General features: G+C 37.0%; 5 protein-coding genes across 7 annotated transcripts; 1 reads left to right on the top strand and 4 right to left on the bottom strand.

Moving 5' to 3' along the window:
- Window positions 1-6560: 6560 nt before the first annotated feature.
- Window positions 6561-8691, bottom strand: ch25hl3 (cholesterol 25-hydroxylase like 3). The gene is made up of 2 exons (XM_056744829.1): window positions 8264-8691; window positions 6561-6927 (listed from the first exon to the last, which is right to left on the bottom strand). The coding sequence occupies exons 1-2, from the start codon at window positions 8689-8691 to the stop codon at window positions 6561-6563; spliced, it is 795 nt and encodes a 264-aa protein (XP_056600807.1).
- An 11236-nt stretch (window positions 8692-19927) lies between these two features.
- erlin2 (ER lipid raft associated 2) lies at window positions 19928-33284 on the bottom strand. 2 transcript variants are annotated; one of them, XM_056745823.1, is made up of 12 exons: window positions 33104-33284; window positions 32398-32502; window positions 32233-32314; window positions 32105-32151; window positions 31801-31862; window positions 31474-31599; window positions 29588-29661; window positions 28860-28918; window positions 28598-28689; window positions 28388-28477; window positions 22775-22854; window positions 19928-22673 (listed from the first exon to the last, which is right to left on the bottom strand). In XM_056745823.1, exons 2-12 carry the CDS (start codon window positions 32499-32501, stop codon window positions 22494-22496), a joined length of 996 nt encoding a protein of 331 aa, XP_056601801.1. In that variant the 5' UTR covers window position 32502; window positions 33104-33284; the 3' UTR covers window positions 19928-22493. The 2 variants fall into 2 exon arrangements, with proteins under 2 accessions (XP_056601801.1, XP_056601803.1); XM_056745825.1 differs by lacking the exon at window positions 33104-33284 and adding an exon at window positions 32934-33051.
- Window positions 33285-33911: 627 nt separating this feature from the next.
- Window positions 33912-36563, bottom strand: fbp1b (fructose-1,6-bisphosphatase 1b). Its single transcript, XM_056745876.1, has 7 exons — window positions 36326-36563; window positions 35648-35810; window positions 35373-35465; window positions 35136-35276; window positions 34919-35056; window positions 34551-34670; window positions 33912-34385 (listed from the first exon to the last, which is right to left on the bottom strand). Exons 1-7 carry the CDS (start codon window positions 36493-36495, stop codon window positions 34197-34199), a joined length of 1014 nt encoding a protein of 337 aa, XP_056601854.1. The 5' UTR covers window positions 36496-36563; the 3' UTR covers window positions 33912-34196.
- Window positions 36564-42755: 6192 nt separating this feature from the next.
- Window positions 42756-64757, top strand: ttc33 (tetratricopeptide repeat domain 33). Of its 2 annotated transcripts, XM_056747165.1 has the most exons (5): window positions 42759-42880; window positions 43470-43685; window positions 52996-53077; window positions 60217-60348; window positions 63646-64757. In XM_056747165.1, exons 2-5 carry the CDS (start codon window positions 43471-43473, stop codon window positions 64012-64014), a joined length of 798 nt encoding a protein of 265 aa, XP_056603143.1. In that variant the 5' UTR covers window positions 42759-42880; window position 43470; the 3' UTR covers window positions 64015-64757. The 2 variants fall into 2 exon arrangements, with proteins under 2 accessions (XP_056603144.1, XP_056603143.1); XM_056747166.1 differs by lacking the exon at window positions 60217-60348 and having other exon boundaries at window positions 42756-42880.
- A 1327-nt stretch (window positions 64758-66084) lies between these two features.
- On the bottom strand, window positions 66085-70343 carry ptger4b (prostaglandin E receptor 4 (subtype EP4) b). Its single transcript, XM_056746997.1, has 2 exons — window positions 69307-70343; window positions 66085-68150 (listed from the first exon to the last, which is right to left on the bottom strand). The coding sequence occupies exons 1-2, from the start codon at window positions 70093-70095 to the stop codon at window positions 67554-67556; spliced, it is 1386 nt and encodes a 461-aa protein (XP_056602975.1). The 5' UTR covers window positions 70096-70343; the 3' UTR covers window positions 66085-67553.
- Window positions 70344-72089: the final 1746 nt, after the last annotated feature.

The following is a 72089-nucleotide window of genomic DNA, read 5'->3' as shown; positions in this document are numbered from 1 at the left end:
TTTTAAGAGATTATGTATGAAGGAATTGACTCGGATGACTTGCCATATATTCTCAAACCTCATCAGACAAGAAAAGACTCAGAGCAGTAGGTGAAGAAAGTTTTGAATACAAGGGTGCCAAAAAATGATGTTTTATTAACATAGTTCCGGAGGAGTAAGTGCAAATAATTATGCAGCTGACAGCCATTAGCCATTAGGTCTCCCGTCAAATCAAGGGCAAACTCTATAAATAGTTAAAACGCCCTACATCCTTCACTCTACAGTTTGGCAATATCCCTCCTACACCCCGACTCTGCACTACTAAACCCTCTCCTTAACCTGGGGGAGTGCTCTTGGCTCGGACAAACACAGAGATCGGAGCCTTCCCCACGGACAAGGGGGAGTGCTCCGGAGTGAGGGGAGAATGTTAACCCCGGAGCCCTCTCCCCAGACAGCACGTCAAATACGCATACTATATTCAATATAGCTGCCGCCTATTTAATTATTTGGCAAGGCAACCTTGTGAATTGTGACCATGATGTCCAGATAATTTTTTTTTTCAAAATGTGATATTCCCCCCACATTGTTTTACTTTAATGAAATGTTGGAATTTTGTAGATTTGTTTGTATAAACGATCAAAGGGAGTAAGAATGCAAATTTATTTCATAGCCTTCTTTGCTAATATTTACCAAAGGAGCCAATATTAGTGGAGGGCACTGAATATCAGCATTTTCCAAATGTTTACTTAACTACACCCACAAAGACTTCTCAAACTTCAACAGTGTACAGTATAGGTTAAAAACTCATGTCTTACTATTTACTAAGCTTACAATGAGAACATTTGGAAACTGTTGTAGCAATGTTTCAATGATATGTTATTGTCAGTATATTTCATTCTAACAAAACTATATTTACAGTACCTTTTACCAAAATCTTGCCGTTTAAACTTTAAATGAAAAAACAAAAGAAATGACTGGCAAACTATTCAAATCCCATATAAACATACATACATACATACTGTCCGTGTGGTCCAGAGTTTAAATTTACCTTGCAGAATTTGGAATCTGTTAAAGATTGAATCTATTGAAGAAAATGGGCCTGGCTATTTCAGATAACATAGTGTCACGGGGAGAACAACAACACGGACACAACAGGTACAATAAATGGCCCCGGAGGGTACTTTTATTGATGGTTCCTGACGAGACAGGGGAATACACCAAGGTGATGCCGGTCGAAGGTGCTGCTGATCTCCGGGGAGGGGAAAAGTGGTAGTCGTCTCGGAGCCTCGTGCACGAGTACGTCAAGGGAATATCCGGGTCAGCGCTATAGCCGGCAGATAAATTTATAAAAGTAAGCCAGTTTATAAGTTTACATACACCTGTTTCTTAATATAGTATGATGTTATCTTAACAATTAATGAAACCTTTTGTGGTAGCTGTAGAAGAGTTTCTTGTTTGATCTGAGCTAATCAATTGTCCAGTGGTCTGCTGAGAAATCCTCCAGATCCTTTGTTTTTCAGTGTCTTCCACATATTTGATGCATGTCCACTAATGATTGTATAATGTTAAAATTAATCTTTTCACACTGAGGAATATCGAGAGACATATACACAACTATTACAAAAGATACAAACATTCCTTGACGCTCAAGAAGTCAACAATATATTTAAAGTAAGTTGGGTGTAAATCTCTGAAAATTATAATTTTTCAAACTTTTTTGTAATAAATAGAAAACAAACTTTTCATAAATTTTTATCATTTTCTCTGCAAGGGGTGTGTAAACTTTTGACCACAGTATATAGGATTTTAAACTTCTCATTTTAATTTTGATGCCAGCAACATTTAAAAAAATATGGGACAAAGACAATAAAACTTTTGGGTACTTCAAAAAGAAAAACAGTTCTCAGAACAATCTTTTAACAATCAGAACATTCAATATACAGTACCAGTTGAAAGTTCGGAAACAAATAACTGAAATGATTTTAAAAATCTTAAATGTTTGAAATAACTTTTCCAGTTAAAATGATGATTGTGCCAACATGTCAATTTCTTTCATTAGAAAACAAAAATTGTATTTATATACATATACACATAGATTTTAAACAAAGGTTGGCCACACTGAAGATGTTAAAATATAAGGTAGTGTTGATCAATTTTTGATGCTTTTAGTCACAACATAATTCATAGTTACAAATGTGTAATTCCATGGTTTTAATGAGTTAACTATTACTATAAATGGTGAAAAAACATAAGCGTTTGCAAATTTGAACCGGTGCTGTATATTTAAAAGAATAATGAAACAAAGATTGACCAACAAGGCTAAAAACTGTTGGAGAGCTAAAATCTTAAACCGGAAAATGCAGCTAGAGGTCTGGGCATCCTTACTGTCCCTGTCAATAATATGACCCTCATGGATTTACTAGTTTGAAGAATGGATGTTAATACAGGTGTTGCCCTCCTCAGCTCCAAAACACTCAAAGTGTTTACATTATACATTATTGCTGCTTCATTGTTGATGTAAAATGTGTAATCTTTGCTGGCTTTAGTTGGTTCTGAGTCTTTTGAAATTTCAAGTAGTTGTTTTCCAAGTGCAATGCAAACCCTCCGTCTGACTCCAGAACTCAGTAAAGGTGATTACTGATCTCTAAAAAATAAATTGATAAAAAAATGAATCCTTACAGTATTTTATATGTTCTTGACAATCACCAAAATAAACAAATTGTTTAATATACAGTAGAGAAAGCACTAGTATGTCCCTATTAAATATTAGGTAAAGTTATTACACACTCAAATGCCAAAAATATAAAAAATAAGAGATCCAATTTGAAGTTATCCCTCTAGTTCTAAACCAAAGTGTGAAAGGATAACATTCTTAGATTGGACGCTAAACTTGCTAGATAAAATACTAATAATTCAAAGGTTCTGTGTGTAAGTTTCAGAGGCCACTATTTGCGATGTAGGAAATTGCAACCTACAGCTCCGCCACCCCCCTATCCCTCCCATTAGAGAAGCTATGGTTGCCATCACAGGACAAAAGAGTTCCGTAAATGATAGCGGCCATTTTCGGTGGTGTTGATAATTGCAATCTACGTCTCACAGGCGAACAACAGACCGAAGCTACGGACACAGGACAGAGATGTCGTCGAGAGTAACCTTTGCAAGTCAATTGAAGAGGTTTATTTACAAAGAAAAATATTTTTGTTTTATTTACAAAGAAAAATTAACTAATTGAATGTACTTAATTGATCATTTACTCTTATCATTATAGTGAATTTTATTGTTACTTGTTTAACATTGTGTCAGTGATTTATTCGCTTATTTTGCATAGCATTTTTTGACACGGTAATTTGGTTCGTAATTTACAGCCTATTGAAACGGCTTGCTAATGCTAAAGGCGTGTAATCTAACTGCGAAAGTCTTAGCAGACGTTTTTCTCATCATCACAGAGTCAATCAGAGGAATTAACAAAGGTATTAAGATATTAAGGTAAGGGCGGAGAGGTAGGGTTGTTGGAGATGCAGGCTGGGCGAGGAGAGGCAGAGGAGCTAATGTTACCCGGGAGGACCGCACAAGAGAGGATGTGGAAGCTAAGCAGTATTATAATATAACTTACACCCGATTTGTTCAAGTTATGATTGTAAACATTCTAACTTGATTTGCACACGGCCATGCAACAAGGACTTGATACAATTACAAAGTGCTAAAAATTTACAAGGAACAACGCTACTTCACTTGGTGATCAGCTCATCTATTAGCTAAAGCTATTAAACAAACAGTTCACTTATATTGCGGAAATTAGAAAAATTTACAGGTCCAGCAGAAAGCTGGCAACTTCGGCACAGCTTAGCAAATCCGTTTCCTGCTTCATGTCCTCCTTTTTTAAAAGAACCACGCCGATGATTCTTCGGGTTTTCTGCCGTTTTTTCTCTCGACTTCGCCTTGCTGCATCGTATTTTCTCTTTTTTGATGACACATGTATACGTCATTATTATTACTTACTAAGTCTAAATTTCGACTATTTCAAAAATAAGTCATTATTATGAGATACCAAGTCATTATTACGATTTACTAATTCTAAAAAAAATCCAACCCTGGCGGAAACGGGCTTCCATATATCGTCCGCTGGTGTGGACGCAAATAGATAGTTAAAGTTATGGTAGTTGTGAACGGACCTATCAGACAATCATTACAGAAAATGCGACCATTTCAAACTACGTTTTTATTAAATCTTTGAATAACCCACCCATTGTAAAAAAAATTTACTTTCTTATTCATTTAACATATACTTTTTTTTGTTTCGCTTTACTTATTCTTCAACTTGTTTTGATCAATAAAATTCTCAGACGAAACCACATATTATATATAAAAGACAGAGACAGACTATGCAGACTGACTTGTTTAAATAACAACTTTGTAAATGTACTAGTGGGTTTACAGCTGCCTGTATGAGGCATACATCGTTGACGATTCATCAAAGTGCTCTGTGGGGAACAATACTGAAAATGAAAAGGTTATAGATGTTCCCATGAATTTTAAATAAAAAAGTTAAGAGATTATGGAGATTTTTTTTTGGCACAGTGGAGCATAGTATAACACAGAGCACCCAGAGATGCAAACAGATGTGATATGGCCTTCAAACAGTAGCTGTAGCAATATACTGACAGCTTCTCAATTAAACAATATACATGATAGTTAATTGACCTCAGTTCTGAACAAACTGAACGACTCATGGCTGATCTCTCTTCAACTTCTTCATCATGGCCTGTAAAACATTAACTTGACAGTTAGTCAAACTGAAACTGAAAGTCAAACTAATCAGCTCATAAATTTGTCTTATGAAAATTTGTATATGACACTAATATATAACATCTGCCGACTGTATTCATTCAACTTTTATTTCCAGACCCAAGGTCCATTCGAAAAGAAACATAAGACAAATACAATACACAACATTTAAAAAAAAAAAATTATACCAGTGTTTTCTCATAGATGACTGGTATAGGATCACACTTTGCCTATGATTTGACGATAACATTATAGCATTCTGTGGATTATCCACCTGACAATACATTTATACATAAAATTTCTCATTAAAGCCATAAAAGTTCTTACTCTTGACATACAACAATTATTATTATTCTCATAGAACCATTGTAGGCAGTTTGAAGCTTACATAAGATCACTTTTTAATCTTGACCCATAATGGAAGTATAAAAAGCGGTACAAAATGTACTAAAAAGGTATTTCTTAACCTAATCTGAACACATACAATTTTACATATTAGCCTGGGCATATAGCATACGGTGCTGCCTGTACATATCCCAATCATCACCCATTTCATCATTAATAATAAGTACCAAATATTTTACTTTACGCCTTGCCAGATAAAAATCTGGAAAATTAAGATCCACATCTCCTTTCGTTCTACATATCATGACAGCAGTCTTTTTTCGTATTATATTGAACATCATTTTTGTTCCCATAATCAGAACATATATTTAGCAGCTGTTGAAAACCATTACTAGATGGAGAAAAGACAACCAAATCAAAAGCATACACAAGATGATTAATTAAGATATTACCAAGCATACATTCAGTCCTATAGTCACTTGATTGTTCTGACAATTCATATAAACATTAAAGAGGGCTGGTGAGAGTAGAGCTCCCTGTCGCTCTCCAAGAGCTGAGACACTATTACCCCATTTTACCACCATACTCTGGTTAGCATACCAATACCAAGATTAGTTTGCTATTAGGCACACCCCCTTGTCTTAGTTTACCAAACAGATTTTGATGATCAACTCTGTCAAACCCTTTGGAAGCATCAATAATGCCAATTATAATAGAGGAACTTTATTAATTATTATTAATGCACTGACTGTAAGAAACACATTCACGTGATGGGAAACTACATTAAGTGCTTCCAAAATAGTTTCATTTATAACTTTAAAGACAGCATTATTTATGGAAACGCAATGATTCGTTTTTAGATTAAGAATCAAAAGAAACAAACACAAATTTTAAACTATAACATTACTTCAGACAGATAATTTCTTTACATATCTCCATTTCCTGTTCATATAAATTTGTAAGACTCCATAGACAATGTAAGATATTCAGCTCAGAAAGCCACTAAATGTTTGATAACCAGCATGACTTGTGTTGCTTGTCTTGCCTGCAGTAGAATGATTGTCAAGCGTAAAAGAGTTGTTTAAAGAGTTGACATGCTATGTACTGCATTCATACTTAACACTGTTAAATGTACTGGCTTCTCATTGTTAACATTGTCAAATTGTTAAAACAACGAGTTGGACATATGACTTAGTATGCACTCCCCCAGCACTCCAACTTGTTTCTGGATCCCAGTTTCTTAACAATTTATTGGGCAATTCTTCCGGAAAAGCACATGTTTTACTTTGTACAGTAAAATAGATTGTGTATACTAAAAGTTCTCTATGTTTCTGGTCTTAATTAGAAAATATGCTGAAACTAATATAATATACTGTATGCCACGTCATACTGTACAAAGAACTATCAGCATAACAAGTCGCCTATTATACTACATTCGTCCTATAATTCCTTCATTTATGTCTTGGAGTCTGTAATGAGGTCCCAAAGATGCAGTCCCAGTGTCTAAAGTAAGGGGCAAAGTTGCCTTTAAACTGCTGATGGTGGGCCAAGTGATACGGAGCCCCACCAAAGCATGGCAGCAGCCGATGCAGCGCCCAGGGAAAGTCATAGGCGCAGTGGTCCTCCACAGCCATCCAGGTGTTAAACACATGGAAGAGGATTTCACTTAAAGGATGGCAGCCCACCAACATGGTACTAATAAAGGCAAGGACTTGAAGAGACAGCAGTTCAGATATACTTGAGTCTTGAGCTGCCAGTGCAAATGTGTCCCTGCTGAGGTGGTGAATACGATGGACTCTGTGGTATAGCCAAGGAATTCTGAAGGAAAAAAGAGATGCATGAATTTTTAGCTGACATTAACAATTAAATTTAACTTTAGACATACAAAGGGACTGTGTCTCTACCACCGTAGTGCATGTTTTTCCAATGGAAATGCCAAGTTTTTTGAAAATGGCAGTAACGGCTGCGTTATTCCCAAGCTCAGCGCCACTGTTCAATCGGGCACCTAGAGTTGAAAAATGCTAAACTTGGTGCAGAATGCTCAGCTCATATGCACATGCAGGGGGTGTTTTCAGCCGAGCTCCTGGCATTCTTTTATGCAGAGGCTGAGCGCCGGTGTTCCATTGGAAACAATGTAAATACACGCCATATACTGGCAGAAAATGACAGCCCCTAATGATTGTTCGTGTTTGGTCTGAACCCAGCTTAAATGTTGCAAAGACAACAAGGTCATGATGATATGCCTTTTTCAACATTAGAAAGGTTAGACCCGATCTCACTGAGCATGCGGCACAACTCCTTGTTCAGGCCCTGGGAATCTCAAGGTTGGACTACTGCAATGCTCTCCTTGCAGGTCTTCCTGAAAAGGGTATCAAACCATTCCAGCTGGTTCAGAAGGCTGTAGCATGCCTTGTCTTCCAACAGCACAAAAGGACTCATGTGAGACCCCATTTCATCTCTCTCCACTGGCTACCGGTTGAAGCCCGTATCAGATTCAACTCACTAATGCTTGCCTACAGGACTATCACTTTATCTGCACCAGCATACTTTCACACCCTCCTACATTCCTACACCCCATCAAGAACACTGCGTTCAGCAAACCAGCTCCGTCTTGTATTGCCTTCTCATAGGGGCAGTTAATCGCTTTCCCGCTCATTATCCTACACAACTACTTCATGGTGGAATCACCCCGTATGGGTTCACACCAAACACGAACAACCGCGTTCCACGATTTTTATTACTTACGCAAAATGTTCATTATTTTCGAGTGAGTGACGCGATCTGACAAATATTTCCAACCTCCGCGGAAGACGATATTGACGCGCGTTCGCGGCAATCGCGCCACCCGATTCACGTCATTCGCAGCGCCTGCCGCGAGTTTGCATCTATACGCATTTTTGCAATGATGTAATTTATTCGCGCAAAGAATATAATCCGTGATGTGAACCCGCTATTAAAATAACGAATTTGCGTACGCAAAATGTGAATCGCCTCTTAAGATGCACACACTGGTCAGAATTTTCTTTTATGTTTTATTTGTAAATCTTATCTAATAAAAAATAATTAATAATAATAATAATAATAAAACATGACATGCTTAAAATCGGTCCTCGGGTCGTTTTTAACAAAAATATCATTGACAGGTTTTACTTACTTGTGAATGATGTAATGAAACATGAAAAATAACGTATCAAACACGAGTAAACTGAAAACACATTCCTTCAAGGCAAGGAAAAATGACGGTGCCTTTTCTGGGAAATGAGTATTCCGCACAAACAGAAACAGTGAAGTCAGCGGCAAAACCCCAACCGCGTATTTCCATAAAATTCGCGCTGCACATTGAAACCACTGATGGACAGCAGCGACTTGACGGCTGATCCTGTACTCCTGAAGCCATCGCACGTGTGGGCTCAGGAGATCCAGGATCATGAAGGGTGCAGAGAAGATGATATGAGCGGAGAAAGCCGCGCAAACGCTCCAGTGGGGTGACATGAGGAAAACATGACGCTTGGCATACACCAAGTCCCAAATCCACTGCAGTAAGGCATCGATGCCGAGAATCAGTAATACGAGAATAATCATCCTATGATCTATCACATATAACAGTCATGCTATAAATGAAGCAGGTTGTCCAGACGTTGAGAAGTGTGTGAACTTTCCTTTCCTCTCCTGCCCTTTAGATGGAAAGCGTTTTCATGCACAGCTTTATACGGAACTGTGTCAGCAATGGATTAGTTAACAAACGTTCCTGTAGGCTACTCTCCTCCCCAATACCTCCCATATATTGGGCCAGAGATGGAAACAGGGGGATTCTAGGATTTTCATTTTAGGGGGGCTCAGCCCCCAATAAGGGTATGATTAAAAAATATTACTTGACTATAAGGGTAGGGTTGTATACTACTAGCCTTATTGCTATTCACTATTTCATTGTATTCCCTTTAGGAGTACTGACTAAGCCATATACAACACTGTTAACAAATTTTTGACATTTAGATGAGAAGACTTCCTAATTCATTATTCACTGTACAAACACAAGTACACAAGTTTCTTTTAAAGTAACAACATGAATGATCAATTTGCCACTTCTATAAGTCAATTACTTAAAATAAAACACAAATCCCTTTACTCTACTCTTACTCTAAGGTATCATGATCTATTTATTAAAACAAAACAAAATAACTCCACATGGTGTTTCTCTCTCTGTGCCAGTTGTTGCTTTCAGACAATGATGTGTGCATTTAACCATTTCTGTGCATGATGGCAACATAATGCAATGCCAAGATACACCTTAGTATGTTTTAAGTTTTAAAAAGTAATTTAAAATAAATCATGATCGTTTTCTAAAGTATGTTTGCATGGGTGTTAATCGCTTCATTTTTGTTGGAAGAAAAAACACTTTCACACTGTGATAAGGGATAAACGCAGTGAAGACGTACAGGTATTGGATGAGAAGCCGAACCGTGTATTGGTCCAGTAACATTATGTAAACTGCAATTACAAGAACTATACCGATGAAGATGTCATACCATAGCAATCTATCAATAAATGCACACACACATATTGTACTCTGTGATGTTAGCGCCGCTCGGCGACCCTGCGGATTGAATAACGCGCTGAATCCATGCAGATTTAGATCAGGGGAGGAGTCGAAATTTGACGCATCGCGCCGACGTTTCAAATTAGTTTTTAAAGGGGACTAAAGCGATCACAAATTAATTCATCTACTAATTTTCAGGGGGGCTGGACAGAAATTTAGGGGTGCTAAAGCTCCCCTAAAAGGGCCTTGTGACGCCCCTGGATGGAAATAAGATTAAAAAGTCTAATTGCAGCCTCTTCCATCTTTTATCTTGCATTTCAAACTATTAGCCCAAACGTTTTAAAACGAAAGATTTGAAAGTTTTTAAAGTTTTTAAAACTGTATTCTATGTTTCCCACATCCCAGTAACATGTTAGGAAATGTAGTACGGCAATGTTACGTTTGACTAATTAATCACGTGATGATATGTTTTAAATGTGAACGAATCGATTTCACATTTGAACACTTAAAAAAAATAGAGAGGTGTTTAAGGTGCGTTTTCATATGCAACATAATTCTTTTTGGTTCCCCAAAGAATCTTTAAAGGGTTCCTTAACAATTTCTTTATTTTCATAGTCTCAAAACCTTTTTCAGAGAACCTTTTGTGGTACAGTAGCGTGCTACTTTTGTGAAGCTGTTAAACTTGGCATAATTATGAAAAAGAATAAATAAAGGATTTTCCAAGCACGACTCTCTCTTAGAAACTTACTTAAGTTGAACTCTTGACTTTCATTAAGTTAATTCTCTTTCCTCTATAGGAGTAGGTTGCTTTCTGTGATGGGTGTCGAGTTGTAAAACATATGCCCCGGTATGTGCCCCAGTATATATCTCAAGTTACAATTTTTACAATTTTATTTATTTTTCATTGCATTCATTTACATTGATAATAGCGGCAAAAAACGAATATATGCAACGTATGTACCTAATTTACGTTTGTAAAGCGACGCATTTGCGCATTTTAACCGGTCCGATAACACAGGCGCGCAAGTGTGACGACACGCGACTGGTATAGGCTATGAAAACATGACAAAAATTTGCTTTTGTAATTGATGCTATCTCTACAGGTATTAAATCTTTATGTAAAGGTGCTGTTTATTGTAATGTTTTAATAACTCATCCAGCAGACACTTTTTTGTGGTAAAATTTGATTCTCGCAGCGGAAAACTTACAATACGTTCTCTTTTTCAAAAATAAATAATTAGTAAACCAAATGTTCCTTTTCTTATTGCAATCAGAAACACAAAAAGACGTTATGTCAGGATTTTTCTAAATTTATAAAAGACAAGCCGAAGCTGTTATACAGTTTTGTTTTATTTAATGAACCTATGATATTTGTATGGAAGCCCGTTTCCGCCATGGTTGGGATTTTTTTTTAGAATTAGTAACTCATAATAATAATGACTTAGTATCTCATAATAATGCTGCTACATTCATTACGAAAGTAATTCCCGCGGCTCATAATGATTTACATCTTATAAAACGATTTGATCGGTCAGTCCAAGAAACGTAATGTTATTTACAATGTTATAATCAGCAGTGCATTGCACAGCCACAGGCAATCGGTTTGCGAACGCGATAGGTCGCTTTCTACACCGCGATTCGTGCCCTTGAAAGTAGGCTAACTGTAGGAAGGGTACATCACGTGAGCGGTTGTCTAAGATAAGGGGAAAAGATGTGTTGTTTGCATTCATTATGTATAACAGCTATATTTAAGAAAAACAGCTGTTCATCTCTCCAAGAACTCGCACTATACAAAGCATATGGCCTGTAGGTGGGGCACATGAATGCGATTGGATTTCACCCGAAGATGTGATAATAGCGTTCAGTTTCTTGCACAGATCCATTGACTCGCTTTATAAAACTCTAATTTAACGTCACGAGCGGCAGGAATTACTTTTGAAAACCAAAATAGCTTCATAAATAGCTTCTTAAAAAACAATGCCATCCACATATTGGGCAAAGTAACGCATTGAGGAATATTAAACACAATTAAAACGCCAAATAACCCCTATTAATTTAAAATCATGAAAAGGCACAAATGAATGTAGTGGAAGCAATATTTGTATGCATGTTTTAATATATGGCCTATACGTAACAGCAACAAAACAGTATAAAAGGAACAAAACGCAATAAATAGGCTATTAGAAATGCAAAATGACAGAATGCATAAAAAAACGGCCTGCATCCAATTTATACTTTTGGAATCTGGCTCTCAAAGAGAAGTAGTTAAAGACCTCTGATGTAACACAATGCACACGGCACATACAATCACCCCCCCCCCCCCCCCCCCCGAAATGTCGACTCATTATTATGAGATACTAAGTCATTATTATGACTTGCAAAAAATTCCCAACCCTGTCGGAAACGGGCTTCCATATATATTTGGATTTTTTTTCCAAAAAAATGTGGAAAGTGAAGTATACATAATTCATCTTATTATCTGATTACACTGGTTATATATGATATTCATTGGTGTAAATTTAGTCAGCAAGAAAACCTTTTTCTTTGATACTTAATGACATTGAAAATTATTTGCATAATGCATACGATTATGCATACTAAAAATAAGAAATCTGTTAAAACTGTGAAATTATTGTATTTAAGATTTTTTTCCCACTGATAATTACAATTGTACTTTTTGTGATTATTAATGTATATTATTTGAATTAAGTTATGTTTGTTTTTTAAGCGATACAAAATTAAATTAAATTAAATAACTAAATTAAAGTAGGTTTCTAAATAATATCTATAGTTATATTTTGACTCAACCATCAATGGCCCCTGTAGAAGAACATCATAATTTGTTTGTGCAAAGCAGGGAAATGGAAGCAAAAAGGAGATGATGAGTTTGAGGGGGGTAAGACTTGATAAAAAAAACTACTGTCCCCTCCCCCCAGGTAGTCAGGTCTCAAACATTAACATTAGAGGAAAATGTCTCAGAAGAACCTTTGTAAAGTCTGTGAAATTGCAATGTTGCGTAGAAAAATATATGTGTACTGTACTTTCAGAAATGAAATTAATATTTAATTAGTAGAAAAATGTCTCTCTGCTTTCATTATTCCCATTGTGTATGTAACCATTTTAATAATAAACCATGTTAATATGTTAAGTCTGTACAGTTGAAAGAAAAAGTATGTGAACCCTTTGGGCTTACTTGGATTTCTTCATAAATTGGTCATAAAATGTGTTCTGATCTTTATCTAAGTCACAACAATAGAGAAACACAGTCTGCTTAAACTAAAACTGCACAAACATTATACGTTTTCATGATTTTATTGAACACAACATGTAAACATTCATAGTGCAGGGTGGAAAAAGTATGTGAAACCCTAGGCTAATGACTTCTCCAAGAGATAATTGGAGCCAGGAGTCAGCCAACCTGGGGTCCAATCAATGTGATGAGATTGGATGTGTTGATTAGAGCTTGTATGTTGAAGATACTTAAATATTTTTCATAAGTGTTAACCATCCCCAGTATTCTTGCACTGTAATAGTGGTTTATGCAAGGGAATTTTGTATGGTTCCTTGTGTTGTAAACTTCTTGCACACAACAGGTTGTTAGAAAAAGGGGATAGAAAAAGTCATGGAGGGCCCAGGGTTGCAAGGTGCATGAAATATTTCCAGCCCAATTACCCCTCAAAACCCACCCAAAAGGAATGAAAATTAGCCAAAAAATGTTCCAGTGTCAAATCAAAGTTAATCACTGCCAACAGACGTTTCTATTGCTATATTTACTTCTGAATGGTTTTTATATTGTACATATATTTTTTGTTCTGTTGACCACAAAATATGTTTTTGGGGGATTTAGGAAAGCAAACCATTCTGGGTGACCTTTGACTACCATTTTTTTCTGCTATGGTAGTCAATGACGCCAAATAATGTTCAGTAGCTAACATTGTAACAAATATCATTGTGTTCAACCTGACAAAGAAATTTATACAGGTTAGGAAAAATTTGAGAAATTCATTACAGAATTTTCATTTTTGGTTGGAAAGTCCCTTTAAATAAGATCCCATGTGTACTCAAGGCCACGTAAGACATGCGAAAACTTGCATAAGAAATGAGGATGGTTAAATTGACTTGCCACTGTCGCTGAGAGAAGCAGCCACTGGCTGTGGTTGAAAAAGAAGGATGCAATATGGGCTGCCAAGTGACCACGTAATAAAATGGTGTTGTATTGTATTGTTATGCCATACGGGACCGGGGGCACTGAAATGCATTAACAGAGCCACTTGGGCTATAACAGCCTTAGGCAACGGGTTGGCTTGTATGGTTGCGATGAAATCTTTGGTAATATTTGTAATGTTATGCCATACGGGAATGGGGGCACTGAGCTTGCATTAACGGAGCCAGTGGGGCTATATAAGCCATATCCAAAGGGTTGGCTTGTGTGGTTGCGTTGATTTTGGTAATGTGTTGTAATGTTATACCATCCCACCTGGGCTAGTGAGCGCGCATTAACGGTTTGGGTAGTCGTGGCCTAATGGTTAGAGACACGGACTTGTGCTGGTTCTATTCTCAGGGCCGGCAGTTAACAACTGTGGTGCCTTTGAGCTGCAGTGATAGTTGCCAACTGCTTCTGGTGTATATGTGTTCATGACTTGCAGTGCATGAGTTTACTACTCACTGGATGGGTTAAATGCAGAGGTCACCATAGCTGACAAATAGGTCACTCTCAGAGGACTGGTCCGGTGGAGGATAATCAAAAACTGGCCAGTGGTGCAGAAAGAAGAAGACAACGGCTGTGGTTTAGGCGGATGGACACAGCATGGGTTGCCAGAAGACCTTGCAACAATGCGACACACACCCAGGTCTGATCAACCTGCGGTGGGCCTTCCTTGGCTGAGGGTGTCTTGTGATAAAGGGCTGAAAACACCCTATTAGACTGAGGTGTACAACTGATGATATGTCACATTGATGGGAACCATACAAAGGGCATAATCAGCAGCATCTCACCAAAAGGGATCTTTCACTCAGGATAATGTAATGAAATTGGGACAACTCATGAGATGTCTCTCTGATAACGGCATGGAAAGGTAAGTATGCTGTGATTTTCTATAATAATTTATCCTCCAAACACAGAGGATGCCTACCCGACAAACCAGGGAAACCTCAAACCTACTTTCCTCTATTCACATTCTTGACTGCTTCCACCTCCATAAGGCGTGGGAAATGTCCTATTGGACAATTCAACTGTGCTGAAATAGTGGGATTATAACAAATAGTCCTATTTAGCGAAGACTATTGCATAATGTACACCTTAGTACAAAACATTGGTAAAAACATAATTTGGATGTATTGTCTCATAACACCGCTATATTTTCCTCTTTGTATGATCTGAGCTATGTCCCTCCCTGTTCTGTAGCCTAACTGTCAGACGCTCCTTCCCCACACTTTTGAGAACATGTCGCGTTCTTGAGTTGGCAGGAATTCATTCCGAGTATGAATACACATTAAGAAACTCTTTTATTTTTGGGTGAAGTGTCCTTTTAAAAAAGATCCCATGTATGCTTGAGGCCACGAACGGAAATGGATGAGAAACATGTTTTCTCTTCGTAAGACATGCAAAAACTTGCTTAAGAAATAAGCATGGTCAAATATTTTGCATAATGTATAATGTGTACAAGCACTTCAATGTTTTAGTAGTTCTAGACTGCGTATTAAACTGTTCAAACGTGATATTTGGCAGCGGGAAGAATCAACTGTTGTACACTCACGCGTGATTCTTTTCCTCTTGGTGACATCAACATGAACTAAGCCACACCGCGCCTTGCATATGCGCATCACACCAGTTAATACCAGGATTCTTGATGTTTGATTGATTCACCAATTTAAAGTTTTTTGTGTGCGTGTGTTTTCTGTCAATTCAAAGAACCATAATAAGCCATACCACTGCTTTAACACTGTACTATCATACAGTCCTCAGAAATCAATAACACATTGCACTCATGAGCAATTATTTAGGTAACTGAGACTACAGTCATTCTCACCTGATCCCAATGGATCTTAGTTTTCATTGCCTGAACAATTGTTTTTTAAAACACTGTTATAACAGACAATGAAAACCGAATGTTAAAGCACAAGAATCAAGAGCCCAACTGATAGCAATAATACTGATCAAACACTGATCAAAATAATGATGGTTTGTGGAAACTTCTAAATTATTTCCAAATTAATTATGGTTGCAAGTGATGTTTATTCAATTCAGTTAACACTGACAAGTCAACAAGCTGAGAATGGAAAAACTTTCGATTGGCAGCTCAGAACGTACATGTTACCCTACAATAAAAAAACTCAAAATCTGAAGTTGCACTTCGGCTTTTTATGACTTGGTAAAATTGCTATACCTAAAGTAAATAAAATGGCCTCATTTGATCGCTTTTTCATCATTACAAATAAAGCATTTGGTCTTGAAGAGGATTCTTTTTTCTGTCTCTGTCTTGACTCGAACCTCTTTAGACTCGGTCTCAACTAGTCTTGGTCTTGGAGTCGATAAAGGTGGACTTGAGTTCAGCCATTTTTTATTTCCCCGGACATTGCAAACCTGCTCTGTGGATGATGCACTGCTCCCTCAGAAAAAAATCGGACCTTTCCACATGCTTAAAACAAAACTGTAAAATAACATGGCAAAAACTGCATAAACATACAGTAGTAATTCGAAGCCGTTTATCCACAGTTTCTGTGCTTAAGTTATCATATTTGTAGCCAGGATGACTAAACTACAGATGCACTCAAAATTATGCCCTGCCTATGAGGCTCTGTTGCGCATGCATCTGGATGATTAATAAGACTCTACATGAATTTTAAATGTTTTTCTGCTTTGTTATAAATATAAATGATTATATTATAAAGTATATCATTTATGAAAGTGACCAATTTGTCAGATATGGTGACCCATACCCGAAATGTGAGCTCTGTATTTAACCCATCCACTGCGTAGTGAACACATGCACAGCAAGTCGTGAACACACGTACACCTGGAGCAGGGGGCAGCTATCACTGCAGCACCTGGGAAGCAAGTGGGGTTATGGTGCCTTGCTCCAGGGCACCTCAGTCCTTACCCGCCGTCCCTCAGAATCAATCCAGGAAGCCTTCTGGTCACTAGTCCGACTCTCTTACCATAAGGACACGACTGCCCTTGAATACACTCACTTTATTCTATCATCCAAAAAATGTATTATAGGTTTTTACTCAACAATTCCAAGTTCACACCTTCTAATACCTTGTTGTAACTTTTGCATAACATTTACTATACCACAAAATCGTTTTTTCAGGGCAGGTTTATGCAATGTAGCCTACTGTATGTTTATTTTCCCCGGTCAGAAAACTACTATAAAAATAGAAAGGGACAAGTCTAGTTCAGAAGGACTTTCCTTTTTGGAAACACATTTTCCTCAAGCCTCAATAATGATTTTCTGTGAGAGATGAGAATGGCTGAGCCTCCCATTCTTACAAATGATAAAATTGTATTAACTATAGATTTGCAGCGAAGTAAATTTATATCAGCGATATCATCTTTTAGCTAAGATCTTCTGCTGAGAGGATGGCATCCACAGAAAAAGTGTGTAGCAAACTGTATCTTATATACTCACTAAATAGATGGCTTTCTGATCAGAAAAACACTTTGTAATGACAGGATTGTATGTTTGTTTCCTAAATAAAGCCATTTCTATTGAAATAGCTATTCTCTTCCTTTTAAGTCTTCTCTAAGATATATTATATATATAATATATACAGTATATATTAAATGCTGCACTGTGCTCTATCACTGTAAGTGACCATACAGTATGTTCCATTCCAAGTATTTACATCACGCTCAATTAAATAATCTTAGAGAAGACTTAAAAGGAAGAGAATAGCTTTTTCAATAGAAATGGCTTTTTTTAGGAAACAAACATACAATCCTGTCATTACAAAGTGTTTTTCTGATCAGAAAGCCATCTATTTACATATTTTAAGAGTTAAGAAGTTTGTACTTCTTTTATATCAGTACATACATATTATTTCAGACATATATTTCAATCACCCACTGAGGATACTGAGAAATGTGAAACTCATAATCTTAAAGATGGGGTAACATGGTATTTCTTGTATTCTGACTTCTTTATTTACTATTTATGACGCAGTATTTCTGTGCTCGATAAACTCCCCCAGCACTCCATGTTCTTTCGGAATATTTTTTAAAAGTCTGGATCCCTGTTTCATAACAGGAATCCTGTTCCTTTTATTAGCCATTCTCCCGTAACAACACCCACGTGTCATCCACCGTGCGAAAGACCAGGCCCATACGCTGTAGTTTCATCCTCCCTGCCTGACTCAAGCAGCAAGTCGTTTTCCTGAAATAATCGTACAGATGTATCTCTCTTTTATTAATTTGATCAAACTAAACACTCTTCGAAGATAAGAAGAATGCAATACCACAGTATAGGTACTCAAGATCAATATGAGATTTGCAGAAACTGCGTGTTCTCCCATCTTTAATGGAATTTTAAGGAACCCAGTCTTTGTCTATATCAGAGGCTTAGAATATGTTTTTTTGGATGTTTAACAATGGACGTTCATGTTCCTAATAAAAAAAAAAGTTTTATATTTCACATATTTCAAGTCTATTGTTCACCGCTGTCCATCTTTTAACAAAATGACTGGATTTCTTCCGGTCTATATAAATTCCCTCTTTCCGAAACGCTCTGATTGGTAAAGCTGACCAGGTCTTTCGTGATTGGCTTCCGCTTCTCAGGGTGTTGTGATTGGTCTCGTATTCATAAACTTTGGCTTTTAGCAATAAACGGTAACAATGGTGTCAACTTCACTTTTTTTTAACTGATAAAGTGAAGTTGACGCCATTGTTACTGTTTATTGCTAAAAGCCAAAGTTTATGAATAAGGGTCGGATAATATAACAAGCAGATTGACCAGGAATCATTTGCAAGCAGGACTTCAATGGACGTTTCATAGAAGAGGTATGCGTACACTGTTCGTTGGTAATCTTAGAATGTGTGTAGCTGAATTCTTATTACCAGCTGTAGGACTGTGATGAAAGTGAAAGTAGTTTAGCGTGTAGCTCAGTTAAATGTTTACAATCTCTGATAACCAAACACTACTCCAGCAGCTTTTCCTCTTCTCTACCTCGCCCCTTTTTTGGCATATTCCTGTTGGCGAAGGTTATTAAAAGCATCGTGACATCATGTACCCCGGAAGTAGAGTGCTGTAGTCCAATCCAGCAGTTCTCTGTAGTCCTTAGAAAGCAAATTCTGACAATATCTCGCTTGGCATTGAACTTTATCATTTTGCAGGTATTATTTATACTCTAACAACAACATTACACACTAACTAAAGGCTGAAAAATGTGATTCCAGGGAGTGCTCTTTTAGTTTATGTTGCAATACTAATTGAATTTTAATTTTCTGCATACTACACAGATACCGTTTTTTAAACACCACTGTAAAAAGCTTGTGCTGTCTTAATAGTTTAAATTGTGTCAACAATGATAGAAGTATCCTTGAAAATAAGTCATCACCCCCAGTTCAAACCTAATAGTCCAGGCCAATTTTTGGGAAAAGTTTCTAGTATCTTATAATCTTATTACTTTTTGTTTAGCAAAGACATTTTTATATGGCAGCATAAGGCATTTTTAATTTACTGAAATTGTTGTTGTTGTGGTTCTTAGTCTGCAATCCGGGTGTCTGAAGAAACAGCAAAAGGTTTTTTAAATTACTCTATGAAACAAAGCAGCAGCTGGTGTTATAATAGTCACAATTGTCTTAAATGTCAATCCAGATGTTAACCAGCTGGGAAAGGATTTCATTAAAAAGGTGTCAGCCCAGCAAATCAGCACTAGTATATGCAATAAACGTTCACAGCAAATTAGGGAGAAACACTTTTTTTGCCTAAAGAAAATGTTTCCCCCCCATGTTAAAAATACCACCAGTCAGCCTCTTTTGGGCATGAAACAGATGCGGTTCTTAACTCTTAATAGACCTAATCTTATATACTTGAAGATCTGTTTGTTGTTAAAAAAAGTGTTAAAATAAAACAAATCCACAAGAGAGTTGGAGATGCTTCAATATGTACAGATGACTTGCAAAGATTTACACAATTAAATAAAATTATCATTTGAAATATAATTAATGTGCATGTTTTGATATTGCCTTCCAAGACATCATAATAACATTTTAATGTTTTTGCCATTTGAAAACATTGTTCAAATAGTAAATCTTGAGCTTTCAAATAATACTTATTGGTATCAAATGGTAGACATTTTATTTTTAATTCAGAACAAACATTACTGCACATTTAACTAAAACACAAGTGGATCACCAATGACTTTGGTCTTTCATGTACTGTTTATTCAGTACACTCTTGGTTCCTGAGAAAATTTTGTGGAATGAAATGCATGCAAGATGCATCAGAAAACAATTCCTTTTTATATAATTCCCTTTGAATGTATTCAGTAATGAAGCAACACCCACACACACATGCAAGAGTTAAAACAGTTATCAATCTCGATATCCAAAACGAAAATAGTATTACACAATTTGCTCTGGTGTCAAATCAGTTTATATAAACAAACCACCCCACACAACTCTACACATGTAAGTCTACTTAAAACATTCCCACAAGGATCTAGAATGCTAGACCAGTTACAATACCACTTCAATTTTTTGAGGTATGCTGTTCATTTAAACATTTATAAAAGATCTTTCATTACAGCTCTACAGCTTTCAAGTCACCTTTCATGACTGTAGACATGTACATACCCGACTGATTTTAAAACCTTTCTGTTCTGGAAATCTAAAGACTGCCATTCATTCCTACATATGTTGACAAGCTTTTAATGCCCAGGAAAGTTATTGGGAGGTACAATATAAGAATGATAAAATATGTTTTCTAGTCTGATTCTAAATACACTTAACTTAAAAAAAAAAAAAATGAAATAAATCCAATGGATATGACATTTTTGTTCATATACTGCATGAAAGAGCTTCAGAGAAAATCTTAATTATAGAACACCGTTTAAACACAGCTCGCTGAAAACAAATATTTTGTCGCTCTCCTAACAAAACCTTTTCCAAATTATTACTTTTTAAATGATTCAACACAGTGATGTCAAAGCTGACAAGTATTTTTAATACTGCATATCATAGGTTTAGTATAGATATTTGCAAAACCCAGTTATGAACAAAGGATAACCAATAATAATAATTTATGGCAAAAAAATCAAATCACAAAATATGGATATACAGTGTTTAAAGGACAGCAGTGATATGTAGATTACAAAGAGAATGACGATTCCACTTTGTGAGAAACATCACACAGATTTTCTGAACTCTTAAAGGTCAACAGCAGTGAGCAGACAGACACAAAGAAACATTTCTAAACAAAATTAGAACTGAGATCACAATACCAAAGGCAATAAAAGCTATAGCTGGCTATATTGTTCTCATGTCATTGCTACATTAAATGTCTTTGATTCAACATCACAACTTTTCCATGATGTTGAGATTTTTGACATTCTTGAAAAAAAAAACACAGAAGACAGAAACAAACGCAAGAATTCTTATCCTATAGTCTGTTTAGTGTTCAAGAGCTTTCACAGACCAAATGACATTTAGACCCATTAAACTTAGGCAAGTCCCTGAGGTATAAGATCATTTAAGACACTGGAAATCTTGATAAATGTCGCAAGCACATTTATGAATCAACTTGATTTCTTTTTATAAAATGTAATATACAGTGCAGTCAAATGTTTGGAAACGCTTGACTTAAAAGTTTTCAATGATTTAAAAAATCTTTCAATCTCAAGACAAAATTTTATTGTATAGACAAAAAATATAAATGTGCCAACATATTTTTTTTAAATGGATGACTTATAAACTAAATGACGCAAATAAGTTGCCGAAAAGAGCATTGAATAGATTGGGAACTCCTTCAATCAAAACTCTTTAAAAAGCTACCCAGGTTAAAAGCTCAAGAAGCTGAATGCCAAAGAACGATTCTGCAAATTCTAGCCGAAGGGTGGCAACTTTGAAGATGCTGAAATTTAACATTTTTAGTCACAACATAATTCGGAATCACAAAAGTTACATCTGTCAAACTTCATATAACTTTGATGAGTTTACTATTCTTTCAAAAGATGGAAAAAATCTGAATAGTTTTTCCAAAATTTAGACTGATGGTGCATAGCTAAGGGACGTTCACACTATTGACGATAACTATAACTTTGAAGATAAATTGTTGAAATGAGTAAATGTAAAAGAATAGAAGCATCCAAACCACAACTATAACAATTAAGATTGGATCGCCTTCAGTTCAGAACAATTTGTTCCAGTTGAAGAACAATAAAACAACATGCCAAATGGTATCCGGCGCTGTGATCGGTTTCCTGTGATCGGTCAACTATGCCTAATTTTGTCTCACAGTGACTCCTCCCCTCCTTATACTGTAGACTTTATGACTGTAACACCAGTATAGTTACCAATGTAGTTTAGGCTACAGTTATTGTCACAGTGCGAACGGCCCTTAAACATGATTAAATCCTTTGCTCTAAAAATATCACACTTATAATCCATTCGGTTATAAACTCAAATTCTAATTAAATCACGATTTTCCTTTCATTCTGTTCAGAAGTACTGCAAAATACTCCCTTACTATGTGTTAAGCACTGATACCAGAGTCTACTTCACACCTGATAAACCGCAGGTGTAATGTTTTACCCCACCGATTCAGTGCCATGTTCGTTTTACCAAAGTGAGCTTCCAATGCTGCATACCAACTGCCTATTACTCCCTGATCTTTTATTACAAGTTTGTTTATTCTCTGTCCAGTATCCCCTCTGACAGAGCATCTATGGCTTTGGCGGCACCTGTGGAGGAGCTTCCTGGTCCCGAATCCATAAACATGTGAGGGATCTCACTTCCAAAGTAAATCTTACTGTTAGTTGCTATTGCAGTATATTTCATCAGCTGGAGATATTCAGGGGTCAGCTTCAGCTGCAACAAAACAGACAGGAATAAAAGTAAGAGTTAAAAATGTAGTATTTCACAGAACGCTAAAAATTAAGTGTTATTTTAGGAATCCTGTGATGCTTTACCTTATTGGCCTCAGCTGTTCTCTGTGCAGTGTAGAACTCGGCGTCTGCTTTTGCCTTCTGACTGGCGAGGAAAGCGCTGTCTGTGACACCAGGGAGACAGACGGAGAGGAGATGAATGTGAGAGCAAAACGAACGGCACAAAAACGGCAGCATTAATCTGTTTTCAAGCAGGATTTCAATATTTCTCCTTTATAGGGCTTTCCCAGAAACTTTCCTTAAGAGGCAGGTGATGAACGATTGTCATTGCTTTTGTAAATTTAATGTCACTATGATTACTTTATGATTTTATTTGAACTATCCCGTTTCACACTGATAGATCTGGATAGAAGGATAACTTGCTTCTTGTTTAATTTCATTATTCTATTTCATTCATCTCATTTATTACAATATTTATTTATCATATGCATTCATTCATTCATTTTATTATTCACTTTTATTCATATTATTTGTTACATTTCGTCCTCATTTTCAGTATTGTTTAACCTGGTTGGGAGTTGTATTGTGTCTTATGCTGATACGAGTATCCAATGTTCTCCATCTAAAGGTTCATAATAGCGTCACAAGACAATGTTTTGATACTGTAATCTTGATTTGATAACAACGGCTATTGAATCCGTTTCTAGTCAGACGAAGTTTGACAGAGCTGGACTGAGAATTAAAGCACAACTGAGATTATTCAATAATTAATTTTTCTGTTTATTTAAAGACAGGGTGTCTGATTTCTCTTAGCTGTTGTTGATGTTCAAATCACAAAAACAACACACCCCTACCCCCATCTTTCACTTTCGTCAGTGCTCAGCTCGGCTAATGTCCGTCCTGTGCACTGTGCACCTCACTTCTGATTGGCTACAATGTTCTTTTGGTAGTCGCCTCCTGCCTGCTGTTCAGTTCTGTATCTAACTGGTGGTTGGGTTAAAGTATTATAACGATATTTCTTATTTTGATTTTTCGCGATACAAAAAAATGTTACGATACGCATCGTGGATAGATGGGGATATTTTACGATATATCTAATTCTTTTCGTTGAGCGGTCAAGACGCTACCTACTCTGCGCTATAGAGAGAGAAGTCTCTGGAAGAAGAGGAAGCACAAGACACAATCGGTCTTTTCACGTGCTTTAAAGAAAGTCTTACTTTCCTTTACAATCAAATAGACTATAAACTAGACTATGATAAAATGGGATGACAAACTAAATTGCATTTTAGTCAAAATTTGCTGTCAAAATTGACACTGATCTTAATTGTAATTTCAGTTAAGCCTTAAAATGTTAAAATTCTTTATTAAATTGTATGTACAGCAAAAAAGTTACTAAATTGTTAATATTTTGAAAATAAATGTTATTTGTATTTCAGTTTAATTTTGTTTAAAATATCGAGATGTGTATGGTATCGTGAACCCAGCATCGAGATATGTATCGAATCATGAGCTGAGTGCATCGTTACACCCCTACTCACAACGGAGTTGATATTTCCAGGTTTTATAAGTTCCTGACGGAGAGAGATGAAGTGAAACTGGACTCACATTCCTAAATCTATAAGATCTGCAAGCCTTATCCAGGAGTTGGATCTATCAACACACATACCCGGACACTTCACCCAAACTTCAAGACTAACAAATCATCTTTTGCTTGTTTGCATAAATCAAAACCACATGTGCAGCCACATTGCTGTTTAATGAACACTAAGGTAAACATCCTCGTTCCTCTTTCTCAAATGTTGTATATTTTTAAAACCAACATTCGAAACCAAGCAAAGATTACCAATTGAGTGCAACCACAAGCCAAAATCAGATTCACTGCCAGCTGGATAGATCATATCAGAACAGAACAGCAGACATCCAAGTACAAGACAACACAATATATACCAGGCCATTAAAAGTAAAGTTCCAATAATCATTCATTCAGTAAACCTTTATGCACTGACCTAGTATTCGTCCTGTTACTATATGTAACAAATTCAGCCCTTTGTCTTGTTCACACACACAATATAAGCTGTAATACAACATAATTTGTTACAATAAACAATGACATCCTATTATATAACCTACTGTACAATAGCTTCTACTGTAGGTATAATCGGCAGACATTGAAGTAATTGAAAACACATGATTCTTGGAGTGAAACTCTTATTCTTTCAAATTTGAGTTTTTGTCCAAAACCAGCCAAAGACTTTGCGTCTGTAATGGCTTGTTTTATTGCACAAGCATACTGTATGTATTTCTTGCTATTAGAAACATTTCATAGTCCAAATATCTCATAAAATAATACACTATCCTTTCCAACATGAAGTCTCAGCCTGCGCTCACACTTGGCTTCCATTTCATAGGTTTTCCCGTAAATCCAATAATAGACTTCTGTGAAAAGCGGATGATCACAGACTTCTAATCCCAGGGTTACACACTTGTGAGATCATAGTTGGATCATATAATGGTTCTTCTTTGACATGGAAGCTTACTAGCAAATAAGCAGCAGAAAGTTTATTTAAATTGTAGACATACAATAATAACAGTTGTGAGACAGAACAACAGATACCAGGAGCTAGTAACATGAAGAATATGTTCAAGACTAAATCATGACACTTTTGTTATTGCAAAGCTCAATATACGCACAAATTACTGGAAAAATCTGCCAGTCTGACTTAACAAAATCCTGTAAACCGCATCAGTTGCAAAAACTAAAACAAAAAATTGGGACTTATTAAGTCTGTCCGCAGAATTAAAGCAGACTCTTTCAGACACCACACCAATTTGAAAAATATCTCTTTTTGGATTCCTCTAAACATCTAAACTCAAGAGACCTAAGCTTCAGAGAGTCCAAGAAAACGACTGCTTGCTGTTCCATATCTGCATGTACACACTAAATGGATAAACTCAACAATGGATTAAAAACCCAGTATTAGGTTAATTCATATCCCAACAATAAGGTTTGTCCATTGATTAATCACTCTGTTGAAAATAACCCAACATTTTTAGTGTGTACTGTATGACATATTCTCATAATACATAGTGTCTTGAGTGATCCTCTTTTTCCATAACTACTATATGGGGGGAAAAAAAAAACATGTGTCATGCATATCCTGCCAAATGAACAGATGGCAAGACATACTGTCATTCATCAACTAGCCAGACAGTGTATGAAACTGTAAGTGTTTAAAGATGGTTTAAATTAATAACACATTTCTCTTCACACTGAGAGAAGTGACAAACTACTTCAAGACCATTGTATCTGACTGCTCCTGTAATTTCTGTGAGGAGAGTGATCCAGTTGATAAGACCTAACTTTATAGTGTTTGTCATTCTGAAAAAGAGCACAGCAAACTTACAGTGTGTGCACAAACCACAATGTTTACCACAAGAGTTTTTACACATTTGTGATGAGCTTTTATTTACGTTTAAAATCTTTCCCATTTCATTTAATTTGTCATCTGCATTAACAGCTAGAGTATGTGCGTAGTGTGTCTCTTTCTCACCCGGTATAATTTCTAGTAAAAAGACCAATAAAAAACAAAAAATGTATAATATAATTAAAACTTTGCTTGTCCTCCTCTACACATTTGCCAATACATATATATACATTTTTAAAGGGGATGTGCAATGGTGTTTCATAGGAGGAAGGGAGTTCAACAGCAGGTTAAGTCACTACAGAATCCTACTTTTGTTCCGTTTCGAAGTGAAGAACGTAATGTCCCTGGTGCGGATGTTTACTCGTTATCCAGATTGACAAGCATCACAAGTTAGCATTAGCTCGTTAATAACAGTATAATCAGGGGTGGTGTAGTTACTTTGCGCTTTGCATTGTAAGACTAAAGACACGTTTTTATTCACTCGCCTTTTTTGGACCATTCATTTATCAATCTGTTGTCATGTATAGCTACACTGCAAAACTTCCTTAGTAATTTTGTCTAATTTCCAGTCCAAATATCTAAAAAATCTTAAATCAAGATTACTAGACAAGAAAATTAATTGATGCTTAAAACTTCTGTTTGAAATGATATCTCATTAAGATTATTTTTGTACCCCATTGGCAGATAATTTTTCTTGCTTTAAGCAAACAATCACTTAATTTGACGTGTTTTTTCAGAAAACAAGACATCATTTCTTATGCTTTTTCATGTGTCTAGTACATGTTTCTTGATATAAGATTTTTTTTTAAATTTGGACTGACAACGGGACAAAACTACTAAGTTAGAAAAGCAATTTTTGCAGTGTATAGGCTATTCTGTGCTTTCTCCCATATAGGTTATTATTGACAAATATATTTGTGTGTGTTGTACTTTTTAATTTAATTTTAAAGTTCTTTTATAGCTCTTGGTCATCTTAAGCTTTGTTAAAATGTGGTGTATAAATGAAGCTTGCACTTACTACAATGATGGTAGTAATTGAATGAATAAGCTTCAAGTGAATTTGAGAGAGAGTGTGTGTGTGTGTCAGTGTTTGTCAGTGTGTGCGTCTGCAAAAGTGTGTGCGTTTGCGAGTGTGTGCATCTGCGAGTGTCTGTCTGCAGTGTAGTGTAGAGAACAAGTTCTTACATTCAAACAAATCCTGTTAAGTTTTCTGATTTGTATTGTTCTTTAGTTTTTATAAATTATTTATTGTTCTGGCAGCTCATCTGACTACATTACAATGTTAAAAGTGTTGTCTTCTCATGCTTGATAAAATCAACTTGTCAGAAAACGAGTTGGACGTATTACATAATATTTCTTTGCTCGATACACTCCCCCAGCATTTTTTTTACATGGAAATCTGTTTAGTAACAACTATTCTTAGTCCCTTATTGGACAATTGTCTCGGAAAAGCACTCACATGGGTCAGCACGCCAGCGCAAAAAGAAAGAGCACACCCACACGTCAACCAAGGAGAGCGGGAGAATGAGCATGCGCACACGTCAACCAGCTAGAAAGCACTGCGTTCAGCTGTGTTTGTTTGTTCAATGCATTTTGGTGAGGACATTATATAAACAGTGGATATAATGCTGGACTTGGAGATCGTTTGAAACTGAAAGATGGCTCGGTCCCAGCGCTAAAAGATGCCGGAAATGAGCCACGCGCAGTAAGTGAAATATGTCATACGTGTTTGCTTTGTTGGCAATGGGTGCGCACGTGCTTTAGTTCCACCCCTCTGCATGCGTGCAGGATTGTATGTTTTCGGAAATAACCATACAGCTGTCTGTCTTTTATAAATGTGATCAAACTAAAGAAGAAGGATATTTGAAGGGTGCGCTTCTATTCTGTAAAAACTCAAGATTAACATGAGATGTGCAGAAACTGTCTGAGTAAAGGCCACTATAGTAAAGCTACAGTATCTTCATAAAAAACAATACTATTTTTAAAAATAGACTTAATTTAAGAATTTGTGTGCAGATTTTTTATGTATACATCTAATTTAAATGTGATCTATCTTGGACAAAATTATACTCAAAACATTAAGTGTTTTTGTCCACAAACATTTAATTTGCTCAAAAGACATTTTTTAACCCCCATCTAACACCATCTAATGCCATTACCAAGAACCAAAGAGAAACTTTTGTCTACATTTTAACTTCTTATTTAGTCAGAATGGGGAAAATTCCCCCGCGCTCTTTTTCCTTCAGTCCAATGCAAACTCATAAAAACCCACCTTCAATTTCTGAAATCCTTTTCTCAGTTTCTTTCTCCATAACTTTCTGTCCAAACTTTATTTCAGACACCTGAGCCACCTTCTCTGCCTCTGCACATTTAAGAGAAGGACAGAGTGCAATAAATTAATTTCAATGTGTGCAGTGACCTCATCTATATCCAATCCAGTCTAAAAATGATGGACCTGAATAGAAAAAATATGCTTGTTCACCTATGACTGCCTTTTTCCTCTCAGTCTCCGCCTCCTTTTCCACCACCTTCTGTGTCTGAGCCGCAATGAGTAGCTTTGTCCTCTCGCTCTCCCTGAGAGACAAACAGACGTAAAAAAAGGTGATCACTTTTAATGAATCAAGATGATAAGCACTGAAACAAATACTGAAAAAAAAGACTGCAGTGTTTAGACACAGAGCAAGTAACCCGGTTTCAAACTCAACTAGATCATTAACAGAGCCAGATGTCATTTGCAAACTCACATTAGTTCATAGTTCCTGCGAATGCTTTCTGGAATGTTTGGTTTGGTAACACGGACCGCCTGCTTATGAGGAAAAAAAAAGAGGATGATTAAAACTATAGAAGCCAAAACTATTTTCCCACGAAAACCTTGTTACGCAACAACTTTGATGTGTGCAGTTTCAGAACATCTTTATTTGCTGGATGGGCCAAGGGCAAAATCAAACAGCAGGAGGCAACACACAAATTGGAAGTAGTAAGTATATGTGTTCAAATACTCCATAAGTGACTCATCAAATATCAAGCAGACCGAAAAAAATTGTGGATGACTTATCAACTCAATGTTAATTTGGGCACCATGAATGATTCATATAAACACTTGCAGTAAATGTAGAAAAAAAACACCGGCATTGTTCATTTTCAAATGAAAACATGCTAAGCTTCTTTGCCTTATTTTGTTTAAACTCTGGGCTTACACCAAGGGATTTGACAGAGGAAACTAAATCTTGCCAAGCCGAAGCAAAATAAAGCATGAGAAACCCTAAGCAAATACAGAAAGAAGTTATAGAGTAGCTCAAAGGTACAGCAAGAAGTGCAATTCAGTACAAGTTTAAAGTAGTTACATAAAATTATTGTTATTCCTAGTGAATTGTTTACCTTAGCCCTGCTTTGAGAGTAAAAGACAAAATGTTATTTACAATAACTGTTTATTGGAAGTGGAAAAAAGAATGAAATGCCGGAGAAACAGCACCTGAATAATGATTCCAGGTGCCAAGATGGTGAGATCTTCCTGCAGAGTGAGCTTCAAATTCTCATCTATTTGATCTAAAAAAAAAAAAGAGGTTATTTTACCTGACATTTGTACACACATACTTTAGTTCATACATCATTTTCTCATCACAAAAGTGCAACAAATTAACAGCAGCTGAGGAGCTACGCACTGCACAAAGTGTGTTAACCCAAAGGGCACCACTAGAGGGCATTAAACCCGTTATTATAAAGCAGAATTGAACTATGCCTGTTTTATTTTATTTTACAGTAGACATTTAAAGCCACTACAAGACAATTTTAAGCAAATGTCAACCCTGTTTTTACCAAAGGACTTCAACATACTAATAGCTCAAATGTTAAAATTTGGTGGTTTAAATATCTAACTGAGCTCTCAAAGATTTTAAAGCACTTTATGCATTATTTTTCCTTAGTCAAGTGCTACTTTCAAAACTGTCACGTTCATAACAGCTCATATTTCCCATAAATGGGCATATTAAAATATAATAACTTTATATTTTATGCTGTATGAAGACTATTCTCCATTTGTTGGGTATTATTGCTTCATGTTTGTGCTCTTTTATACATCGTAATCCCCAAAGTATGGATCAAAAATATCCCTTCCTAGCACATCAATAAGGTATACATATTTATAGAAAACGTGTATAGACTGATATTTTTCTGATTTCTCTATCCAAAAGGGTTAAGAAAAATAGAAACACATGGATCTGGAAGAGTGAAAATATCACATCCATAACGCTGGAATCATGGGCGGACTGGGAAGCAAATTCGGCCCTAGATATTTCTGCCCACAGTGGCCCTCCACCAATTTTGTCGACAGGGGTTGGATGGATGCGGAGTGTTTGAAGGCATCAGCCCCCAACCAAAACTGTAGACGGGGGGGCTCGTGGTTGTATGCGTTGCGTTACATAAGGGGTCTTCCAATACTTTTCTTTGAGGACCAGATTCTAAAAGTATAAATAGGATGCAGGCCAGTTTTTTACCATATCCTCATTTCTTCTATTATTTATTATGTTTTGTTCCTTTAATACTGTTTTTTTGCCGTTACTTATAATAAAACATGCAGACAATTATTGCAGCCAGTAGTTGTGCCTTTTCATGATATTGAATTAAAAGGGATATTGTCTATTTAATTTTCCTTAATGCGTTACTTTACCCTAAAATTGCTATTAAATTTACCCACAGTCCTCCAGTACAACAAAGATGTGGTTGGCATTGTTTTTTCAAGAAGATATTTAGGAAGATATTTGGTTGAATTAATTAAAGTAAAATCAATAAAGTAAAAAACGCAAATACAGTCAACACAAAAGTAATCCCTGCCCCTTGTGTTGTTAAATTAGCATCTTATAAAGCGAGTCAACTGATCTGTACAAGAAACTGAACGCTATTATCACATCTTCGAGTGAATTCCAATCGCATTCAGGAGGAGGCGCATTTAAAGTACAACGTTCTTAAAGTCTCTCTACTTATTTGAAATGTTAAGGCTGGCCAGGTAAAAATGATTCACGGTCCACCAGCTTACTAGCCCTGCGTTACATGCATAATTGTCCGACTCGCTATTGCCTTCGCGTTGCATGCAGTCGGGTTTATAATAAGTCCTCCACTGGTCGCAACCGTAGGCCGTAACTGGGAGGGCCATTCTGGACTTTGACAGAATGTCTTACTGGCTGGTCAGTCCGCCCCTGGCTGGAATTATCCTACAATGCAAAACTCTCAAAAACAATAATTGGATTTATAGCAAATGTAAACAAAGAGTTAAAGTTAAGGTTTTAATGCTAAAACAAGATGTATGCGATCACCCATTATAAAAACTATTCCTGTATCAGGCCATCAAAGCACTGTTCTTACCAAATAGACCTATGTAGACCTCTTGCAGTGAGTGCACACTACAGAACTGATTCAGCTCATGGTGAACTTTGTTGAAAATCAGGGCTTTGTCGTAGTCAGCCGTGAAATTTCTCACAATGCCATACACTGCAGCAGAGATGACGACGAGAGATATGAAAAGAGAGGATAAAAAACACATTTACAGTCAGTGCTGTCCTTTAACTTCACAGAGCCACTGTAAGCCCTACCAAAAAGGGCTTGGAGGGTTCTGTGGACAATGTTCCAGTGTCTCCAGTAATGAATGTATTATTTATAAATCTCTAGTGTGCATTGTGCAAATAAATGTACCTGCAGAGGGAACAAGATAGTTCACCACCTCAATGCGATCAAAGTAAATCATTACACCTCCACTGTGAGCCAAAAAGATGGAGCATGAGCATGAAAATACAAAAAACACAAATGAAGACAAGTCTCCTTGACACTATCTCAAGTACATAAGTTATGACATTCTGCTGTCTATAAATACAGGATTCAATCATTTAAATATTAGGATTCTTTGTTCATATAATGACATTTGGTTAATTTATACATTTTGACTGGTTAGTATCCGCATATGGCGACAGAAGTCACATGCATGAACGATACACATTACCTCGTGCCACAGGGAACATTCTTTACTTCATCTGTTTGCAGAGTTGTCTTTAGGAAGAGAATGAAAATCATAAGATGACACAAAACTAATTCAGATGCATTTAAACATGCTCTCAGATAGTCTCTCACCTGTACAGACTTGAATGACGTGATGAAAGGCAGCATCAGATGAAACCCAGGACCACAGGTGCCAGTAAGCAGAGCTCCACCTCTGAGAGGAGAGAGAGCCGTCAAGCAACATTAGCTTGATTCTGCTTCTGGAAGCAGATTATAGGACAATCTTAAGAAACTGACCTGTAGTACACACCCACGTGACCCTCTTCGATCTTGTGAAGAGAAGAAAACACGGCAGCTGCTCCTAGCGCAAGGATCACAGAGGCAACTGCTCCTAAATTCATCCTACAGTAAATACACAAGAAATACATTAACATATGTCTCACAGCATAAGTCACTCTTGTGGCTGTTGTATGTTGTCGTTGATCCGCGAGATTTCAAACAGATTGTGAAAGCATGAGTGACTTTGCTGTTAAGAGGATTGTGCGGTACGGTACGGTAAATGCACAATGACGCGTAAGCAACGGTTTCATTTGCATGACTTTAAATGTAGTTAACCAGCATTAGATCTTGCGAAACACGTCTTAACGGGTTGCGTCAAACAATAATTCTGAATTAAACTAAAATACTGTTTTTGAAAAAAAAGAACCATCTTTGTTTTCTGAATGCCACCGGGCGATAGCTTGTGATACAGAGTATAGATATTAAAAAAGCATTACACGGTTTTAGTGACATAATTCCGAACCAAAACACTTTTTAGTAGCGTCGCCACTTACTACAGTTCTCTGATACATGTGCAAGTCGACCTGCAAATCTAACCAAAAGAAAACATGACTAGCAGACTCATTAAAATCTTCCATACAAAGGAAAGGAACATGATTATATCAAAACGCTCGACTGCACACCTGAACTAACACTTTGTGAATCAATGTGAACTAAATGTTACCTATGAAAGCCGTAACCTGATGTCCGGAGACACCTGCAACCAAATGGAAAACGCAGCGACGCTTTTTTGCGTCTGACGTAATCAGAGGTCAAACAAAGACTATCGATGTGAACAAGACGATGCAGTTCGTCAATATTTACAGAGGAACGCGCAATGCTCCTTGCGTAAGCTCGATCGAATAAAAGAGTAAAAACAGCCAATCGTCAAACGCTATATAGTTACAGTGTCTGGGGGAGGGGCACTCTTGTACATGCGCAGTAGCTGGAGCAACTTGTGAAAGTGTTTTAGCTGCATTTAAGCTTAATAAGAACTACTTTTACGGTAGGGTGGATGAAAGGTTTAATTGGTTGTTGGGAATATGATTTTTTATTGTGTTTTTAGCGAGATTTTTTGTAATATCTGTCTTTCACCCTTTAAGTAAATAAAACTCGGTCTTGTATGACTGAAATAGGCTCCCGGAAGCATAGCAAATATGGCTGCCGAGTGCGGAGTCTTTCCCTAAAGGGTTTGAACCAACTTCATTCTGCCTCCTGGCACCACTAGATGGCGAGAAATGTATTCCTTTAGGTTAATTTTTCTAAGACTAGATGCACATACTAATTTAGCAGACACTTTTATACAAAATAATTGATAGTGGATTCAATCTATTTTATTGATAGTTTGTGTGTTTTCCTTGGGGAATACATCTCATGAGTCGTGACAATATTTGAATTATGACTTTAAACACAGTGGCTTCTGATAATTATTTAAATACAGACAATACATGCACCTAAACTAATGTATAAATAAACTAATACAACAATGTGGATTATTTAGTAATTTTGTTTTTATTACTTTTGTCAGTCACCAAAAAAGATAAAACATTGAAATATTGTATTTTTTATATCTAAACATCACAATTCACAATCTCGGAATAGAAATGTACAAAATAAACCCAGCATAAATGTTTATGAAAATAAAACTAGAAAAAAGCCAAAAACTTATACCCAATATAAAGTCACATAAAGCTTCATGTCCTTGGGTTTCACTTAAGTTTTCACAGTGATACTGGCAGTAGTAGATTGCAACAGATGGTCAATCTGCTGGTTGCATCTTATTTGGAATGTTTCTTGAAGATTGAGATATATTCCTGCACATCATCCGGAGAGCCCAGCACCACAGGAGCCCTCTGGTGAATTGTGTCAGGTTTGATGTCCAGAACATTCATGGCTCCTGTTGTAGCCATACCTCCAGCCTGCTCAATGATGAAGGCCATGGGGTTGCACTCGTACAACAGCCTTAGCTAAAGCCCAGTCAATAAAAAAAGATGAAACCAGTGTGATGATAGCCTAAAAATAAACTTTAAGTGCCACAGCATGTAGAATGAAACGCAAATGACATTATCCGATGTTCCAGCGTTTATTGTCATTTGATACTATTCACAACAATTTTCTCTTGCATTTCTCACCTTGCCCTTAGGGCTCTTGACATTAGCAGGGTAGAGGAAAATTCCACCATAGACCAGTGTCCTGTGCACATCAGCAACCATAGAGCCCACATAGCGCCCTCCATAGGGTGAACTGCCATCCTGCAGGTCAGAGAAAGAATTTAAACTGCTGATCGGAGAGCATATAAAATGTGTAATCTTCTTTTTAGTACGGAAAAACCTACTTCCTTTTAAAATGCAGAGATAACTGCAAGTATTTTATTGCTGGGGTTATATCCTTTGATATCTGTTATTTTATTTATTCAAGCATTAAAGCAAACATGTTTAATCCTATAGGCCTGTAGCCTATGTCTGTACTTCAGTGATATATGTTTATCTTAGTCTCTTACCATTGGAAATTTCTTCTTTTGGAGATATTCTGTGACATCTGGATAAAAAAACTGTGCATAACCTTCATTCAGACTGTAGATCTTTCCCTTCTTTTTAATCTTCACATCTCTATCCACAAGCAAAAACTCACCGATAGACTAATGAGAAGAAGAGAAGAATATATATTATTTAAGATAAAAAAAGTATGATAGGATATGATTGACTAGAATGACTTACAGGATCAAGCATAAAGCAGTTGACTCCTTGACCAGTGGAAAGAACCAGCATCGTGGCACTGCCATAGAGAGCATACCCTGCTGCCACTATGTTTTTGCCACTCTGCAGAGCATCCTTCTCTGATGGCTCTTCGTCAGTTTCCTGGAAATTACATAGAAACAAACCTACACATTAGACTTTTGATGAATGTAAAGAAATGAGATTTGCATGTACTGCAATGAATCCTAAAGACTTTACCTTTTTGTAGATTGCAAATATTGTTCCAATTGAAGCTAAGCAGTCAATGTTTGAGGAACCATCCAGAGGGTCAAAGCAAACCACATATTTGCCCTGGGAGAATTTTTTTACAGTAATGTAAATACTAGTAAATACTGTAATAAACAGATCAAATGTGACAAGACAAAACAGATTTCAAAGACACTCTTATATTCACAATGCCATCCATTAAGAACATTTAACATTTAACCAAAAAAAATCTGTTTTACAAAAGGTTCTTTCACAGACACGCTTACCCTTTCCTCTGGTTCTACAATAATGGCTTTTTCATCTTCCTCAGACACCAAAACACAGGAAGTAAAAGAGGATTTGATCATGTTTATAACCAGATCATTGGACAGGATGTCCAATTTTTTCACCTGGTCCCCTGTTACATTTGTGCTTCCTGCAATTCCATACCTGAAGAAATTACAGAGAGATTTTTAGGAGTAATTGTGACTGAAATGAAAGAGTTAAATCAATTCAAACTCGAGGCGGTCGCCAGTTTGCTTTTATAACCATTCCTTTTACAACCTGACTGACTTTGAGAGCTTAGCTAAGATATTTTAGCTGATTGAGAGAAAACTTTGCCCCCTACTTCAACAACAGACAAGGGTCTTGTTGCATCAATCTGCGAAGGTTGTTTGCATAGGAGTTGCAATGAGCAGCTAATAACTAAGTACTGTCTAAAACAAAAGTTCAAGGCAATTTTCCGATTTCTAAACAGATACAGCATGTTAAGTGATTATGGTGGCTGCACATTCGATTTTTTCCTGATTTGTTTAAATAAAATATTATAGCACACAGTGTATACAATCTTTAAAAACAATAATCTAAAAACATACATAAAATAATGAGACATATACTTCATAACCTTGTATGATGTCACACTTTCTTTAAATTTGATTTATCAATACACATATCCAGATACTTACAGATTGGCAATACCAGCTTTTCTGACCGCAGAGGAAATGGCTTTGATCGCTGTGCACATGGAGTTGAGGAGGGTTGTAAGTTCCCCTGTGCCTTTGGCTTTTCTGCCCTCTTCCAAAACAAACCTGGTGAGGGTCACCACATTGGTATCAAATGCTCCTCTTTCCGACATGATGACTGACTGTTGGAGCTTGCAACCTTCTCTGAGTTCCTGCAGTTTTATCCTGAGAAAATGTGTTAGAATTTAGTGTAGATATTTGACTGGGTTCAAAGGGGGGAGTGAGATCAGTTTGGCCAATTGCAAGGTAGGGGTTGAAGGGAGGAGTGGATTTTGGCACATCTGGTGAATGGAGATCAGAGGGTGGCCAAAGTCCATAGAGTTTATCATAGAATTGAAAGAACATAGTCAGAATATAGTCAGTCATAACAGTAGAGCTGATTGTATCACTTTATTTGTGATCGATTGTCCGACTTGTTGGAGTCTGATTTAATGAACATATAATTATTACATCATTATGCTATTTAAATTGCATTATGCATACACAATAAAACAAAAATATGTTTTGTTCTAGCATGCAACAGTGTATCTTGGTGTCACATTTTTTTGCCATGCAAAAATATACAGAATATTTGCAACATGCATTCGTCAATAAACGGTCAATATACATACAGTAGTTGTTATGACTGACTAATGATTGATTGAAGGCAGATCACATAAGTCAGCAGAAACTCTTTCTGTGCACGGTCTGTCCGTGATTAACGTGCGATCCAAAGGTCAATGTTCGTGTTTACTTCAAGAGAATCAATGCGGTATGACGTGCTTAATTCTGCACAGGTAGATTGAGTGGGTCAGTAAGTAGGGTTCTTACGCAAGTTTACACCAAATCATGCAAGAGTGATCTTTATAATTATTAATTTGTATTTTTTATGTTATGTGTGATTATGTTTTAGAAAAATAAAGTTATAATTATAATATCAATTATATAATACAATATATCAATATGCAAAACACAAACAAAAGCAATTAAAAATTGTGGTTAATAGATAATAATAAAGTAATTTGAAATAATAATGAATTATCCTGTATGAAAAAAGCCTTAAACTACTTGTTTCGATTGTGTTGACTTATTGTTTACTTGATTCTGTGATGTAAAAGCCATTGACAACATAATAATGCTCTAATAAATATTAAATAAATATAGCAGCAAGCTGCAATTATTGGGGTCCAAACAGGTTTGGTAAAATGGGGAACAGGGCCTGACCTGGACAATTTTAAAGAACAGATTCTATGCATAATGTTAGATTTAACATAAAACTATTTGTAAGATATATTGTCAAAACTTGCTTGGAGTGTTTGCCTAAACGTAAAACTACTGCCAATATCCCTTGACCGGTATCACAGATCACTTAATCTGGTTTACCCATATGACAAATGAAACTTGTCTCATGTTTACAGTTTCAATGACACTAAGCACCAATAGTGATGGGTGCTTTCAAAACGCTAGGTGTGTCACAAGTCGCGCGGTATAAAAAGTGTCAGTAGCGTGCTCACATTGAAAATTCTAAAAAAAAATAAGTGCACGTTAAGTATCCCGATGATGCACTTTTTCAACCGAAAATATGAACTGTGGACACTTCACGCACTCAACGATCGCATTTTCGCTAACGTGGTGGAAGTGTTTACATCAATGATGCATGGTGCCGCGACGCTGTTGTGGTCTGCAAACGCTGCTCATCCCTGGCGGAGTTTATGATTATTAAGTGCCGGCCGTTCTATCTATCGAGGGAATATACAGCCATACTTCTCATTGCTCTATATATCCCTCCCAGCCCCAAGAACAACAACAGGAGTGAGTCACTGAATGAACTGTACCAGCACATCAGTGAGAAGCAGACAGCCCACCCAGATGTTTTTCTCATCACGGCTGGAGATTTCAACCACGCAGACCTAAAGAGTGTGTTCCCAAAAATACACCAACACATAGACTTTCCAACATGGGGAAACAACACTCTGGACTTTGTCTACACCACCCAGAGAGGATCTTACAAGGCCCTCCCCCATCTTGGCACCTCAGACCACATGACTGTCATGCTAATGCCTGCATACGGACCACTCATTAAAGTCACCAAACCAGTTCGTAAACAGATACAAGTGTGGCCAGAAGGGTCATCAGAGGTACTTCAAGACTGTTTTGACACCACTGACTGGAATATGTTTAAGCAGGCTGCCACGTACAATAACAACACAGACATCCAAGAGTATCAGAGACTGTCACTGCCTACATCAACAAGTGCATTGATGATGTAACGCTCACAAAGACCATCACTGTGCGGGCAAACAATAAGCCGTGGATGACAGGGGACGTCTATAGTCTCCTAAAGGTTCGGAACGCTGCCTTCAGAGCTGGAGATGAGGAGAGCCTGAAGACAGCAAGGGCCAATCTAGCAAGTGGCATCAGAGAGGCCAAGAGAAAGTACTCCAGGAGAATAGCCCATCGCTTCAGCAACAGCAGAGACACTCCGAGCCTGTAGCAGGGGATTTAGACCATCACGGACTACAAACCCCCACCGCCGACCTGTGACAACACCATCTCCCTGTTAAATGAGCTGAATGCCTTCTTTGCTTGCTTTGAGGCAAAAACGGCACCTCTACACAGAAGACTTCACCTCCTCCTGGCAACCAGGTCCTCACGTTGTCCCCGGACAGTGTGAGGAGATCCCTTGTCCACAGTGTGCTGACGGTGTAAGCCGCTGAATCTGTGCCACCCAAAAACCGCCCGTGGACCGCCAGGTTATTGTTTGCTGGGGTGTTATGATTACAAATGATGACTACCAAACCACAATAAATGTTGTATGGTCAAAAGTAGCTGATTCCTCAGTTCATGCACGTAGACTAATGTTATGGGTCTCTATAGTTACTGTGCTACGCACTATTCTCATAGCCAGTTGAGTGTATTTATTGATTGCACCCATTACACAAAGCAAAACACCTGGTCGCGAGTGTATTTCTGAATATGTACTACAGAGTACTACAGAAAATGATTTGTTAGTAAACACATTCACGTCCATGCGTTGTGTTTTGGTTGACTGCAAATGTGTTATGTAGCTAATGTTGGCAAGTTAGCTGCTATGAAGCTAGCACGCTATGCGCTAATGGCTAAAAACCAACTGCTAACTAAGAATCTAGTTTGAACTATTAGTAGGCTTTAGCCCAGTAGTATAACCCACGGGAGCCAAAAGAGTGCTTTAGTATGTGCAGTTTATGAAATGGCATGATGTTTCTGCCTAGTCAACAAATTCACGTGTATTGCGCTGCCCACATGGAAGCTTATGCAGGGGCAATATTTACAACATTTATAACAGACAATCACACTTATCAACCACATGGGGGAACCATACACCAAAACTGCTCGTTGTTGCTTTAAGATGCCCAATTAATTACCCAACATGCAATCTTAACAAATGGTACTATAAGCACAAACTGTTTTGACTGAGTAGGCAAAAAAAGACAATTTCGCTTTTAGACACATAATATTTAAGATAAGTCGAGTGAAGTTTTTGAGGGGTATGATTTGATCAGCAACTCAGTTATCATAACACCACGTCATCACTGTTGAAAACGCTCTCAACACCCTGATGTATTTTGGACATACATCTGATGGAGGTGAGGTATATGTATACACCGCATAAATTGCTTCACACTGACTCTTCTGCACATATTAATACCTCAAATATTTTGTAAGTAATATTTTTTAAAATAATTTCTTCCTTTTTATAATTCAACTAGCACATTTTCTTTAGTTAACCAAAGTAAATAATATACTCAATGGTTGAATTAAAAACAAAAATCAAGAGGGTTGGTGTGGTAAAATGGCTCGACCTGATTTTGCCAAGTAGTTGATGTCCTCAGGACAACATATTTTGTAGACCCAAAGACCACATTTTTATAAATAAAACCTAAACCCAAACCCTAAACATAACTTACCGATAAAATGTGGGTGTGTTATAACTTGTTCAAGTTAACCAGACCGCAAAAGGATGTTTGACAGTTGCTTTTCTCACATGAAACAGTTAATGTGCACGCGTTCTCTGAAAGCTAAAACAATTACAGATTATATATTTAAACACTGAATATTTCTGCTTTAATGTATATATAAAAGTATTCATGAACAATTTTAATTTTGTTAGCTGTTCGGTGCTACTTTCTGGTTAAGAAATAATACATTTGCCAGATTCTGCGCCATTAAACGAAAAACACCCAAATCTGTTTAATGCCTGGATTCCGTGATTCAATCATAGGGCCCTAAATATGGGAGCCCGTATTTTTACATTTTTGCCCTTTAAGACACCCAATGTTTTTTTCCTACATTTAAACATGCTGTTGTTTTATTTTTAACTGCAAAAAAAATATATCGGTGCATTGTAAGACGCCCAAGCAATCTTTTCTACATTGAAACATGTTCATTTGTTGTATTTTGAAACTGCATTACAAAAAAAGGTAAATTCACTGAAACAACATTAACCTACACAGGCGCTGTTCATCGATGCACTATTCCCTGCCCTTGCCTCTGTACTTTTAAAAATGGTCCTATTCGTGCTAGCAAAATGCCAGAAATGAGTCTAATAAAAGTTCTCGTCATCGTCCTCTTCACCACGTGACGTCTCACAGGAGAGACTGCTGTTTGCATTGTGAGGAGTCGCCTAAGGTCACGGGCTGCTGCAGCTCGTGCTGAATGGAACAGACGCGCGTGACTTCAGAGTCACAGTCAGAATCAGGCTGCGTCCAAAAACACTTGCGGTCTTTGCACTTGTCAACTTGACTACTTTCATGACCCATTTCCTGTTTTTGGCCCAAGCGTTCTAGTGGGCGTGAAGATCCCAAGAGGGCATGCAGTATTTCTAACCCAATGGGACACAATGACTTAGCAACTGAAAACATGTAATTAATGTGGTGTTCCTTATTATGTGGTAAAACGCAGTACAAATGTACAACGTAATTATATGTAATATCTAATTATACAGTCATGTCAGATGTATTTTTATTGTGCTTTATTTGTATTGTATCAAAGCAGCTGTACCCAAAAAAACAATAGAAAAACATGTGTTAACCAAACTTAGAATAAAAGACCATATGAGGGGTGAGGGGTCCAGTGTGATTTTGCAAGTTCTTTTCCTCACTCTGGATGAGTACAGTTCTTGCAGATTGGGGAGGGTTGAGCAATGAATTGCTCAGCTGTTCAGACTATCCGTTGTAGTCTTTGGAGGTCCGTTTTTGCAGTTGAGATGAACCAGACATGTGGAAGTGCAGAGGATGGATTCAATGACAGCTGAGTAGAACTGTAAGAGCAGCTCCTGTGGCAGGTTTAACTTCTACAACTGGTGAAGTAAGCACAGCCTCCGCTGGATCTTTTTGACAATAGAGTCAATGTGAATGTCCCACTTTAGATCCTGTGAGATGGTGGCTCTCAGGAACCTGACTGACGGCCACAGTCCTTTTCATGATAGTAGTGGGGGGAGGTCAGGGGTGCTTCACCTAAAGTCCACTATCATCTCCACTGTGTTTAGCTTCAAAACTGTAGTGACCATTCCGGACTGAACTAAATTTATTCTAGAGATTCTTTTTCACACTACGCTACTTGATAACAAATAATAAATTAGGGTTCGGCCTGCGGGCCGCCAATTGAATAATCCGGCATTAGACACTTCAATCAAAGACAATTATTGTATAGCACTAAACATTGACATTCATAGTATATTTACATAAAGAAAATGATCTTACCTCGAGATTTAAAGGTGACAAACAAAATCCTGTGGTTATGCTTTTTTTAAGAGCTTTCTAGAGATTTATTGTCCGATTCAGTTTTAATATTGTTAGAAGAATAAACCTTTGGCAGAGTAAATTAGTTCAACTACAATGTATACTGCAGTTATATTCATCAATACAACATTAAAATAAAAAAGGAAAACAGATCATCTTTCTGTGTATACAGTTGGTTGCAATAATAATAGTATTGAAGTGGAGATAGGATAAAAGAAGGAAAACAATGTTTCAATTGCGTCAGTATGTCAGCAATTTTAATGAAATATATCAAATTATAAAGATATAACATAATATAGGTTTGAAGCCATATCATCCATTTGGGTTCTTGCAGATGTAGGGGTGAAGGATCATGAAGTAGTAAAATAATTGGATCCACACTACATTCCATTGCAACACCAGCGCCCTGCGTTTCAGCCATCTTGGGGTGAAAGCAACTCGGCTTTTTGCTATCGCGATGGCAATATCAGCAGTTTTGTTAAAAAAAAAACATAAAGGCAGAAATCAAACCTAAATGATGATAATATATGATAAAAAAAAGCATCGGCTCGCTAGAAACCATGTCAGTTATCAAGCATTTTCACCCCAAAATGACGGCCACGCTGTTTCCAAAAAGCACCTTTGCAGCAGTTCAGACGGTGGCGGTAATGCACCTACAAGCTGGTGTGTCAACCGCCAGTTAAACTCAAGCAGAAGAAGAAGTAGAGGGCGTCCTGTACAAGAGACAAAACAAAACATTGTGAGTATCCAGCAGTGACGATACAAAAGTAACATTTTGCATGTGTGCTTTGGTGAAATACTTTGATTTTAATCAGATCCTCCTTTTTCCGAATCATATGTTAAATGTATGTTTCCAGTCTTGCGCAAAACCGTTAACAAGTGGCTGTTCAAACGGACCCATGCGATTTCAAATCAGTATTGTAACGTTAGACTGTTGTAAATATATCAGACTATCAGTCGAAGAACCCAAAACAGCTCAGATCAAACACCACAACTGACAATGTCAACTGACACAACCGGAAAATGTTAATGTTGTGATATTAAACGGAACACTCACCTTTGTGAGATACTTTGTGGTCATAGGTTTTTTTTACTTTAGTAATGCCCCAAATAAGCTATTTTACATATCAAAAGTTGATCATGTATTCCACAACACAGAATGTATCTGAATGGGAGAAAATGACCCAGTTCAAAAGTTGACATTCCTAATAATGTGTTTTTCCTGTTTAACCAGTTAAATTACTCGTTTTGTGGGAGTAGTTGTTAGATATAGATGTGAGTCACTTCTTTATCCTGACTAACGGCTGACCATGTTTTTGTTTTCTCAGGATGGCCACATTCGGCTGGAAACGTAAGGTGGGAGAGAGAGTTTCCAAGGCGACGGTGCAGCAGTTTGAGCAGGCTGATGATGATAATAAGGTGGAGAAGGAGGGAGTTGATTGGCTGAATGTTATCAAGCGGCGGCGAGAGGTGCTGCTGGAGGATTGCTCTGCTAAAAGCAAGAGACTAAAAGATGAGGGCACGTTACTTGCCGAGCAAGGAAGGTAAAGGGATGTGTGCTTGTTCAATCTTAAAGAGGATAGGTCACCCAAAAATTAAAATTCTGTCATCATCTACTCACCCTTAGATTGTTCCAAACCTGTATAAATTTCATTGTTTTTTGGAACACGCGGGAAGACATTTGGAATAATGTCAGATCTCACCCACCATTTACTGCCATAGTAGGAAGAATAAATACTATGGGAGTCAATGGGGGATGAGATTTGATAATCTTCCAGATATCTTCCTATGTGTTCAGCAGTGGTGTAGTCGGGGCCATACGCATGCACGGACTCTTCCACAGCGCTGTTTGCGTATAGCGACTTCTAAAGATCTATATTAGCGTATACCCACTTGTTCTCCTGCTTAACGTCTCCAAGCTGCTTTTGTGGTTGCTTTTCCTTTAACCGTATCGCGTTCACAATTCAGTAATACAATTGGTGCATTTCTTAAGAAAATTCACAAAATTTCTTGCTTCCCCTCCGACAACCAAGCCAAGCGCATCATCTTCAGTGTTGTTAACTCGCCTGCAAGGAGTTCGTCCTGTCAGTGACTGAAAGAGTCCCGCTGAACCCGTCAGCTAATATTGATATAACTGCCCACTTTCAGTCAAAGCTGCTTTAAAGGGCGCTCACCGGCTGTGGCTCCTCTCATCTGGCATTTACACTGAATTCACGGGTTCTCTTGCGCTGCTTTATCTCTTTACTATATTTCAGTGCATCGCAAATCTTTGATGTCTGTCACAACTTTTAATACTAGCTTTCTTTAAATGACACATGATGAAATGAAACAAAGCACTTACATACCCCTACTGTTTAAAGTCAGAATTCTTACATTTTCTTTGTATCCTCGTTCCCTTTAAGTCATTGTGAACCTACTTGTTACGTTTATTCTACATTTAAAATAATGTAGTCTGTTTTACCACAACCTTAACTTCATATATTAATATCTTTCCCTTAAATTATTAACAAGTATTGACACAGAGATCACAGTTATCACAAAGTTATCTCTAACCTGTAAAATCTTGCATATGTTTTTACGTATTCTTGTCTATGTGATGCGTTACAAGGATATGATGCTTTGTAAAAAATATCGTATTGTGGTCGACAGTACTGGCATAGATCTGTTTTTTCCAACCTTATTTTTTTCCAATTCTATAACTTTATATTCAAAGCATAAGCGAAGAATAATGCATACAAATTTAACTGAAATAATTGTCATATATTACTAGAAAAACAAATCAAACAAACATACTGACCCCTGTCTTTTGGCCATGTGTGGTCGGGGTTATAGTACACCACTTTTTTTGTTAGGACTACACCACTGGTGTTCAGCAAAACAAAGAAATGAATACCGGTTTAGAACAATCTGAGATTGAGTAAATAATGACCAGATTTTCATTACTGGGTGAAGTATCCCTTTAAGAAATAAACATATTCCAACATTTGTGACAGTGTGAAAGAGAGCAAAACTTTTGCATTGTCATTGGTCATTTTAGTGTTGCGAATAGCAAGAAACAATTCGAGAGAAATTCATAAATTATAGATTATTTTCCAAAAGTATTATTTGGCAGTTCAGAGAAAGGGCTGTTGTAGATTAGTTGGTGTCCGTGACAATAATCTGGCCTCAAAAAACGGCTTGAATTGTTCATGTTCTTTCAGATTATTTTCACATCTGTTGAAGAACATTGAAGTGAAAGAAATTACTATTAACACTGTTTTTTGCACACAGTGCTTTGTGTGCTGGTTCAAAATACCAGTAATTTTTTACACACAAGCACACACACGCGCATACACACTCACACACACAAGCATACACACTAGTGGTATATTGATATCCTGGTTTTGGCAGGACGAGGTTAAAGCCTGCTAGATTATTCAGACATGCTTGTTATGAAATGTCAAGTTGTATAATCAGACTTTTTTCTTCTCTTCTTACCACTTTTACAGTAAATCTGAAGTTGTTTTACGGGTTTGTCATTACCATTTTGATTCAAATGCCAGATTGAGTCATTCCAGTAAAACGTCCATTCTCTTACGGTCAGTCATCTGTTAACAGTATCGTGACAATTTTTTTTTGCCAATGACAAAAACAGTTTTCAAGAGGAATCAGCCAAGAAGATAAGGAAGCTCATCTATGATAACATTATTATTTTCATCCAGCAGATGGGGCTGTGGGTTAGCTATAAACTCAAGGCCATACCGTATTTATGCTTTGTGTACTGTAGATGTTGCATGTTTGGACAGGTTTGGAAATTAACCCACATCCACCTCTTTACTTAATTTCATATACTCTTTACCGACCCTGAACCTAACCCATATTAAATACATGAAGATATCAGTATTTTGTAGTATTTGTAAGTGCACATACTGCTTTCATTAAGCTTAGCTTCAGTTTTCTGAAAGATGCTTTAGAGACAAACATCAGCTATTACTATCATTTACCTAGTACAAAGCCTTTACATCCAAGTCAATGAGAGCTCAAGGAAGTGTGCCACTATTCACTTTCCCAACTGCTTGTTCCTTTTTGTCATCTCAACAATCCCCTGTCCTTTCTTTCTCCTGTCTTCTATCTTTTTCTTTCATTCACTTAAGACCTCTTGTATGAATGGCCCTTTAATGCAATGATTAAGCTGCTTTGGATCGAATTGTATGATAGTGAGCAGCAGGCTACTTCTATTTTTAAAGAGATTACCGCAGCATTGTATTTTAATATTTGCCGCACCTGTTTTGCAGGGGAAATCGGATCATTTATTTTTTGCTTTTAAAGGAAAGATAGACAATGTGAAGGTCAGACAATTAATGTTTGCTAATAATGTGAAGTCTCAGAGGTTTTGAATAGCAGCCGGTCATTGGTTTTATGTTGAATTTATTTAGTGCTGGTTAAGGCATCTAAATTGACCACTGACTTGAGTGTTTATGTATAATGTAATCCTGCGGTACTCACCTGCTTGCTGTGTACACATTAAGTAGACTTTAAATGTCTCAAAAATAAAACTTTTGTCTATTCACACACGCATTGTTGTTCAAAGCTTTTCTATGGAAGTTCTGCAGAAAACAAAAGAAGATAGTTTGTAAAAATGTCTCAGTGTTGTCTATACAATAAAAGTCAATGGGGGCCAATGTTGTTTGGTTACCAACATTCTTCAAAATATCTTCTTTTGTGTTCTTCGAAAGAAAGAAAGTCACACAGTGTTGGAATGGCATAGGGGTGAGTAAATTATGTAAGAATTTTCATTTTGTGTGAACTTTTAGAGGAAGTACTGTAAAATAAAGTGCAAACAGATAACTGAAATCAGACCAGAAAAGCTTAAATGCTTGTAATAATATCATGATCTTTTTTCCTAACAATGACTTTCATTAAGAAAGCTATACACAGCAACTAGAGGCCTAAATGGAAGTTCAGTCTGGTTCAGAGAAGCCGATCATTTTAGCACTCAAATGGGACTTTCAGTGTGAGATGTGTTTTAGCAGGTCTGTGATAGTTCAACAGACCGCCATGAATCGAGGCCGAGACAAAGGTAATAAATTCTAGCTTGCGCTTTAATTAATTTATTATCTTAGACGAAAGTAATTCTTTCATTGTTTAATTTGAACTTTCTGTTCCTGGAGGTTGGCTATGGTTTCTGAATATTAACCAGCATAGCAGGTGTGTCTGTGTAAATATTAGCCTCATGCCTTTCTCTTTGAAATGACAGTGTGTTAAAGACTGCAAGAGACAGATGGAGGAAAAAAGTATTTTTGGTATTTCCCAAAGTCGACTTAACTTTCTCATCATTCTAAAAAACCGCTCTGCTTAACGGGAACAATAAGTCAAATTAGGCCGCTTGTTTTTTTCCCAGTGTCCAAAGAAAGGCTATAAACGTCACAGCCAGCTTTGCTTTCAGGCAATGCATTGAATAGCGTCAATTTACTGGAAGATGCTTCAGAGATGGGGATTAAAGACAAGCCGCAGTTAATACTACCACTAACCTGTAAAGCCTTGACAAGTCCGTGAGAGGTTAAGGATGTATGTCAACATTCACTTTTACAACTTTTCATTTCCTTTTGGTCTTCTCAATATTATTCTCTCTTGCTTCCCCCCCATGTCTTTTTACTTCCCATAAGAGCTCCGGTCTTAAATGCTTTTTTTTGGCGTGATTAATTAGCACTTTGGCTCCAACTGTGTATTAGCGAGCAGCAGGCCAGCATTGTATTTAATATTCTCTGCACCTGTTTTACAGGAGAAATCAAGAGGCCAGACAATAATGTTTGCTAATGAAGAGAAGTCTCGGAGGCTTTGAATAACAGCTGGTCATTCGTAGCATATTGAATTTATTTAGTGCTGGTTAAGCCAATTAATGACAGACAAACTGACTTTAGTGTTTATGTATTTACTCCTGTGGTTCTCACCCGCTTACATTTCGTCCCATTTTTGGACTGAATTATGCCAGGACTGTCTGTTATTGATGGTTTTAGGTTCATGCGGTCATTTGGATCTTTTGTACGTGTTTCTGTGGGAACCTTGTTGACTTGATTTTTAAAACCACTTGTACTGATCATGTACTTAACTGTATTCTTAAGTCACGTGAGATGAAGTCCTCTGCCCTGTGCATAAAATAAATAAGATTGGGAATATTGTAGATTTTTTTTTGTACCACTATGATTCATTTTTAATTTGTTGCAATTACATTTTTTGACTAATGTATAATGTGAGTTAAAAAATTAAGGTGGTTTGTGGATTGATTATTTTCTTTAACTTGTCTATCAGTGGCCTATTTAACAAATGAGAGCTGTTACCAGCCAGCGCTAAGATAGGAGGCCGGTAGGATTCTTTCCAGACTCCAGGACTCCAAACCTCAGTGCAGACATACAGTACATGATAGTTTTTGGGGAATATGAGGTTAATTTAGATCCCAAAAGATCGGTTAATGTACATTTTTATTGTAGAAATGTAATGTATTTGATATGTCACCCAAGTGTCAACCTCATTGCAGGCGAAAATTGTCAATCCTGTTACAAACCCTCTAAATGGTTTTCTTTCACAAAATCACTTTCAACCTTCACACCCTCGATACAAATGTAGCTATTATAGTTGTGGTCGATAATCATATTCTCTTTAACAATGGTCCTAGCTCGTGCTTTACAGTTTACACCAGTAAGTGAAAACGCAGCAGCCATTGAAGAGGCATGTGGCTCCTGGCGACCCTCATAATCACGTTTTTGGGAGAATAAGTGGATTTGTGATGAGAAAATTACATAGAGCTCGAGGAGAGTTGGTTCAGGTCAGCACAATGCACTCATGTGTCTGCATTTCCAACTTAGTTTACTCCTAGAAGGTTAAATGAGCATAAATGTATTTTTATTTATATACATGCCATATAATATGTACTACATATGATGGGCCAATAATATGCATGTAATGCATCTAGAAACCTCTTTTGCTAATGCTTAAAGGTCCAGTCAGTGAAATCTAGCGGCAAGGTTGCGAATTGGAACCAACCGCTCTCACCACCACACCCGTTTAACACTACGACTGCTGACATAACATGGCAAATGATATGCAAGGGACTCTAAAACCGATTTGTTACTCTAGTACTGACATTCAAAAGTCACAAGTGTTTTTATAAAGTTTGGTAAGGTAACAATATTTTATATTATGAAAATCCATATTAGATAGGTAAAGCGTACTGTCATTTTATTCTTCACTGATTAAAAATAGCTATATGTTTAGGATTTAGGGTCTTTAATAACATACAATATTTGACTCATTGATGTTAATTCATCATTTCTAATAACAACAACAGCCATGTTGAGTCCAAATGTCTCCTGGCACATTAAAGATGACCTTAAATTGAGATTTCTCATTAGTAAGGGGGATATATCTACTCCACAAGTCAAACATGGGTTACTTTAGGTACAGATAGTCAACCAATTTTATTTGCACACTAAATGACTGTTCAGGTTTAGTATAATAATTTCTATTTATAAAACACTAGAATAACTTAAACATATCCTTTCAAAGTACTTACTTTGCACTTTTTGCAAACTATTAAAATGTAACCAAATCATTCCTATGGACATCTGATGAAAAAATGTGGGTGGGTGAGTTCATCCAAAAATGTAAACTTTATTTACCCTCATGTCATTCAAAACCTGTATATGACACTTTCTTCCGTACAACACAAAAGAAGATATTTAGAGGAATGTTTTGTGTCGATATAATGAAAGTCAATGCGGTCTGGTTCTTCAAAACATCTTATTTTGTGTTCTGCTGAGAAAAAAGTAATAAAGGTTTGACATGACAAGAGGATAAGTAAATCATGACAGAATTTTCAATCTTGGGTAAAATGTCCCTTTAGGTGAACTTCTTGAATAATGCAACATTAGTGCCATTTCAAAACGATTTGTAAATGTTCAACATAGAAGTGCACAGTTACTTTGACACAGTTGTGTCGTAGTGTCAAATACATAAAGCATGACGATAACGGTCGAAACTTCTGTTTGCTACATGTGACCACTACTTCAACATGACTATAAACCCAGAGTCCAAGCATCCTCAGGAGGGGACTAATGAGGTCCCAGTGCTGAAATGAGTTATTGTTTTGATGCCGTAAAGACACACCAATCCAGCTCTTTCTACTGTCATGTAATAGTTTTGCTATTTAAATCGACTTTAAACTGACTGTAGCTGATTTCTGCTTAAATCAATATTAGGTTATATAGGTTGTTGTGAGTTTTTAAATAAGCAGATATCAGGTACTGGTCTAAACATTTTAATCTGAACCACATATGCAAACAACCTCTTGTGGTAATATGATTCATTTTGTTATTATATGTAATGGAAGTAACTGCTTTGCCTATATTAGCATATTGACATTTATTACTCGTGTCATTTTCTCACAGCACATTCACAGCATTTAAGAAGTAATGTCCATAAATATAGTAAGCAGTTGAAGCTTATTAATTAAAATGTGAAACTTTCTGTATTATTCACACCAAGCAATCAAGAATTTGATAAATATATATATATATATTCTTGCAATATTCAGCTGCAGTGTGAATAAATAATTGTCATCAGCAAAATCTCAACTAACAAATACTGTTATTCTATAAATTATTTTTTCTCAAAGTGTTTGTTCTCAATTCCATCAGCCAAAGACTCTTTAAAGTGTTATTTATAGCCTGTTTATAATGAGAAATCTAATTTAAGGGTTTCATTTTGTGTACAGGAAAGAGTACGTACATTATGTTCTGTTAAGGACACTTTGTATCTTTTTTAGACAAGCTATGTGGACGTGTTGTTTAGAGCGTTAATTCTTCTTTCATGTCAGCTGTCACTCAAAACACTTGTGGATTTGTGCAAAACCACACCCAACCACTTCCACATACAGTGCAGCACTTGTTTTGTTTTTGTTGTGTTTTGATCACAGCGGTTCAGAAAAGAATATTGGTGAGATTTTACATTTTTCTTTTACACTAATAAATCTGTAGATAATGTTTTGATAAGTGTTGAACGGTTCACACTTCATAGCTATATTGAAAAGAGTCTGTCTCTCTCTCTCTCTCTCTCTCTCTCTCTCTCTCTCTCGCTGTCTCGCTCTCTCGCTCCCGCTCTGTCACGCACACCCATACACATGTGCAGAGAGAGAAAGTGGCCAACATACCAAATGAAGATTAAAACGAGATTTTCGAAGAGATTAAATGACACACACCTTTACATACCTACGCCCACATCTTCATGTTGTGTTACACAGTGTACTCTTTACCCATCCTCTGATGTTTTTATCATAACGTGTTTCATAGGCACATACCTAGAACACTTTTTATGTAAATTCTTCTCGATAAGTTCTTTTTTATTTCCCCCGAGGGTGATTTAATGATTTTCCATGAATTATATGAAAAATATTTGTGCTTATAACCATGTTTTATTACCCTTTTATTTACACAATAAACAGAGTCGGAAGACTAAGGAAGCTTGGCCGTATTTATGGACGTCTGCGTGTTATATTTGCACGGCTGATGTGTAACACTTTATTAATCCCTCCCATTGTGTAAATTTGGGAGCCGATTCTGTGAAGCGGTGGATACTGCCTTCTCTACTAAACTGCATCCGAAATGTCTAAGATCAATCCCAACATAATAACAATTGACCAAAACACTGGTCTTGTTATATAGGTTTCATAGACGACAGCATTTTCTAATGCTTAATGTTAAACCGTAAGAACTCTTGAGTTACAAATTAACCTGCGAAAGATCTAATCTTTTTATTCACTGTAAATGATTTACGTTTTTGGATAGAAACATTCAACATTTTGGGAAATAATGTGACAACACTACATAGAAGTTTGCTTCCAAATATTTCCTGTTTTGATCATCTACTACATATTAGTATCAAGTCACATTAACTCACTTCATTTGAGTGTATTTTCTTATCAGAAAACCTGCTGTGATTACATTTTTTTCCCAGAAATTTGTTTTGCATCCCTGCAAATTTCTATTTCTGTGTTCCTAAAGGTCAGGTTATCTATAAATCAGTCTGGATCATTTTTCATTCAAATCGCAGAAGACCGTTGTGTGACCTGAGACTTTGTTCTGTTTTGAGTTATGGTTGTAGTCACAAGAAAGTCTGTAATGTGCTTTTGATGAGCTATTAACGTTTATTTTTGCTCATTTGTCAGTCTGCAGTTTTTCTTTAGGGTAGGAAAACAAAAGTGGGCTTTCCATGACATATGCTTAAGTGCTAACAAACATTACGCTGAGAATCACCATGTGTGTGTTTAAGGACATAAGTGCAAGTAAATGTCTGTCTTTTTTCCAGTCAGGTTTGTGTTCGAAAGCGCTCATGCTTGTCTCATAGAAGGTGTGTTTGGCTTAATGTTAGAGGCAAGCCTAACAAGTGTTTTTTCTGGTCATTGGCTGAAGTGTAGGATCTTGTCCTAGTTTTCGCTATATCATTAAATGTCTACTTATAAGGATTACATCTATTCACTAAATTTGAATTTTACTAATATTTACCAATTTCCAAGCACTGAATGAATAATAGATGTGTAACACTGCTCTAAATATCAGATGATAATATATCGTAGAATACATTTTTCATCAGGAGCCCAGTAAGGAAACAGACTTTGGGTACTAAACTTCCGATGTGTTTTTGCATAGGGGAGATCTATGGAATAAAGGTGATGTTGCCGATGTAGATTTTCAGATCTTGTATGTGTACTCAAAGTAATCGCAATGTGTGTGTTCAAACCTTTGCTATGTCTATTTAAGCTTTCAATTGAAAATCCATAGCTGAATCTCTCTCTTTCTCTCCCTCCCTCTCTGTGTGTGTTAGGAACTGGGAAGCTTTGAAGAGGTGGGATGAGGCGCTTCAGCTCAAACCAGACGACGCTGAGCTTTATGATATGAAGGCACAGGTAAAATTCAGTTCACATAGACTATAAAAAGTGTTGATCTTAAAGGGATACACCCAAAAATGAAAATTCTGTCACCATTTACTCACCATCAGGTTGTTGCAAACCTGTATAAATTCTTTGTTCTGCTCAACACAAAGGAAGATATTTAGAAGAATGCAGTTCTCATCCCCCAATTACTCTTGGAATGCCATAGTAAGGAAAATTAGTACTATGGGAATCTATGAGGGATGACATCTGTTTGATTTCTGACATTCAACAAAATATCTTCCTTTGTGATGAGCAGATCAAATGTATACAACGATTCAACAATCTGAGGGTGAGTAACTGTTCAAATATTTTCAATCTGGGGTGAACTATAAATTAAAGCGGCCCTAACACACAGGGTTTCTGCCAATCTCATATTAATCTTGAGTTACTATGGATTAGTATTGCATACGTTGTATCTTCGAAGAATATTTAGTTTGATCACATTTATAAAAGATAGATACAGCTGTATGATTACGTCCGAAATCATACGGTATGTGCGGGGGGGAGGGGTAGGCAGAACTGAAGCACATTGTCAACAAAACACAAACTTCAGTTTCACTCACAACATGCAGTTCATGTCCGGCATCTTTTAGCGCTGGGATGGCTCCATATATCAGTTTCAAATGATCTCAAAATCCAGCCAACAATTTATATAATTATTATATAATATTCATCACCCAAATGCAGTGAACAAACAAACACCTGAAACTTCGCGAACATATGCTCTCTCTCTCTCTCTAATGCAAGTGACGTCTGCGCATGCTCCTTCTCCTGCTCTCCATGCTGCCATGCTGGGAATGCCGTGTGCTTTTCCGGGAGAATTGTTATATCTTTGAAAAAAACTTTCCAAAACCTGTACGATCACTGGGGGAGTGTATTGAGCACAGAAATACTACGTTATACGCCCAACTCGTTTTTTGACAAGTTGACCATGTTAAGCATGAGAAGAACACACGTTTAACATTGTAAAGTCAGAATGCATCACGCATCGTTGCAGCACCCCTTTAAATCTTGAGTTTGCAATAGTGGAATGTACCACAATTTAGAGACACACAGCTGTTACTCTGACAGTGACTTTCAGTTCTCTTCTTTTTTCTTTTAGTCGTTATTTTCATTTCCTCCTCCCAAAGTTCCACTCCCCAAACACACTCCCTCTCTGTGGTCTTTATAAGAGAACATTTTGACATCTAGGTTTTTTCCCTAGATATTCTCTCCTCACTTTGCTCTCAGGCTGGTGTACTCTCATGTACTGGTACTGTACAAACACAGTGTATCTTACAATGAGAACACTATGGACTTACTGTAAAGCTCTTTCTCTCTGGATGAAATTACTATTCCTTCAGCCCTCTGATGATGTTTGGGGTCACTTACTCATTATTCATTTACTTTATCTTTTCACATTGTAGAATAATAGCTAACTCATCAAAACGATTAAATAATGCAGATGGTGCCATGGGACCTATGTTGTGAAATTTAGATATAAATAAAAAAGTAACCATCCTTTACCTAGACTCTACAAAAATGTAATATTGATGCTTTATCATAGCTTTTTCTTACCCTTGAATGCTTTTTATATCATATTGAAGGAGTTTCTATATGTCCTGGGATGTTATAGGCTATCCGAGTAATTGATATTGACAAAAATAACTAATGTTGAAACATTCAGACATATGCATTTAGATCAAAAGGTTTTTAGGATCATGAAAAATATTTTAAGTCAGGAGACTGTGAGCTTTTAAATGAAATAATGCAAATGAATGTAGCCATTTAGCAGGTGCTTTCCTGTGGCTGGATTTGAGAAGTTCCCTCCATGGTTAAACGTCTTGCTCAAGGGTAAAGTGATTATGATGGTAAATTTAAGTCATACCGGTTCATGAGTCACTTTTTCTTGGAATTCAACCTAGATAAAATCAATGCAATGTAACGAACCAGCTGTTTAATTGATATAATTAGATTGCATTAGTAATGGTAAAAAATCTGAACTGTCTTATTTTTGTACTTCTTCAAAGCCGTCAGTATTTGAGTCTGGTGTGAATTATCTCCAGCAATCTCATGGGGTGCTCGAAAAGGGTTGACTGCTTTCCTTTGCCATTTGGTTCAGCTCATCCTTTAAAATCATCTAGTCTCTAGTTTTAACCATTACTTTTAACATTTATTTAGATAATGAGTAACATAAGTTAACTGAAGTGCCAAGTGTCTAAACTGCTGTGTAATATAAATATTTTAGTGATGGTATGTATGTTTGGAAATCATTAGTTGATGATAGTGTGATGAACTTTGCTTCAGCTTCAGAAGAAATATTTACTTTGCAGATCACATTAATATGTCAGCAGCAGGATATTAAAATAGTAATGAATGACCAGGTTAAGATTGTGGGAAAAGTAAAAACCTTCTAAGACCCAGCAGGTATACAAGCAGGAGCAGCGACTTCATCCAGAACCTGTGTGCCCACAAGATAAGACTTCTACCTTGACCTTACAGGGTCTTGGCCCTAGCAGATACATCAATTTTATTTATTTATTAATTTTTTGGCCTTTTTTAACCTTCTGAGTTCTGATTGAGATAAGTGTATGTTTAGTTTCTACTGAACTGTCCCTTTTGGTGCTTATCATCTTTCAGAGTCATCATAATTTCTTTGCGCGAATATTTATTTTTATAAACGTTCAACTTTATAGGCTATAATTATGCATATATGTATGCCCATATACAATAGATGCATTCAATGATCCATCTGTTCAATGAATCATCTATACACACACACAGTTGTTTGCTCACTCATTTAACTAATACAGGATTCATTCAGCAGTAGTTATTAGATCCAGTGTCTTGAGCTGATCTGTTCTTTCGTAACTCTGTTTTTTACTGTTTTTCCATCTCTCTCTCTGTCTCTCATTGCTTGCTGTCTTCACCTGGCATCCCTCTTTCGTTTTCTGTGCCAGGTCAAGTGTTTTGGCCTCGTTGTCTCTCTAATGACGTCTGTTGCTGTTTTGTTTTCGTTGAGATGGGTACGCTTAAAACGTCAGGTTGAACTCAACAGTAACCATTTCAAGTTTTGATTTGGTGCTCTCGTTCAGACATCTAAAAGAGCGGCACAGCTTGACAGTTTGGTATGTGGGTGTAAACTAGGATATTGGGTAAACCCTTTGCCATGCCTGACCCTTTGAAGGTTTACTATAGGTCTTACACAATGTGTCTGCCAGGGTTTTTCCATTTCCATTTTTCATTGAGTGATATTTCTATAATAGTAGAAGTAATAGTTGCAATAGTAGTGCATTTCCATAAAAGTAGTACTAGCAATAGTAAGAAGTACTGAAGAATGTCGACTGCTTGATTATTGTGATGGTCAATTGTGTACAAGACTGTTCATTAGTAATAATGAGTTCATATTTATTTATGTAGAATCTGAATTAGTAGATAACTAATAGTCGTTCTTAAACTATTGATTAGTTAACTGTTACTTAACAAAATTATAAATGCTACACCATACTGATTGGTTAACACATCTTCCTTAGCAGTTAATAGAGCAGATGTAAGTATTAATGAGGAATTATCTATTAGTTCTGCAGTAATTCCTTCTTAGTTATACATTAAGTAAGAAACAGTATTCTAAAGTGTTACTGAAATATTATATGTTGGACATGCTGGATGCATCCATTCTTCCCCTGATTGATCCACAGGCAACGTTTGACATCAAAGTAAAAAAAACTACAGTTTATTCCTCCTAATTGTTTTCTCATCCCCTATTCCTCCTCCCCCTGACAGGGGATTTAGTAGCTTGCTCTTTTCCCTGCATCCGGCCATTACACTACACCTGTTTGACCAGGATGCTTAACATGTGGATACAATTTTTGTTAGCCAATCTGCATGTTTAGATCAATAGCTTCTGGAAACTAAGATTGCACGCATTTTGGCCAATCAGTTCTTGTTGCCATGGAAACAGCCTGTGTTGGACACTCTAGTATTTCCTTTTATTATTGCACTGGCCTGATTTCAAAGGCATTATGCTTGAGTAACAGTTTAATGAAAGCACTTATAAAGAGGTCGCCATGTAGCTGGTGTTTGTTTACTCATCCACTTTAAAATTTCCTGCCTCTTAGAGTATGTTGTGCAAGTATTTATTGAGGATCTGGTATGCGTTTGCTGCATCACATTGTATTTAGGTTTAAAACCAATTACTAAATCATATTTGCTTGAAAATGGAGATAATATAACTTACACCATGAGTGCACTGTTATAATAAGCCTAAATACCCTCTGTTGAAAACTTAGTACCTGACGTACAGATGGAAAATTCACACAGCAGTCTATGAAGAGGTCATGGAAAAGTCATAAGTCAAAGAGTAGGGGAATTCTGGCTGAATGATTAAAGACTATAATCCCCATTTCATTTTGTAGTGGTATCGGACAAAGAAACACCGGTGAAATTAGGCCTGTCACCATTGATCGTGCCATTCTCATGCTCCGCTTCACAATGAGTTAGTGATAAATGCCGCCACATTTGAAAGCCCAAGGGCACTCGCGGGCATAAACTCCAAATAACCACCGCATTACCACAGAAGAAGTATGATTTACACACACGTAAGCTGTGTCTGAATTCGCCTCTATCTTCTATATAGTGCACTATACCGGGTATCTGACTACAATTTAATAATATCTTGACTTCTCATTAGTTTAAATTAATCTTACTTTAAGCATTTGTAATGAAAACCATAACAATTTATTTGCCAGATAAAGGAAGATTGAAAATTGTATTCAAAATTTGATGCAATAGTCAAAACTCAAGTCAATCAATTTATTTCAATAACAAGTATAAAAAATCATAAGAAATTGAGTAAAAAGAAATTCAATGTTGCATACCTGGCATAGACGAGACACAGCAATTTGTGTGGGAGATCTGACTTCACATTCCCTGATATTTTTGCCAACCTTCCTTAAGTACCCAGACAGAACAAAGCATTGTGGGAATATTCTTTAGAATTTGGCTACGATTGGGTCTTGTGATCACAGGGGCTGTACATCTGCGTACAGTATGTGATTGGTGAAAGAAACCAAATGTGTGAGATATGTTCCAGCATTGAGTGAAGTTTGCTAAGCTCTTAAAAAACTTTTATTACCTCTGTTATTATGGGAGTGAGACTATTGTACCAGTTGCACTGAGACCTTTTGGATGGTACCAAACATGTGTAGTTTTGTGTGTATGTAATGTGATCTTTTCTTGTGTACGATTCCTAGGTGAGCTTTTGGGTGTCCTGCGTTGAGTGAGAGGGGAAGAAAGGAACAGTTGTGTTTGCAGGGTGAGGTGTTTATCTGTGATTCACTGTTATGCGTCGTTTGAGATGTAGATGTTATCTCATTAGGGAGTTTGCTGTACTGGAGGAAGTCTGTTGTTTCTCAAGGGAAGGTGTCCTTTTGGTTCAGATCTCCCACTGGACTGAGAGATGTTCTCTATCCTTTCCCGAGAAGATGTTCTTTGATCAGGAGCGAGTATGTTGTTTTTCAGGAAGGGGCGCCCTTTTGGCCTGGGCTACCCACTGTGCTTAGAAACGTTCTTTGTTTGTTCCCTGGTCAGGACATCTTAGCCCTGACCTTACACTGCCATTTTGTATTGTTGTCCGAATTCTTAGTGAACTACATATTCCTTACATTTGTTCCCCACAATGCATTCTGATTTTGAGTGTAATAGTCAACGTTCACTATTTCCCATGATACAGTGCGAATCAAACATCGTATTAGAATCAGCTGAGTGACTGTTAATGCCACGAATGCACATTTATATTTACACTACGTTTATTCTTGTTGACAGTTATTTTATACTTTTTGAGAATAAACAGAATAAATGAATGTTATAGACAGCAGTACTTTATTTTTTATTTTTTTTAATAATTTTACTAAACGTAATTAATGTAATAAAATAAACCTGTCAAACTGATTTTTTTCTCTTTATTAAAAACTAATACAAAAACGTGACGAATAAAGTAGATATTAAATTTGTTCTGTTTTATTAAACAATCCATAAAGCCACACAGGTATAATATATGCGTTATGACGGATGTCAGCAACAGTACTGTAGACGCAGGTTATATTATGCCAGTGTCTGAAATCGTTCACTCATTTTATTCAGTTCTTCACGATATAGTGGACTGTTTAGCATTCGCTATATATGAAATAGACACCGCCGTAGTTCCAGGAAATGTAGTTCCATATTTTTTCGCTGTTCTTCAAGCCTTTTCTGTAGGGGTGTGTTGAGACCCTCATCTCACAAGACGAAACATGAAACTGGATTCACGGGAACGAGACGAGATGTTAAGACTTCTTTTTTTAAAGAAATCCTCAATGATGAAATATATATGGAATTGTTTTATTTGATTCACCTTAACACAAAATGCAAAAAAATGCAACTTGTACTTTATGAAACACAGTAAACTTCTATTTTAATGAATTATATTATGCAGTAATAAACAATAGGCTATGGTAACACTGCAAAATGTCTTGTCACAAACGCAAACACATTACTGTTTTGTAAGTTATTGCACAAAATGTATGTTTTGTTTTTTTAAAAGGCGTAGCTTTTAGTAAAGAGCTGTAGTTGTTTTCTTTATATGCTTTTGCATAGTCCTCATGTTAGCAGAAGTGACGATCATTTCACATTGTCAATCCTCCTTCCTCCACTGCCTGAACCTTTATAGCCTTCAGAGAAACAGTTAAAACTACATGAACACATCATGTTTTATCATGTTACATTGCACATATGTAAGAGACAGATGATCCGTTTTTGAAGAGGTGTGCCTGTGAATGTATTTAAATAACGTAATGTGAACTTGCATTTGCTAAACGGTACTTGTTGTACTGTCAGCTCAGCTGCTCTTCAGCCATGCGCTCCCAAAGCGCTGCTGGCTGCGTGAACTGCAGTAAAGACTAGTGCTTATGCACAAGGCGCTGCAAAAGGTTGAAACATGTCCGTCCAGCGCGTGTTTACATACATGCCTTTGCGATTCAGAATCGATTCTAGACAGGTATGATTATTGTGAATCGCGATGCACCGTCCCCAGTCCTAGGTGAAATGTTGCAAATTGAGAATCTTAATCTGTAATCCTCATAATTTGTAACCCCTAGGTGTTGATCATCCTTCAAGAGGTGTTCCTGGCTGTGCAGTCTGCAGAAATGTCAACCAAACTCCGCCCCCTCTGGTGGGAGGCGTGGCAAACTTTGGGTCGCGCTCAGCTAAGTCTCGGTGAAGTAGAACTAGTAAGTCTTTATACTATTTTTACATCTGAAAATTACTTGACCCAAAGTCTGTTTACGGATGTCGTGCCACTCTGCGGCCATGTTTGCAAAGCCTCTGGGCGTCTTCTCCTTAAATTGTGAAAGGCAAATATTTCTTAAATCGCTTTCAAAAATGACAATCAAATAGCATATTTCCGATTAATAATTAAACCTGATATGGACTGTACCAAAACTTTGGTTTGCTAAGTTTAAATTGTGCATTTTTGAAGTTGCTTTGGCTACTACTGCGCATGAGCACAGGCTGGCAATCACCTCACATGAACCGTTTAATGATTTGATATTTTTACTGAGAGGCGGGGCTTTCTTTTATTAAAGCGGCCATATTGAGTGTTACATTGCTCCCAATTTATTGTTAATATATTATCTTTAGTTGACCAGATTAACTGACTTTAATTACACCAAATTTCTACTTTTAAAATGTGATCCGTAGCCAAATGATGAAAATAGCCAAACGAAGTCGCAAAAATTGCACACACACAATAACATGTCTTCATGACTTCATTGTACTATTAAAAACATTCCCAATTCAAAATGGAAAATGTATCTAAATCACCTGTAAACGGATCTCCAAAAGCTAACTGAAGTCAGGAGTCATCTGGAGATAGCTGACGTTATCGTCTCTTATATCTTCCAATTTTTCTTTCACTATCTCTCCTTTTCCCCAAATGTTTATTTACATAAAGTTTATTTATTTTTAAAAAAATTCTTCACTGTCATCTGTTTTGTAGTGGTTTGTAATAAAACTGTGTTTATTGTTAATGTAGTCGTTCGGTTGGCTTTTATGTTCCTGTCAGTATGTGTGAGGTTAACACAAGTGCTCTCGCCAGTTATCCATCATTTATTAACTGGCACCGTGACAAAATGTGTACTTCAGGACATCCACACCCAGAAGCATGGAAGATTACTTCGAGGAACAATTCCACATCTTACCTGCCCCGACCTGTGTGTGAATATGTGCGTTAGACAGATACTTGACGAAAAAATCTTGCACATCCTGCAGTCATCTGGCTAGTGCCTACTTGTAGGTGTGTATGTATGTATGTGTGTGTTAATGCAAGCATTGAGCTTTATCGCACACTCGTCGTCGCACATACACACACCAAACTGAGGTCTTGGCTAAAGATTGATTGAATCTATTTCGGGCTAAGCATGTTATGTCAAGTCATTTCAGCAAATTGAAAAATAACCTGGGGGTGGAGGACTTGAGTCATATGTGAGGGGTAAGTTTATGTTTGTTCATTTTTAATATTGAAGGATATCGTTTTTGCGGATTCATGGAGGATTCCCGAATCCAGATGTTTGAGACCACATTGATGTGGTAAAGTGGACCATGACTTCAGGACAACTGTTAAAATAATGTATTGTCTGTTGAATCGATTAGGAGTCTGGAGGAAAAAAAATCTCCCAAAGTCATCAGATGGCCTTAAATTCCCATTAAGGATTGAAGAACTCATTTTGGCAACAGCTCTAATATTGATACTCTCTTAGGCTGTGTTTTTGTTAAGTGTCAGCATTTCCTTTGTAAAATCAATAGGGTGATTATGAAAGTAAATGTATAAGAACATTATTTGTCCAGTGGATGAAGAGAAAACACATGTCATGCATTTTCTCATCCCTCCTACTCGTACTCTTTCCTGTCATTCCCTGGGTAACATGACCTGGGTGACTGATTCACAGCAGGAACTTAACTTAAGGGTTTCATTTAGAAGTATGAGCAGTTCTCTAAGAAAAACTAAAGGTTATGTTATGACAGACAGTTAACCACCTGCAATGCTGCTTGCACACACAAACCTTTTAATATAAAATAATACGTTCTATATAAAATTGTTAAAGAAATCTGAACATCGGGCATTCTAGGTTATGTAAGAAGTGCATCTGTGACTCATCTGTATGCATTTTTCTGAAATTTGCAGTGGTTTATGCATACTTTATGTATAACAATAATGTGCGGATATGGCTTGTTAATGCTATGGTTTTCTGATCGGTGCTGTGTTAGATCACTGAAGTCTGTTACCCCGTGGAAACAGACCGGTGTACATTCACGAAACTCTTAAAAGATAACAGCAACAACAATGATTATAACTTTATGCTGTGATCTTCGCATACTTATAAAAAAAAAGCATTTAGTCAATCGTGATAAATTCTTGCAATTAGTGTAAACATGACAACTAACTTCATCAGGCGGCTTCATGTTGTTTCCAGGCAGACAGTTAAAGAACGCGACACGCACATCACACCGAAATCCTGTAAAACTTGACCAATTAGATGACGACTTCGAACTTGCTGAAGAGTTTCCAGAAAAGTGTGCATCAGTCATTCAGCCAAATATCTTACTGTAGATGCTGGTGGAATAGTAAACCATGCAATCTTCTGATCCTTGGTAGTATACATCATGCTCCAGACTCTGATCTATTTCCACAGACAGTTTTCATATGTTGCTTTCAACACCACATTTTATTGGTAACCAGGGACATTCATATAGCTTTGCTATGATGTATCTTCAAAGGCCTGGAAATTAGGCAAATTGGGAGTTGGATTCAGAAATCAGGAGAATAGAAGCAAGATGAAAGTCATGACGGCTTTTTAAATCAGATGAAGGATATTTCTCTCTAGATATCATTGACAGTGTTGTCAAAAAATATAAAGGGTTATACTGTATATGCATCTAGTCTTGCCTATGTGTGTACATGCTTAAAATTATGGTTCACACCAAAATATTGTCATGTTTTCCAAGATCTTGATATTTTTGTGGAACAGAATTTAGAAGAATAGAGACCAGAAGTCTCGATCCCCATTTATGTACATTACATGCACTTTTATTGGAGATAATGATAGAGAATGGGGGCTGCAGCTGTCAGTCACTTACATTCTTCCTTACAAAGGCTTTTGTGATCCACAGAGAAAAGAAGTCAGCCATGACTTATTCCCAATGCAGAATATGCCTTGAGTATCTTATTGCTTTTATAAAACAGTTCCCACACAAATATATGTATATAATATACATTTTAAAGGCCAAAAATGTATATCAGTGCATCTTTTATGATGTAAAAACCTTCTTTTCATCCCGAAATTTTTTTCCCTGACCGACTATGAACAGCAACAGAATGTTTATGTTACGAAGTTGTTGCTAAGGGTACTGCACGGCGATGTCGTAGATAAAACGCAGCTATTGACCAATCAGAATAAAGCACTAGAACTAAATGATCAGACAATGTACCTTTTTGGGTGAACTTTCCCTGTTACTTTCATCTGTTCCAGGCCGTACGATCCTTCCAAGTGGCATTGCACCTACATCCATTTGAGCGCCCCCTATGGGAGGAGGACTTAGACTGGGCCCTAAAGCTTCGGCAGCAAAAACAAGTTCTCAGTGAAAGAGAAAAACAGCAAGAGGAAGCTCGAAAGCTTCTGGTGGAAGCACCCGAATTGAAGAGCGATTATGATTTTGAGAGCGATGAAGTGATTGACGCCTGCACAGCCATGGCTGAGAAACAGAAAAAATATGAGGACTTAAAGAAAACAGCAGTTATTGTGGAAACACATGGGGCGGTGAAAGAGGTGGTTGTTGAGGATGACAGCAAACCAGCTTCATCCTCAGTGAGTAATTTAGTCAAGGCAAGAGCTCTCTAAAGAAGGAATAGAGGTTATTTTTGTATTTTCTCTGTTTATATTGTTTAATGTGCTACATATTTACTTTGACTCTGATTGGATTTCATGTGTATAATGTGAGTGAAGTGGTAAAGTGAATACCAGATGCTCTCTCAACAACTGTTGTCCCTCAAATGGAGAGTTAATTCCTTTATTTTACTGATGCATTTGTTCTTAAAGTGCAGTTTAGGTTCCCAAAATAGCAAAACAGCATCTTCTTAATGCAGGTTGTTGGTCTGGAACGGCATTGACTCTAGTCAGCTTTATTGTAGTCCCATTTTATGAGAGTCCCCACCCAGAACACAATTAAAGCAGTGTTAAACTTGAATGTTTAATGCACGAACACACACAGAACATTACCTGCTGACAGGTGGACTTTCTGTTTTTAGTTAGTGCAGTAAACCAAGCAATAAAGTTTGTGTTACTGTCATGGATTAAACTTTTGGCTAAAGGGATAGTTGTCATCATTTATTCACCCTCATATCATTCAGAACCAATGTGACCGATGTGTAGCATGGTGAGATAATTCCTTGACTGTCATAATAATTATTAATGGTTTAGCAATATAGTTTTGTTTGTATAATTTGTGTTTATAATTTTAGTTTGATGTTTCAATTACCCATCAGTTATGTGGGTTGAGAAGCATATTCCGACTAATCACATTCAATTAATTTCTGTAATTGATTCTTTAGTTTATTTATTGAATAAAATCTTGGTTTAAATAATCTGCTTTCCCATGTTTGTGTTGTGTTCTTTCACAAGATCTTACATTTTTTTGATTTCAGTTAGCATGGTAAAAAACGTGTTTTTATGATTGGCGGTTCCTGCTATGTATGCAACATTCACCGTCATTAATATTGTCCAATTATGTGCATTTGCTGCCAACCAAAGAATTTATGTACATGATGGTTTTTATGTGGCACCTGTGGGACCAGACGTAAGCTGCAGCATCCTTCTGTCTTCCGCTCATCATTCGCTAATTGTTTCACTATTTAAATAAATGTGTACACTAACGTCTGGCTGGCGGTGACGCATCGCAAATAAAACTACAAATCGGTTTACATTTCCCAGTTCTCATTTATTTAAATCTATAGAACAGGACAGAATGTACGTCATGGCAAATGTACAAATGAATGATTCATGCTTTGAATAATGTAGTGAAGAGTTTTAACTGATTTTCATCATAAATCTATAGGGATTATCGTATGTCTCCGGATCTTTCCCTGCACATTTGTCACTGTGTAAAGATCATATGCTCTGGTCTGGCTCATATAATGTTTCCCTAGTCAATCACTGGATACCACATAATAAAAACAAACTGGAGAGTTGAAAGTTTATATAATTTAATTGGAACGCTGACATCATGCACTTGTCCACATGTTGTGTTAATAAATTATGATATTAGGTAGAATAATAGAGAGTGACCAAAACTCCTGCTCTGGCATTAACTGTACCATTAATTTTATTCTTCTTAATTTATTATTTATAAATGTCTAGGGTACTTCAGCTACCGATGTACACGCTATGGTTGTTTTTGGATTGTCAATCTGAATTTCTCTTTTGCTTAGATTGAGGAAAATGTTCTATGGGCACTGGTTCAAAAAGGATGTGAACAATTGCCCTAAAATGACCAAAACTGACTGTGAATCCACAAACACATTACCTGTTTTTGTCACATGCTTGTGAATAATAGTGCATAAAATATAAATTACGATGGCATTTTTTGACATATTGGACATGAGCACTGATGGCATAGAAAATCTAAATGTGACAATGTATTTTCCCTTTAACCCAACAGTAGAAATCGCCGTACTGTTTACTGTATTATTACCGATCTTCTGTATTTTCCACTCAACAGATGAATCGCTTACCTTCTGATTTCCAAAAAAAGGGAATAATTACTTACTGGAGTAGAACAACCCTCACCATGACCAAATGTTTTGCATTACTCTACAGGAGCATGGGAGTGCGACTAAGATGTTTATGGTGTGTTTAATTATTTTAATGGTACTTTGCTCAGCTTCAAATTATGAATGAGAAAACGGATGCTTTCATTTATCTGTTACACTTCAAATCAGTGACAGATTTTATTGTAGTATTGAATAACTGACCATTGCACATTTCATAGGGTTCATTCACATCAAGGGTAAAAAGCAAAAGGTTTGAAATTCATGTGTTACTTTGTTTTTGGAAAAAAAAGGGAATCATTATTTTGGGTTATTTACATACATGCAACTGATGTGTATTTACAGTTTAAATCTACAACATGTGAACGAATTAAATTCTTACCATAAAGTTGCTTTGACATCAATAGAACTATGTCATATTTGACCTTCTCACAGAGAAGAAAGAGGTTAACAGACTGTCAAGAAATACTGCAACAAATGAAACCATTACAATGAGACAGGTACACATTTTAACATCACAAATATGTACAGATTAACTCAACAAATTCACCTTATTGATAACTAACTGACCAAAATCTTAAAAAGCAATTTTGACAGAAGTTGACTTTCAGGTTACATAGATTTAAAAGTGCAACACGTATGCCCTCATTTAAGACGTTCTACGTCCTAAAAGCTTTATCATTTTACCTCCTCAGAATACATTCAACAAATAAAACCAAACTGAAATGCCCGTAGAAATGATATTCCCTGTTACATTGTTATGTGCTCTTAAATCGTAGCTTGTGTTTCTGGATTACAATAAAATGTATTGTATTGTCAATACCCATTGATATTTTTTGGTTAATTCACAGAATATTGTACATATCCAAAGAATGTTCAGTTACGTCTAGCTACAGTTACGTTCATAAGTGCACGTTTGAAATAGTGGACAGTTGATTATGCATCAAAAGAAATGATAAGTGTATTCTTGCCACCTTAATATAAGCTAATTTAAATAACACCTAAAGCTGCAGGTCTCCCAGCATGAGAAAAGCTAACGCAGCACTCTGGATTTTTTTAAACTTGTGACCCTAGCCAGATCTCACCAGAATGTCTGCAAAAGGGAACTTGAAGCAGCATAGCACATATTTGCTCACAAGAGCAACCCACAAGGTCATCCATCAAAATCTCATGTGGTCTGAAATTCTTGAACAGAAAATGACCACCTCCCTGGGTCTTCTCAAATCGTCTTCCTGCAGAGATTCATACAGTAATTTATACTTTTTTTAATAAAAACTGCCAATGTTAACAAAAACACTTCTTGTAGAACTGTCATCTCTCGACTGCGTAGTCAGCATATCCTGTTGCTCAACTCCATAATATTTAACGTTAAAAACTTTCCAAAATTTATTTTGCCCCCCTTTTTTTGCATTTTAGTAGACATGTTTGTTTTTGAGTACAAAGGGTGCATCATGATTTGTATGAAGTTTAGTGCTTTGGCTTATTTCTCGGCAATGTCCATTTTTCAATTTCATCAATTCCTTGTTGCTCTCCTTACTTTCTTTACTTGATAAAAATCAAGTTTGTCCGGTTTACAGCCCTCTCACATGCCTGGCTTGCATATTCTCAAATCGTTCATATGCATCTTTCTTGTAAATTCAGGTTCTCGCCTGTAAAGGTGACATGCAGTGGTTGGTCTTTGAAATGCTGGGCTTCATCGGTCTTCGAGTGTGTGAGTAAGTGTGAGTCTGTGCTCTGTTCTCTCCCATCTGTCCGGCTTGAACTGTGTCCACTACTGAGATCCGATGCCATAGAGTTACACAGAAGAGTCTCCTCGGTGGGAGTCGAACAACTCCCAATCTGCACAGAATGACCACAGCAGCTAATCCCCTGCCCCCCCTCCATGCAATACAGGTATGTCTGTGACGTGAAGATCATCTCCGGCAGCTCTGGCATCGCCAGCGACGGTAAATCATGAGAAGCTATCAATGAGTTGCAGCCACCATTACTACATTGGAATTCTGCGTGGCTCCGCCCATGACTTCTCCCGTCGATACGGCAGAAGAGGCACTTGATCTTTTCCAGCAGCTTCAGCATGACCGTCTTCCTCAGGAGGATATAGATCCAGGGATCAAGAATGGGGTTTAAAGAAGCTATTCGGATAGCCTTGAGGTTATTCACTACCGCTTCCTGTAGTGAATCATGGTACATCTGGTTTACAAACACTTGCACCTAAATTGAAAAGAAAATATGCTACGTCATCATCATATCTATTTTGCATTTATTTCACACCAACCTTACACAGCGAACTTTAACAGAGGAAGATAAAAGTAATACAAATCTCTCATCAAAACATTACAAATGTATTATTACTATAGTTCTTTACAATATCTGGCCTGTTTTTAACTTTTAATAAAGGGATACTCCACACAAAAGTGAAAACTCTGTCACCTTTTTAACCTGTATGTGCACCGGAAGCTTCTGTCACTAAGACAAATTTCTTGTGTGTCCCAGCACACTTGATAATAAAGCTTTTTCTGATTCTGAATTGCCCCCCCCCCAAGTTGTTCCAAAATATTTAATTTTGTGTTAAACAGAACAAAAATTAAAGATACAATAATTTTCATTTTTGGGCGGAGTATCCCATTAAGAATAGTATCAAGATTCAAGTGCTGTTTCCATATGCTTTTCAATGATTTGTTTCAAAAGTCGCATTCAAAACTTTCATGCCACAATAGAACAATTCATAAATTCTAAATCAAGTAACGAATACTAGTACAAACATATCCGATTGTTTGTGTTAATAAATGACTACATTACTCCGCAATTGTTTGAAATTTTGATTTCCTTTTCCGAGTATATTTGTATTTCATTTGAAAATACTGCTCTCTCTATATATCTTTACATTATATTTCTCAAGTATAAAATAATTACATAAGTAAATCTGAGCATAAGCACTCTACCAATCTACTTGGGTTTGTGTTATTTTATTACTTCCACATTTTGTTTTGGATAGGGTCAAATTGACCTCAGACAGAAGCAACACAATTTAGATCACAGCCACATTGTTGAACAAAGATTGCCAGGATACATCAGATGAACATATGTAAATAATTTAATTGAAAGCATTTCAATCTTTAAAAATTTAATATTTTTAAATGACTACTGTCATTTTTAAACAAATTATTGGGCTCATAGAAACCCCAAGCAAAACACTATTAAGTCAAACAAACTAAATACGAGGATAGACTTATTTCATTGGCTTCCATCTACATGCTGATACAGGTTCTTTCTCTTAAACCCTGCGCCCCACAACATCGTGCAACTGTTCTGGATCGAAATGCTGCAATTTTCTAACATATACAAAGAGCAACCAAAACACACTTACCACTAATGGAATGGAGCAAATGAGTATGACTATAGACGTGGCTATGAGAACAATGACCATCTGGATCTCTGCTCCAGCAAGGCGAGCGAAACTCCGCCTGCGCCTGATCTCCGCGATGCGCCCTTGTTCAGTGCCGAGCGAGGTCCTGCGCACGAAGCGCTTGTGCATCATAATCAGAGCCGCGCACACCAGCACGTTACAGATCACGGTAGCCAGAATAAGAAGCGAGCTAATGGTGGCATACATGTAAGAGAAAGTACCATCCGTGCTGGCGTTGCTCTGCAAGTCGATGAAACACCACGTTCCTGGATCCTGCTTCACCACGTTCCCCAATCCCATACTGGGAAGAGCGCAGAAAAGCGCATTGGACACATAGATCCCCAGGAGTGTCAAGCCCGCCACCCGCTGGTCCACGTAACGACTGTAGAAATAAGCGTGGTTGATGGCGAGGTATCTCTCAACAGACATAGCACAAATAATACTAAGTCCTGCCAAGAAGAAAAGGAGTAAAATAAATCCGGAATATTGGCACAGAGCTTCCCCACCGGGCCACTGACCCTTCACATAGGTGGCAACGGTGACGGGGCTCGCCAGCAGCGTGCCCAATAGGTCAGTAACAGCAAGTCCACACACCAGGGTGTAAAATGTCGTCTCCTTTTGCTCTTTCCGCGACTTCTGAAGTACTACAATGGCTATCACGTTGCCTACCACTCCGAATATAAACATTATAATCGGAATAGTAGGATCCCGAGGTCCCCCGCCATGATTCGTACTATTCGTTCCGTTCATCCTCGCTATATCTCTACCTACATGCAGACCGATAACACTCAGGAAGATTTCTTTACGCGTGCCTCAGACGCATCGTGACTTCTCCAAATAAGCGCGGTCACTTTACGATGTCAAATATTCCACTACATACTGACCACGAAAGACGTGCGCTTTTACGCATCTCAAGAATGTTTAAGATACATTTGCACTCGCCAGAGACTTTCACAAGTCTACAAGTTCTGCTCTCTGTGAGATGTGCGCTGCGCCGTTTCCGTCACTCTCACTAAAACTGACACACAAGTTTATCCTTGAGAGCGTTCTATCAACTCCGCCCCCGAGCTGTTCTACGCAGTTTGACACCCTACTGTCAGTGCAAGCTGACATATTTATCCTTCCACATGAATATCTGCAAATATTTATCTTCATAGCCTACTTTACACTCGTTGCCTTCTTTTGATAGTAACAATCTAAAGTAAACCCAAAACTTACTGGCAGTGATAAAGGTAATGTCAGATTTGTAGAGATTCTAATTTAAAGTCACCATAAAATCCTTAATTATGATTGTTTTGAATATATGGAATTACATATGGAATTGCAGTGATTGTAATGATTTATATGCACAGGCAAGACTTTTCTCAAATCAGGTCATTGTATTACAATTTTTCCTCAGTCATTCCGGAAGCTGTGTTCAATCAAATATATGTTATTATGCAAATGAAAACAGAAGTGCAATCTCCATTTCATGTCAACTTTAACATTAATATCATCATATCACTACTTTAACTTTCATTGTGACAGTTGTGATGGAGTGGGGCACTTTTCAAGGCAAAATATAAAACAATTGGTTTATTTAAAAAAAAATTTAGGCCTAAATCTAAGTAAAGTTATTTTATTTATGTATAACGTTTAGATGAGCACGTTAAGGATTTGTGGGAGCCGACATAACAGCTGCCATCCATTTTATCAGTCATGGAAACCTCTTTTTTCATTTCTTTTTTCATTCCACATGAAATCAGATCGTGGGGAGCTGGTACACTTTTAGATCTCTGTTTCACCTTCTATTTGTTTCACGTGGTCCTTTGGCACGATTGTGGTGTATATTGAAACAACGGTTCTCTCTCGCTCTCGCTCTCTCTTTCTGTGTACATGTCTCTAGTAAGGTTCTGCCTAAATTAAAAAAAAATCAAGGCATGGGCAGTTCTGTAATGTTTTTTAAAGACAAACACAGTGACTCACTTTCTGTTGCACATGCAGCTTTTCACATTCCATTTAGCTCTGGGTTTGGATTTTTTTGTTGTTCTTGTGACGTGTGTTGTGTCTTACTGACGTCTGATGTATAAGCTGCAGCAGTCATACATGCACCAAATGCATCAAACGTCAAGCCTCAGTGTAGGGCAGAGAGAGTGCGGTGCGGTTTCTTTTGTGGTTAATGTTTCTCAGAACATATCTTTTTCTAGTCTCTGTGATGGCAAAATGTGTACAAGAGCAGTGGAGCAGATGCCACTTAAATGTGTGTGTTTAGTTTAGTTACCTAAGTGGAATTGCACACATCGAGATCACACTCAAACCAAGCCATCTGCTTTTGGTCAACAATGCAAATTTGCCAAAAAAAAATGTATAATGGTGACAAAATCATAGCACAACAAAGTTACTAATCTAAAGCGATTTACAGTCGGGGAATACAACAAGCGTTTCATTTTAAGAAGGCAATCAAGAGAAATGTAATTTATACAAAGTTTCTGTAACAACGATCAGACATAACTCAGTAGAATTTAATAAAATAAATATATATATATATTTAAAAAAAGGTTGACTTTAGAAAAATTTAATTTCAGTTGTGGTGATGTTCTATTTTTCCAAAATTATCTTTAAATTATTAAAGGTCTAAAGTGTAAATTTTTGGAGGATCTATTGGTAGAGATGCAATATAATATACAGTGCTCTCTAATATTGGTACCCACATTGATTTTGATGTTTATTTTGAACCAGTGTGATGATGGAAGATCTAACCATGA

This window comes from Triplophysa dalaica, chromosome 4 (assembly GCF_015846415.1).
Source record: "Triplophysa dalaica isolate WHDGS20190420 chromosome 4, ASM1584641v1, whole genome shotgun sequence".
NCBI lineage: Eukaryota > Metazoa > Chordata > Actinopteri > Cypriniformes > Nemacheilidae > Triplophysa > Triplophysa dalaica.
The sequence above is the reverse complement of the archived record's forward strand: the minus strand, read 5'-3'. Positions and strand labels throughout refer to the sequence as shown.

Excerpts from the sequence above, each read along its gene's own strand:
- fbp1b (XM_056745876.1), bottom strand. The coding sequence starts at position 36,495 with ATGTCGGAAAGAGGAGCATTTGATACCAATGTGGTGACCCTCACCAGG. Across the intron at positions 35,277-35,372 it reads TATTTGCAATCTACAAAAAG|GAAACTGACGAAGAGCCATC; the intron begins GTAAAGTCTTTA and ends TGTAATTTCCAG. Across the intron at positions 35,057-35,135 it reads ACTGCTTTATGCTTGATCCT|TCTATCGGTGAGTTTTTGCT; the intron begins GTAAGTCATTCT and ends TCTTCTCATTAG.
- ttc33 (XM_056747165.1), top strand. The coding sequence starts at position 43,471 with ATGGCCACATTCGGCTGGAAACGTAAGGTGGGAGAGAGAGTTTCCAAG. Across the intron at positions 43,686-52,995 it reads TTACTTGCCGAGCAAGGAAG|GAACTGGGAAGCTTTGAAGA; the intron begins GTAAAGGGATGT and ends TGTGTGTGTTAG. Across the intron at positions 60,349-63,645 it reads GTCTCGGTGAAGTAGAACTA|GCCGTACGATCCTTCCAAGT; the intron begins GTAAGTCTTTAT and ends CATCTGTTCCAG.
- ch25hl3 (XM_056744829.1), bottom strand. The coding sequence starts at position 8,691 with ATGATTATTCTCGTATTACTGATTCTCGGCATCGATGCCTTACTGCAG. Across the intron at positions 6,928-8,263 it reads TTTCATTACATCATTCACAA|AATTCCTTGGCTATACCACA; the intron begins GTAAGTAAAACC and ends TTTTTCCTTCAG.
- ptger4b (XM_056746997.1), bottom strand. The coding sequence starts at position 70,095 with ATGAACGGAACGAATAGTACGAATCATGGCGGGGGACCTCGGGATCCT. Across the intron at positions 68,151-69,306 it reads TTTGCTCCATTCCATTAGTG|GTGCAAGTGTTTGTAAACCA; the intron begins GTAAGTGTGTTT and ends TTTTCAATTTAG.
- erlin2 (XM_056745823.1), bottom strand. The coding sequence starts at position 32,501 with ATGAATTTAGGAGCAGTTGCCTCTGTGATCCTTGCGCTAGGAGCAGCT. Across the intron at positions 29,662-31,473 it reads GGTCTACATAGGTCTATTTG|ATCAAATAGATGAGAATTTG; the intron begins GTAAGAACAGTG and ends TTTTTTTTTTAG. Across the intron at positions 22,674-22,774 it reads GAACAGCTGAGGCCAATAAG|CTGAAGCTGACCCCTGAATA; the intron begins GTAAAGCATCAC and ends GTTTTGTTGCAG.